Below are 60,236 nucleotides of genomic sequence, written 5' to 3'. Positions count from 1 at the left end.
AGATATGGTTGTATTGGATTATCAAAAGTAAAAACTTCACCAGGAATGCTCAAAACCAAGCTTTATAATGCCCAAGGATAAACTATTTATCGTATCAAAAACCGTGCATTTGTAGAGTACTGTAGATAATGCCTTTAAACATCAACGTTACTATCGGTTAATCGGTTAATCAGTCGAAAGATTGTTGACAACACTTTAATTTATTATATGAATTCAATTGTAAAATTTTATTAATGACATTTTCATGTTCTTTGACATACTAAGTATGAAACGTCACTTCAAACATATACATATCCAACAAACTAAAACAAAAAAGACGCAATATATGGATAGATATTTTTTCTATTCTGAAGGGTGAAAATTGTGACAAGAAAAGTAGATGAATATGACTAATCTTTAACATTTATGTAATAATGTATAATATTGTTGACAAATGTTTATTAAATTAGTCGTTTATGTCTTGTTTCACTGGCCTTTGTTACTGCTGGTAATATTCTATGACATGCTCGGGCTAAAAATATAATAAAGGATGTCTTAAAAATTAGTAAAGGTAACGCGTAGTGTCCGGTTAAATATAAAAGTACTAGTGTGCGACTCAAAAGTTGAAGGGAAAATGTATGTTATTTCAATATCTGTTCCTCTTAATATTATGCAATCAAACACTATGCTTTTTATCTATAGTTTTTTCCGCATAACTCTTAAAATGTAGCGGTTTAAAAAAATAAGAAGATGTAATATGATTGCAAATGAGAAAAACTTTCGGTTGCCGTACGGCCTTCAACAATAAACAAAACCCATACCATATAGCAAGCTATAAAAGACAATGACATGACAATTGTTATCCAATTTACCATAATTTCCCAGTGGCAGTTCAAATTTTCTGCTCTTCATCCCGAACGACCTCTATTACAGGACCTATCTATTGTATGTATGATTGTTAATTTGTTCTCGTCCTGAACATACATGAAATATTTTGCCACTGGACGTAAAGCAACCAACAATCAATCAATCATATATATTATATTGAAGCTTTTGAATAATGGGTATTTTCTGTGGTTTGTATACAAGTTGTTTTGAGGTGTGGTATGAGTGTCAATGAGATAACTATTCACCAGAATAGAAATGACGTAAACGTAAGCAACCATAGGTTACCGTATGGCCTTCAACAATGGATACAATATAATTTCGTATAGTCCGCTATTACATCACAAAATGAGAAACAATTCCAACGAGAAAACCAACGGCCTGATTTATGACAAAAAATAAATGGAAAACAAACATGATAGAAGCCGACAACGATCGCTACTGAAATGCATGTCCCTAGCTTGTGACAGGCAAATATAGAATGTGGCGGGATTAGACATATTGTGTGCACTCAACCCAATACAGCTATGAGGGAGATGCTTTCTTAATTCAAAATAATTTCAAAATTTTATAACAGCACATTCAATAACAATATCCAAATTTTTGTTTACAGAACCGAAGTACTGGCTACTCTTTCATATCATAAAAGTAGTGCTGATTTAAATGGTATTACAAACTGTATTGCGTTTAAAGTACTATTACGGAGACTCAAAGTCAACAAATTAGAAAGTCAAAACGGATTTACCTAGCCCGTTGATTTCCTTTTACTTTTGTATCAAAGACAATTTTAATATTTGGAGCAATTAATGCAAGAACAAACCAAAAAAGATCAATTTGACTGTTATAAATAGAATTGTAGTTCAAGGAATTTATTCAAAGGAAACTAATTTTGCCAATATTTTAGCTCTTTCTCTAAAATCAGGAGATCTATCTAATTAAGAGCGAATACGTTGTATGGTTACCAACAATAAGACACCCAATAACAAAGTGCAAAAATTACCTCGGAACTGGAATTGTATATGCAGTCTTCAGGATTGTTTATTTGATTAATATTTTTAAGGGAGTTATAATTAATAAACAAAATATTCAGACTAAGAACATGAAAAAGAACACTTTAAATAAATAAACACATAACATCAAACTTCGAAATGATATACGGAGAAAACAGACAAAAACACGCATACAATTTTAATTATAAACTGCTGTTGAAATGAAAACTCCCATGCTAACTACTAATACATAAATAACATATGCTCTGGATGGGTAAGTTAAACACTAAGCAAAACTAATGCTTTCGTGATAACAACTCTCATTAGACAAAGAGGGAACCATTGTGTAGACAATTCCAGAAAAGCGATTTGGACGCACCGTTTCTTATTTTCTTGCACCAGGTGGATACCGCTGCTAGTGGGAATCATGTGCCAAAAAGTCCTATGCCATTAATATGACTAGTACAATTATCCGTATATATTTTTTTATAATTTCTTAAGAATCTTAGATGGTAACTCCCTTTAGCAAAGTTGAGCTTTGATGGTTTTGGCTTATCCAGCTCCTCTAGTATTTATAAATAAATACCCGTTTTCCATTTGTTTGGTTTTCGCCGTTCCTGGTGAAGGTAAATCAAGAAAAGCAATTCGGGCGCATCAATTTTATACAGTGTTAATTTTATTATAAATCAGATACAATGACACAGAGTTGTTAAATTTTATTCAGATGCGCATTGAAATTTTAAAATTTTCTATTTTTTTTGGCATCGAAAATGAATGGAAAGCATGGACAAATATATTTATCTCATCATTTTGGAGATACATACCTAATAATGGTTGACAAACAAGCGACGACGAACAGTAAGTTTTTAAGGCATGAGCATGTTTATCAGTGGAGTTGTTTTTTTGTTTTTTGTCGTTGTTTTTTCTTTCCTTCTTTCTAACTCATATATTTTTCCTTTCTTGGAATGACAATAAAACAAAGTCAGTTAATCTTGTACTATTTGCATTTGTTTTTTTATCTTACTATAATTTTACATACATGTTTATACCGTCAATTTCTTCTTTGATATGAAAACAAATTTTAAAGAAGCATACTTCGACCAAAAAAGACCTCATAGAACATTTCATGCGATAAAAAACAAAGATATGAAGTACATTTTAAGAAAGTGTACGGACAGGATTTTCAAAGTTTAAAACCACATTCTATCAGGACAATTGTTTTATACACTTATTTATATTGGTTGTGTCTAATTGAGTACAAATAGTTCGTTAAATACTTGGAAACCACAGAGGCATCTTTCATAAAACAAGTGCATATATAAATTGTTATGGAAATCGAAACATTCTAGTCTATAATCATGTGCATTTGACAATACGTGGTATTAAGATTTGTTTTAATTGAAAATTCTACTTATATTAGACCTTAACGTGAACATTGTGTTCTAGAATTCATTTTTTTTGGTCACAAAATTGACTGACTGCTTTTGGACTTCTGGATTTGACTGTATATTATTTTGCTTTGTGATCGCTTTGTTTTGTTCCTTAACGCCTTCGTCTTCGTCGGAATAATATTCATGATCATTTTCATTAGTATTTTCGTCATCGTCGTCGTAATATTCATAGTAATACTCAACATCGTCATTTTTAGAAGAACCGGTTTGAGGTTTGATAGTTTTAATACTCATATGGTCCTCATTATACTCTGATTTTCTTGCGTTTACTTCGAGTCTTTTCATTGCAGCCAAATAATGTTGATAAGCAATATGATGCTTGCCCTTAATCGCAGCCAGATAGCGCTGTATTTCAATAGTTCGCTTTCCCTTCAATGAATCTAAATATCGTTGAAAAGCATTGTAACGTCGGAGTTGTTGTTCGTCAATATTTAAAGGACTATTGGTCGCTTTAATATTGAAAAGATTATTGGTTGCTTTAATATTGAGACGACTATTGGTCCCTTTAAGACCTTCTACTTGCTGTTGACTATTTGTAAACATCTTATTAGAATTCTTATAAAGGCTGTTTGCATGAAGGTTTATTGGCTTTATATCTTTCTTTTGTTCGTTATTGTTGCTGTTGTCGACATTATTTTCAAACTGTTCATTCATTGCATGTTGTAATTTTTTATATAGTGCCTGTTTCAAAGAATCATGTGTATGTAAATCACCACCTGGCAAAAGTTCCTTAGATGGGAAATTATACAACATTTTGCTAGATATCAAATTAGGCTTCGTTTTGATGGCATTATTCAACAATTGTTTTCGGGATTTTAGTGACGGTATATTATTGAAATCATCATCATCGTAACTTTCAAAGCTTTCAAAGCTATCAAAGCTATCAACGCTATCGAAGCTATCGAAGCTATCAAAGCTATCAAAGCTATCAAAATCATTTTCCCCATTGTCATATTCTTCTGAATAGTATTCATATGTGATATCATCATCATAATTGCCATAATGTTTATTTGTTGATTCTAAATGAGAATACCCTTTACTTGCCATTTTTTGTTGTTGTGCAAGCAACAATTTTGGGTACGCAATGTGTTTGGCTGGTTCTTTTTTCTGGAGATGTGATAAAAATAGAACACCTTCAATTATACTATCGTCATCTGATGAGGAATCATCGTAATATTCGTATTCACCATCGCTTTCGTCGTCAAACTCATAATATTGATCATCTAAATGTTTTTGTTCAATATAAGGGGATTTCAAACCTTTGTTTTGCGTTGATAAATTTTTGTTTTTATTCAGTGTTTGAGAATCACTGTACATGCTCTTTTTTGGTGAAAATAAAGAATTCGTCACTTTGCGTCCTGTCAACCTTTCTTTCTTTATTACATGGCTTATACTATCAAGCCCTTCATTGATGTTTGGTACTACTTTTTCCTCATGATTTGTCAGTTTCGACTTTTTTGTTTTTACGAATTGCAAATTATCTCCATCTGAGTTTTGTGTACTGTACAACGAGTCTTTATCCTTATCGTTTCGTTGTTGATTTGGTACTATTGAACTTGTTTCCTGAACTATTGGAATATAGGTTATAGTTTCCAAAGAAGAAACGGGTGGTTTTATCGTTATAAAAGCTTTGGTGATGAAATTAATGTCGCCAATTACAACATGATTAGAGGTTGATTTTGTAGCTTCTTCTTCTCTATTTTTTGGCTTTATGAACGGATCGGTAAACTTGTTTATATCTTCGTAATTTTTATTAGACTCATTTCTTATAGACGTCCAATTATCAACCGTTTCATGAACTGTTGGAATATAAGTTGTAGTTTCCTTAGAAGTAACGGGTAAATTAGTCTTTGTAAACTCTTTAATATTGATGTTATTAACGGTGTCAATTGTAACATGATTATATTTTGGTTTTAAAGCTTCTTTCTTTCTATGTTTTGGCCTTATGAACAGATCGGGAAATTCGTTTATAACGTTATAACGAACATTACTAATAGACTCATTTTTTATAGACGTCCATTTATCAGCCATTTTCCCATTTGTTGATGACGTTTGTATATTGTATACTAAGTCTTTATCCTTATCGTTTCGTTGTTGATTTGGAACTATTGAACTTGTTTCTTGAACAATTGGAATATAGTTTGTAGTTTCCAAAGAAGTAACGGGTGATTTTGTAAAAGCTTTGGTAGTGATGTAATTGAATTCGTCAATTGCAACATGATTAGAAGCTGATTTTGTAGCTTCTTCTTTCCTTTGTTTTGGTTTTATGAAATGATGTGTAAATTTCTTTTTAACGTTATAATTAATATTATTAATAGACTCATTTTGTAATGATGTCCATTCATCAGCCGTTTTCCTATTTGTTGAAGAATCATTTAACATAATATTAGTATCAAATTCATTTGCACGTCTTTTGCTATTTTGAATGACCATCCACTGGTTTGATTGAAAGTCTGCCATTGGCATAGGAGACGCTGTCAATGTCTCTTGTATCATAGTTGTCAATTTAGTTTGAGAATCACTTGAACTTGATGCTGGTGCTGTTGTATCTGATTGATTGCTTATTGAACCACTCTTTGAATTCGTTTTAGGACTTGGTTCAGATGATGTATTATATGTATGATTCTGTGAAACGTTGTCACTCCGGGAGGAGTGTAGTGTTTCTATGTCGGGTTTATTGCTACTTACATTATTTTTGACTGTTTGAAAAGTGTGTAAAATAGGCCTTTCTGTTACTTGTAATATATCTAGAGATCTGCTTCGATTTTTAGATTTTATGTATGGTTGAATTTCTTTACTTTTGTATTTTGTTGAAATCTCAATATGAGGGTTGTCTGTTGGAGATTTATCAACTGGAGTTAACTTCAAGTCTTCATTAACAATGTTATAGTTCAAGTCATTTACGTCGGTATTGTGTTTTATTTTGTTTTCTTGAAGTTTGTTCTTTATGTAGACTGCACTACCATCTTTCGAAAAATTGTTAATATCCTGCATATTTTGTTGAATTTGAAGAAGACTTCGAATATTTTGACTCCTGTTTGAATCGTTGGTTGTAGAAGTATTATTATAAATCATTGCTGTCACCATAGAATAATTGTCTTTTGTTGAAAAGATACTGAAAATAACTAATAGATAAAAACAGTTTTAGCAAAAATAACAATCTAAGTACAAACAAATGATACCTAAATGTGCTATATTCATTTCATACCGATGTCTTCATTTGCTTTGTTAAAAACTGGACGGGATTTCATGAATCTCTACGGCGGTTAATTGAAAGAAGCTGTATCAAATCAGCATCAACAGAGTGATATTATCAAATATGTATGCCAAGTTTGGCTCGACTTATTTCCTGTTTTGTATTTGATCATTACATAGATATAGGAAGATGTGGTATGAGTGCCAATGAGACAACTCTCCATCCAAGATTAGTTAGATATTAAGTTTTATACTTTTTTTGTGTTATAATATTGATCAATTGAAGCGACAAAAAGAAAAATTGTAATAAACTCTTGTTTTAGTGTTTTTATTGACTGTAATATAAGCAGAACCAGATATGACAGTGACGAATTTTTTTTCCCCGAAATTCTCAAATCCCATTCATACGTGAAGTACTTTGCTCTAAATAATCTAATCCAAAGAACTGTTATAAGTACAACCTTTGATTATGTAAAAAGTTTAATCACAAAAATACTGAACTCCAAGGAAAATTCAAAACGGAAAGTCCCTAATCAAATGGCAAAATCAAAAGCACAAACACATCAAACGAATGGACAACAACTATCATATTCCTGACTTGGTACAGGCATTTTCTTATGTAGAAAATGTTGGATTAAACCTGGTTTTAAAGCGCTAAACCTCTCACTTGTATGACAGTCGCATCAAATTCCATTATATTGACAACGATGTGTGAACAAAACAAACACACACAATAGGTAAAAATGTCACAAATAGGGGTACAACAGCAACACGAACTCCACCGAAAACTGGGGGTGATCTCATGTTCCCCTGAAGGGTGAGCAGATCCTGCTCAACACGCGACACTCGTCGCGTTGCTCATGTTATTACAAAGCCGATAAATAGTCTAACTCGGTAGGTCACATTCGTGAAAAGGGAACGGGATTGTAGTTCCGACATAAGGAACATATCCGATACCATCTGTGAAACGGATATTCTACAACGGTCAACCAACACGTGATGGCGTCCGTAAAATTTACAAAGTGATGATTTCAACTTCACCATTTGGAACTCTTGGTCTAAAAATGAAAATTCACAATTGGGAAGCGGAAATCATCTCTTTTGTCGTAAAGTTTTGTTTTCAACCGACCCTCATAATCATTATCTAGATATAAGTCCTAATCAAATGGCATAAAATCAAAAGCCCAAACACATCAAACGAATGGATAACTGTCATATTCCTGACTTGGTACAGGCATTTTTCTTATGTAGAAAATGGTGGATTGAACCTGGTTTTATAGCGCTAAACCTCTCACTTGTATGACAGTCGCATCAAATTCCATTATACTGACAACGATGCGTGAATAAAACAAACACACATAATAGGTAAAAATGTAAAAATAGGGATACAGCAGTCAACACCGTGTCATAATCTTAATCACAACAAAACCAAACAAATGTTTAACAAAGAAGCACAAAAAAGCATATATCACATTTAACAACCTCGTTCATTGCTTACTTATTTTTGTATTGTATTTATGTATGCCAAATCAACCCATAAAGGATCGAGGGATTTTAAGCACTGGGACCGAATCGTAATTTTAACATTAACTCTGGCGTAGAAACGCGTGTTTGACGTCAGAATGTAAACGTCACACAGGTAGAAATATAAAATAGTTTTGTCGTTCAAAGTATGCAAACATTATAATAGAACAATAACACAATGGCGAGATGTTTAAAGTACAGAGTCACGTAATATGTATCAAAGAACAATAAAAAGTCACACGGACAAAGCACACAAGTAAAAATGAAAAATAATACAAACAACACAATGACGGAATACATAAGTACAGAGCCACGTCAAATGTATATCACCAAAAACAGACCAAACAGTAAAAGTAATATTAATAACGACAAATAAAAGAACACTTTAACACGTTATTAAGATGATAAACAGCGTCAGTACGCAGAATCTATACTTCAAGACCATCATGTATTATTTGTGAAGTTGATACGGAATAGTTATCAATAAGGTCTTGGTACCTTCCGATGAACTTTTTAAGAAAAAGGACGAGATGTTCTTTGACAAACCCCTGGTTCATCAACTTTTTGCTTTTTTTTTTAAATGCAATTGATATATCAGTCATGTGTTAATTAGAAAGATTGTGGTTGTAGTTATAGCCACATAGGATTGTATGATTGTAAACATTTGTAATCTTTTCGAAAATAACGCCATCGTTAACGCTATGTCTTTATAATACTTGAAACTGTTATTTTAACGATTTTGATATTATTTTTATGTCATTTTTGGTCATATAGCTCTTGTTTCGGTTCTTATGCATCATTGGCTTTCAAATATTCGGGTTTTGGCGTTCCTGGTGAAGGAAAATTCAGAAAAGCGCTCCGGCCACATGGAATTTATAAAGACTTGTTTTCATTTTTACTACAAATGTTATTATAATATGGACTATGCATGTGAATAGATCATCATCATCTGTTTTGTTCCATTTTTCACTTGATATGTCATTGGAATCTCATAACAGGTTATACATACACAGCATGATATTTTACCTATATATGCACCTGGTCTGAAAATCGACACTTAAGAAGATTGATGGTAACCTTCATGAATTCGATGAGCCATACGATATGTCTGTTTCTCAACTCACTAGAGACATATTTTTGCATTCTTTTAATCCTTAGATACCAGAAAAATCTAATTTGTTATTCTATCAATTTTGTCCGATTCCCAATTGTGACATTTTGACTTAGTTTTGATTGGTATAGAAGATGATGCACGCAAAGCAGGAGACTTTTATCCTGTCGACGCATCCAATCTCGCTGCGTTTTAAAGTTCATGCGATTTGCTCAGTTTTTGTGTGTTACATTGATTTCTGAGATTTGAACATCGGTAAACAAAATGATAAAGATCGGAACTTAATGTGATTCTTCCCGTTATCTTACATGTTTCGTCGTTTGAATGAAACGGTTTGCTTCAATTTCAGAGACAACTTACATATTTATTGTCTATAGAAACATCTCATTAACTGAAGTGTAAAAATGTACGTGAGGAAAATAGTAATAATACAGCAGGGTGTTTTGTATGCAAGTGAAATACGTATAATTTTACACGAGGAAATGTGTTACTAAACTATATAATGTTCCGCTCTTGTGAGCATGATAACAATATATTTCATTTTGATATACATTTCAGTTTCGGTAATTTCTTCAGTATGATATACCATTTCAAGTACTCAGATAGGTTAATCAAATTGGGCTATATTGTATAGGACGATGTTTGGATGTAAAAGTTAATAACAAGAGTCATTTTCATAAAACAAATTAACTCATATACACGGAGAAGTATTTTGATTTATGTTGCAACTTTTCAAAAAATGTTGATGTTTCTTTGATTCACGAAAAAATTATGTTATTTGGACTCGGAATAAAAAATTGATGTAAAGAACATGTAACAGTATACGGCAATGGGTCAGCATAAGAAAAACGCAATTAAACCAAAACACAGAGTATTTAGAGGTCAAATGACATCGTTTCTATTCCGACTGTTCTATGCCATTGAACAGGAATATTTTTATAAATGGTTGTATAGACATACGTATAACATTTATATAAAAATACTACTCACATAAAAGATAAACAAAAGTTGTATACATGTTATCTTGATGACACAAGTATTCCATCGTTATACACGAAAAAAGTAAATATCACGTTGCATGTAAAATGAAATATTCTGATTAGTTATAAATGTTAATTAAGTCCAATAGTTAATTGCTTGTAAAATATATACAACTAATGAGATATATTTGATATGCTTATTTACAGTTTGAAACTGCATAATGTGGTTACAACTCATTACAACATGTTGACCAGAACATGTACATGCCATGTTCATGTTTGCATAATCTGCATTTAAATATAATTAGTAATGTTTGATATCCTTAAATCATTAATGCCTTTCAATAAACAAAAAACTCAAAGGTAATATTACTAACTTAATACAGTCATGAGGCTTTCATGGTGATGTATTGACAAATTTAATTTGAGAGATACATGTACCAATAGGTTTTAAAAACCTTCATGACACTATAAAGATAATTTAAACAATAACATTAAATTTATGCTAATCATCACTTATAGTTTCCTTTTGATCCTTCACGATTGATTGATTGATTGATGGTTGATTAACTTCCTGTGAGTTCTTCACGAATATGCATGTTTAGTTCCCCTTGTGTCCAAATGCTATACCTCGTATGAATAGTTATATCATATTGTTAAATGTTGAAACATTTTGTGTGGCATTGAAACATCCTTCCATGTAGGTAATTCCAAAGCGTTTGTGCACATCGTTTATATTATAGATAAGAGTATGGTCACAAATGCATATTATTCCAGCCCATATGTTGTTGTAACGATTAATTTTATCTTCTATTATTCAAAAGTGTTGTACAGTAGTAATTGTATGTTATATTGTCAAGTTGTTTATTTTGTTGAAAATTCTGATAAAAGAGAAGCAACTCTAATAATCTATACAAGTTACATTAGTATAAACACATTGTGTATTCTATTACCTCTTATTATTAGAATAGCAAAACACTCATCAAAATTAATTTCGATGCCTAAGACTGACAAGTTTTTTTTTCTCGTCAGTTAGCAATAACACGTTACAATTGAAAATTTTAACATTGTTGTCAATGAAATGCTTTTAATATTTCGTATTGTGTACTGATTACTTGTTAAGATATATGTAGATGGAATTTGTTTATCAATTTTTGTATTCATAAATAAAGAATTAGAAACTACAGTGAATATTAACACATTTTAATTGAAAATTACATTGAATACATGTACATATTTGATATACCTCGTTTTATTTTTTTTTTTCAGAACGGCAGTTTATACCCATTATGAGATAAGGAAACAAGGCAAGGAAAGGTTATCGCAAAAATAAAATGTTTTCTTGAGAAAAATAATCGTGGTTGGTATTGAAATACCGAATACTAGTATGAATAATTCATTAAGTTGAAAAAAGTTATGATCACATTAGAATAATTTGATGTGTGAATCTTGGCAAACATTCAATAAAGAAAACATCTTCCGATTTAATTATATTAGAAAAAAGTGAAACTCAATTTCTGGAGATCTTTTCTCAGATATGAATGGACGTCGAGAAGTCAACAATAGTATGCATGGACATAACATGTACAGCATGAATCTTCCTATTGGAAGATTACTTGTGCAAGAGCACTTTCTTGAAGGTTATTCCCCATTTCCATTTTCAATTTTATCGTTTGAAGATATGAATTTGTTTTACATTAAAATTAAACAAGAAAGCAAGAACAACATAAAATATTCAGGAATGTATTCTATATTCAGGGACGACAGTGCAAACCAACATACACCTTCCGAAAAATGCAAAACGAAAACCATTGGATAACCCAGGATATGAAAACACTTTGAGTCGAAGAGATCGCCCCTATAAAAAGAAAAAAGAAATCAAACCATGCCACTAATATTGAAAGCTGTAAGGGACTTAAAGAGGCAGTATCTACGAAAGTCATGATTTTTACAGTATTGCTAATTTTGTTTAAATGAAACTCTTTTTTTTTCGAAATTATATTTGATTCTAAAGTAAATGTCTATGAAAGTGTAGATGTCTTTCTTCTAAAGAAGCATTAAAATTTAGAGTAGTAGGTGGTACGAACAATATAGCTAGCTAAAGCTCTCACTTGTGTGACAGTAACATAGAATCCTATTATATTGACAACAATGTGTCTATTCTGAAGGTATACTGAATATTTACGCAAACATAGGTACAGACATGTTTGATCATGTCTTTTTTGTCTGCCTGTTACGATAAATCTGTCGTATTCGACAAACATTGTCAACTGAGTTTGATAGGCGTGAATACCAGTTTTAAAAGACTTCCGGTTTTGAAAGTAACCTTCATGATTCGCTTTTTTACATGCATAAGTATTTAGGCGTTTTGTGTTTGATAAAGTAATTAAGTGAGCTAATTTCAAATTGCTTTGATTAACGGTTATTGACAAGAAAGATAGTCTGCGTTTAATTCATCAATTAAGAAAAAGATATAAAAATACATGTTTTAGTTTCTTTCAGTCTATAAACAAAGAAAAACTTATCGTAATTGTCATGGTAGAAAGCCTAAATCAAATGACCTTCATTAGAAGTAAAACGCGCTAGGTCAATTCACATGGGATCGGTTACAGTAGCAAATCGTATAAAAGAGATTTTATTTTTAGAAAAAAAAACAGACGTTTACCCAGTCGTTTGATTTTGTGTTTGAAAATATTAATCACGAAAAGGTAGAAATTACGGACACTGCTGAACGGACAGAGTTTACTACATGTACTTTCATCAGATGACAAATGTAGTGATTTAGCAATGGTGATATTTCCCTTTTATATTTGCAATTTACCTGGATGACCTGTTTAGGAAGTACATTTATACGTATCATTGTTGGCTCGCTTTTCATAACCTCATGTTTATTATTGTGACTTCTTTGTGAACACATTTTGGTAAGCACATACGCTGACATCCTAAGATTATGTAAACACTTTTTGGGTTATAGATATCAGGTAAGTTTGTCATACATGATTTTGGATATAAATCTCAATTTGTTCACGTTTTTTACTTATAAAAATGACATATTTCCGTAATAAGATCATTTAGCAATATAACGTTTGTCCCATGTAAAGAAGTATATGCTTAGATATACTAGATATTCTCTGTATTACCGAAAAATTATTACACCAGGGTGCTCGATATCACAAACTAGTCAAAACATTTACCTAATTTTATCATCGGTACAAGGACATCATTCGTAAATATAAATCAACATGCAGACATCTTATACGTTCAGGTATTTCACATCCAATATTTTATGGTAATATTCTTTACAAAGCACAAAAATGTCGGCATTCACCTCAAAAGCTAACCAAACCTTTAAACAGACTTATTCGGAAAGGATATAGTTACGATACTGTTGTCAAGTCATTAAGGATTGCATATTTTGGTATTAATATCGATTCACTCATAGGGTCTTTGCATCGGAAATAAACACATTTATTCTAAAACCAGTTGTTGGCATGATACGGTTTATTTTCTTCTCATATATTTTATGATGGTATGATACTAAACCCCTAACGGGAGGGATTGTACTTGATTTTCATATGATGAAGACATAATCTTTCAATCAGTTTGATGGAGGTCTGGAGCTGGCATGTCAGTAACTGCTATTAGTCGTTTATTCATTTATGTATCATTGTCATTTTGCTTAGTTTTACTGTGCGTATTGCTATGTGTTTCTTTACTCTACTTTGGCTGGTGGTATAGGTTGAGGGTTGACATCTCACAAAACATGTTTAACCCCGCCGAATTTTGGCGTCTGTTCCAAGTCAGGAGCCTCTGGCCTTTGTTAGTCTTGTATGTTTTTTTAATTTTAGTTCATTTATATGTTTTGGAGTTTAGTATGACGTCCATTTTCACTGAACTAGTACACAATTTTATTTAGGGGCCAGCTGAGGACCATCTTGGATGCGGGATTTTCTCGTTGCGTTGAAGACCCATTGGTGGCCTTCGGCTGTTGTCTGCTCTTTGGTCGGGTTGTTGTCTCTTTGACATATTCCCCATTTCCATTCTCAATTTTATGGTATATCTAAAGAGTTTGTTGCTTTTTTGCGCAAGTTCATATTGTCCAAAGTTTTAATTCCATTGTTTTTATTGTATCTTGTGTAATATACTCAGTAATTTATAGTTACTATAAGTCACATTATTATTATAGTTTGAAAGGTATTTGTTATTTTGTAAACAATTATATTATTATCAGGAACGCCGAGCAATTTTGATGGGACAATCTGAAAGTGTGATAGTTCCACCTCTTTGGAATGGTTTGTTGGGATTTACCGATGATAGCATTGCAAGAAATATGATATCCACGATAGCAGAAATTGGAAAATATCAACAGATATACCACACACCGATTTCCATTGTATGTCAAAGAAGGCAACGTTCTGTATTTAAGGTAAACAATATTTTTTTTAAATACACTCACTATAAAGAGGATAACTTGTTCTAAAAATAATATTTATTTACTGAGTAAAAAATGTTCTATGTGTTATTTCCCTCCTTTGTATTGTTTAAGTTGTTCACATTATGAAAATACGAATTCAAATGTCACAAATTTTCATCGCCGTGGTTTGTGTGGTGAAAATGTTGTCATATTTTCACGAAGATATTTTTTTATTCAATGAAAGCGCGTTAAATGCAAAAACAATACGTACAAACTATTTTAATTTTAATACTTCAAAGTCTTTGGAATAGCATTACAGACAAGGATAACCATAATTTTTAATGGTCTGTCTATTTAATTTAGGAGCTCAAGACAGAAGTTGCAAGTTTAACAGGTAACACAATTATATGTATTCTTAAGAATCTTCCTTTCAAAGCTTATAGATTGTGGATTGATAAATATGATAAATAAACTGAAATTTGCTTCATTTAAGCATGATTATTTAACATGTATAGAAGACTGTTGTCATTTACATCTTACCGAGTCCGCCTTGGTCGACTTTCTCCTTTAAACTATTCACCAGCATTGCAAATGAATGTTACCAAAACCTTTTAGATAGAAGAACTGCACTAATCTCTTAGGTTAACTTGCAGGAGAATGCTAGCTAGATCGATATAACCTAGGTGTTCCTAATATTACTATATTAGTTAACTGTGAAAAACAGTGTGTGATCGGGGTCTTGTGTAGACTTGTTTTCCATATAAATTTGAACTTAAATTAAAAAAAAATAAGACTGTTTGTGTATATTTGAATTTGAGGTATTACATTACTTATAATGTAACACAACAGAGTTCAGAACATACTAAGTTATCAATAAAGACACATAGCAGACAAAATCATGACATAAAGAAAAATAAAAACACTTGTTAAAAACAATGCAATGAAAAACCAAAGATGGAGAAACAGAAACCCCACCAAACACCGGGGATGAACTGACGTGCTCAGGAAGGGTGAGCAATTCCTGTTCCATATTATGCTCATTGGAAGTAAAAAAATCAATTATAAGAAGCTATTGGTGATGTCTTAATTGAGAAAAAAGAGGACAGGAGGGCTACGACAGGTGAAATAACCGTGGTCATCTGAGACAGGGTATACATGACGTCTAAAATTAAAAAACAACGTGTTCAGGTTAAATACAAAGAGTAAAATAGAAGCGCATACCATCAAAATAATTTAACGCCATGTTTGGCTATATGAACAAGTATCAAGAGATGTCTTATGTAAATACTTATCTTAAAAAGCATGACGTTGTGCAGTAAATTTCCCACTCAGAAATAAGTTTTAAAAAAATAATTTTATGTTTTATTTCTTTAAAACGGTGGTTTTCATGATATGTAGAACACCTTACAGCTTAAACCTTTCACATACCTATCAATTATGTCTATAAAAAAACAGCTGTATTACAGTGGATTCATTATTTTTCATTGGCTACCACTTTTCGTAGATTTGATAGGTATAGATAAACCACGAATTATCCACGAAAATACAAGTTTATCTCAATCCACGAAAATTAGTCTCCAATAAATGAATCAACAGTACCTTTTTTTAAAGCCAAATGTGACTCATAGCGCACCTGGCCTGCTTGTATGAAAATGCACGTACAGAATAAGGATAAAAGCATACAACCGAGTACTTGACGGTTGATAGACTCGGGATCAGAAGAATTCACCAGCGGGGTATCGACCAAGTAGTAATTATAAATAATCGCAGCATTTTGTACCATTTATAAGATACACATTCTCTCTGAATAAAGTTCTCCGTCTGATTGGTGCTCATTACAAATCAAAATATTATGAAACACCCGTAGTTATACACTCAATACTTTGGTTGTGAAAATATTATGGATGAAATTGTGACCTGTATTATCAAAATATTTCATGAACCAATACTTCTAAAAACATACATCTATTACAATACATCGTAATTTTTACATACATTTTGTTCCATAAAAAGCTTTGAAGCAGAATGTGATCTATCAAATACAAAACAATAATTATGTAAATAATTAATAAAACAGATAAAGGACTAAATAAAGTTATTAATGCAAAGTATATACTGGTTTAGCAATGTTTTAAAAAGGATATATTTGGTGACAAGTGCAAATAAAACAATGCATTTTCATCTTGTTTGATAATTTGTAGGGCATCTGTTTATAGATATGTATAAGGGTGATCTCATAACTCCTCCGTACTGGACTAAATACGATCAAACAAAAACATCAAGGAAATGGAACTGCCTCTCGATATCTTCTAGGTGTTGGAATCAAGTTCAAATAAGCCAAGAAGAACGTTCTTCAATCAAAACAATTGTTAAAGATACATGGGTGAAGCAGTTTGCTGGACACGGTCGCGATTCATGTGGACTGAAAACCTTAAATAACACTACCGTACACATAGAAAGAATCAAGAAATCCCTATTAGCAGAACGGTATTTCGATTGCAGATCACTAATGTTTCATAAGGTGGGAAAATTAATGAGAACTTTTGCAAAACTTAAAGAGATATCATGTGAAACAAGTGGCGCCACTTTGAATACAGAAAAAACACACAAAACCTTTCCACGCAAAATGTGCCATGTAGTAAATGAACATTATTTATCTAATGGTACAATTGTTGGATGTATAGATGCTAAAACGGCTAAGGGTTTTGATAATAGACGGACTGAAAACGGTTTGTTTGAACCAGGTGTTTTTTGTGCTGATTTTCAAACAAAAAGCTATCAATATGCAGGTTAGTACATTTTGTAATTTACATTTATGTAGACCTTGTCGAAAGAAAAAGCCATATATGTGTATAACATGCTTCTACACACCCATATTTATTAATTACAAATTAGTAAAGTAGTATGTGATCACAGTATCAGGAGATATCGAAAATGAAAAGAAATGCCTCGATCTTAATCTGAAACAAAAAAAAGAAATATATAACGGAGATATAACACCCATAGTAAAACTAATTAGAGACATTCTTTGGAAAAGGAAATAGAGCGCACCACAATATCTGTTTGACTCCTCCGGGATTATTTAATTTTTCAAAGGTGTACCTACAGTTTTATATTTGCTGTGAGAACTTAAAGACATGAAGAATTTGCAGTGCCTGTCTATTGATAATTTTTTTATAGCTTTGTAGTTTGGTTGCTTTTTTCGTTTTGGTTCGATTTCTTTTTCTGTCTGTGTTCCTTGTTCTGTGGCCAATCATTTCGGAATTGGATTGCTATTAATATAGTCGTACAATTGTTTGACATTGTGTTTCGACCGGAACTCTGTCAACTAATCTTTTTTTTATATAGAACCTGACGATAATTAAAATTAACATACATTCCACGGACGAAGCTATAAAAACATATTTCCTGTCGGTTTCTGTAAAGATTTCAAGTAGAAATAATCGTTTGGTCTTGGCTAAAAAATATCCCCTTTACTTGGATTTTTATACACATAGGGTAATCCTATTTAAATATAGAACGATGGATTCCAAAAAAAAAATACCTTTCAACAATCTTCACCGATATCAAAGAACCACTGTTGTTTATAGTTTATAATTGTTTTAAGAGAAACCCTCCCCCGGTCCCCGACACATGATTTTAATTTGTTCAGTATGTCAAAATACTGCGTTTAAGGACGTAAATGATCACATTTGTTAAATATCAAAATTAATGTGAATTTTAATTAACAGAAACAAAGAAATTAAATATGAAAAAAGAATAATTCACGTTTTTAGCTGTAAAACTATTGCTATCGATATTCAATTTTCCAAAGTATAAATAATGACAATCACGATCAAAGTAAGCCTTCATTAAAAAATTGCCAAGTCGTTATTCAACTGTTTCAAGCTATTTTGCAACTTTCAATCTTTCGTTAGATTTTTTGACAATATACGCGTTCACATCAAGTTTAACAATTCTTGGAATTGCATTTATCTCTAAGGTTTTTTTTTCACTTGCGTGTGTACTTAAATAATGTAACACAATGTGAATGTCCTTTGTTTCTAACCTGTTTGAAATTGATAACTTAACCTAAAACAAGCACACACTAGGTAAATAACATAAATGGTTACACCCGGATCTCCAATGACTATAGCTTGAAATATTTTTATTGTGTTTATGCAACTGACGGGGAACTAAGTACTGTACGATTAGTGGAAAAAAACTTTTAAATATCAATAGGATTCGTAGTCTCTATATAATTATATTGTACATCAGTCTCAATTGTCTTTTTTCGTAGGCCAAATCAACTTCTTGTTTGCACTTGCGGGATTTGAATTCGTGTTGAATCATATTTTCAATGTAAATAAGAAAGGAGCAACAGTTTGTATCAGAGTGCTCTGAATTTTAACAATTTTTAAATTTCCTGTTTTTTTAATTCCAAGGGCGAAGTGCAAATTTCAAACCCAATAAATAAATAATTTTAAAAAATTGTTTTGTATATTTCAAAAAATTCCTTTCTGCAATATCTTGTTTTCTCCCACTGCTTTTTGTTTGTTACTACCAAAAATAAATGTCTCGAATTTTGGTATGATCGAATTTCTTTTTTATCTGAACTAATCAATTGCCATTTAAAGATTTTAAATATTTTCTTTTGTCTCAAATGCATGTGGATGTTTGCAATTTCATAGAGGTTTTGACATGGGTATTCATCGCCAGTCTCTGTGTTTTTTATAGCTCAAAGATTAACCCAGATAGGACGCACATGTAACACGACGCATCTTGCTCTTTCCCACTAGATTGGATGGCATTGTCCTTACATTAGGCTGGGTAAGACTTCGTTGTGCCTTCCGTATGTTGAAGAGGTTTAACTGCAATGCCCATTGCATTTATTTTTTTTTCTAGCAGATATACTGGTAAAATTGTTTTGAATTTGAGGTTTTTATGCACTAACTACTCATCTGTATATATTATGAAGATGCTGCTCCCTGTTTGAGCTTTGTGATATTGGTAAAAGAGTAAGTTCACAAAAAACGTTAAAACTGGTTCGAAGATTTAAAAAAAAAAAGTAAAATCACAAAAATACCAAACTCCAAGGAAAATTCAAAACGGAAAGTCCCTTTTCAAATGGCAAAACACATCAAACGAATGGAAAACAACTCTCATATTTCTGACTTGGTACAGGCATTTCCTTATGTAGAAATATATTCTAATAAGGCCAAAAAACTACACATTGTAAACCTACTTGTGATATCACTATAAGTACAAAATAACATATTTATGGCAAATCACATTGTTGATTGTTGTGACCACTTAATTATGCATTGTGTGTGTTGTAACTTCATGTGTGGGTAGGGATTCAATATAAAACTTGGCACATTTTGGTAACAGAACATTTGTGATCGTAGGTTGCGGCCTTGGTTTTCCTAAAGATTTTATAGTTGGGATCATTTCTAACCTCTCTTTAAAACAGTCATAATAATTTTCTAATAATGTTCTAAACAGTTCTAGCTTAGAACAGTCTTACATTCGATAAAAGACTATCCGTTTTGAATTTTCCTTGGAGTTCGGTATTTTTGTTATTTCTACTTTTAACCCATCTGGGGAAGAACTGTCAGAATAAGTTCTTTGGTAGAATTTTCCAAAACTGTTCTAATGTAGAATTGTCAAGATACGTTCTACGCAAGAAGCGAACAATTCTGTTCTAAGATAGAACCGTCCGAATCTTTTCTAGGATAGAACTGTCAGAATCTTTTCTAAAGGAGAAAAGTTCTAAATGACGTAAATTAGAGCAGTTTCCTGATTGTGATTAAGAGAAGAGACATTTAGCTTATTTTTTTGAAAAAAAAGTAACAACGATTTCAGTCTTGAACGTATTTTTCAGTTCTGCTATATCTCCATGTTTATAATATATTTCAATCAAAAATATATACTGTAGTTTTTATTTGTATATAATAATGCTTAACAGTGAGGAAAAAAAATTTCAGAAGACTTTGGCATATGAATATCTGAAATATACAACATGCATAGAATTTTAATTATAATTTTTTTATTGATATGTATTGATTTCAAAAACAGTTTATGTGAGTAATTGAGAGATATGCAAAAAAACTGTGGAGCATGATCTGCTAATCCTTCCTGACACATGATATCTGCCCCAGATTTTAATTGGATTTGTCCTGCTCAGTCTCTAGTATTTGATGTATTGTTTGTGGACTTCATTATGTCTTTCGCCGTTTTTCATTTTGAGCAGGATTTTGTGCTTTTTTCTTCGACTGAAGAGTTTTCGTTCTCCCTTAAGTATCTTCTGTCTCTTTTTTTTTACTGAGTTTAGATGGTGTGTCTGTTAGTCATCTTTTAGTTTTTCTATGTAGTACTTTGTGGATCGTCGTTTGTCAATCGTCGATTTTCATCGTTATTGTGTTGTCTGCTTTCGTCGACGTGTTGGTTTGATTGTTCTCTTGGTATATTTTCTTTTCCTCTTTTACACTAGAAATTTGATTTCTTTTTCCCTAAAAAACATATATGAAAATGTGTCTTAAACGTTTTGTAAAAAGCGTCTGAAAATCTCAGATCCTAGTATAACATATTGCAGTAAAGACAAAGACTACTTACATGTATTTCAAATTCACAATTTTCCATAGATCAAATCTCCACATTTGGTGGAGAGGTACGAAAAACATGGCCGTCGCCAAAACCTGCATCTCGGCAAGAGGATAACTCTGCTAAACATGAGAACTCCGATTCCTTTATAGATATTGGTAATATCTCTGTAGGCATCATAACTGGTAACATGGAGGAGCAAGAGGTAACTATCTGAGTATAAAACTGACTCATTTAATATTATTGCAACTAAATTACGTTGTAATTGCTGCATTAAACTTATTAATTAAAAATTTGATTTCAATTTTGGATTATATTGTATTTTGATAATTGAGTAAAATGCAGATTCTTTGCATTTTTATCTTTGTTCAATTTTTATAGAGGCTCATTACACACAAATAACTAGCCAAGCTTTACTTTTTTCTGAATCATTGAAAAGTAAAGCTTGGCTAGTTACTTGCATAATGAATATCTATGAAAATAAAAAAAAAATATATTTCTCAGTACGATTTCGTTCTATCTTTCATAATGAGTTAAAAGAAAATCAACAGTTCACATAACACAAGATAGAAAACTAAAGACTAAGCAACAAGAACCGGAGGGATCTCAAGTGCTGTGGAAGGGCTAGCAAATCCTGATCTGCATGTGACACCTGTTGTGTTTCTTCTATAAAATACGTTGATAAGTAATTTCAAGTGATTAGTGGTTGAAAGTCAACAAAATTGAACTTGATTTAACTTTATATCCGTCCTTACGATTAAATTGAACAAGTTTTCAATTGTTCGTAATTACATTAACTGATAGATACATGTACTCTCGAGCCTATTTTAAGATTTTAAATTACTCCTTCTAATCAAACTATTGGAAAAGTGGCCAATAATTCACGTAATGCTCAATCAGCTGAATAAAGGCAACAGTAGTATACCGCTGTTCGAAATTCATAAATCGATTGAGAAAAAAACAAATCTGGGTTACAAACTAAAACTGAGGGAAACACATTAAATATAAGAGGAGAACTACGACACAACAGAAACACATTAAAATGTAACACACACAGAAACGAACTATAATATAACAATGGCCATTTTCTTGACTTGGTACAGGACATTTTAAGAAAAAAATAATACGTTTTTAGCAATTTGACAGTTATTTTCCATTCGTTTGATATATTTGAGCTTTTGATTTTGCCATTTGATAACTTGAGGTACTTTCCGTTTTGAATCTTCCTTGGAGTTCGGTATTTTTTTTATTTTACTTTTTAGTTCTTCTTTCAAACATCTTTTAACATGATTGAATCTGCAAACTGATTGTTGATCACAGCACAACATTTGAGATAAACATTTCAGACTGACATCATTATGAACAGCGTTGCTCCAGATCTCAACTTAACAAAAGGTGCGGGATCAAATGCCATTTCGGAATTTGGCGGTTCAGAAATACAGAAGGAATGTGATGATAGATATTCAGACGGAATATCCTTTGGTGATGCAGCTATAACTTCTGGAGGGCAGCTCACGTAGCACTTCCTCAATGGAATGAAAATGAACAGGTATGGGAAATACGTTATTTGCCAATAAAAACTAAGTAAGATAAGAAGATTGCAGATTGTTTACTTGTATAATGGGATTCGGTAGATATTTTGCCAACAGTGGCTATTATCATAATTGGTTATATTTATGTCGGAAAACGAGTAAACGAATTTGTCTACACTTGATTATTATAATTGATTGATTTATTAGTACTGCACATACTTTATTATTGATTATTACACTGCACAAAAGAGTCAAGCAGCAAATACCGAGGTGTTAACCAAAAACCAATAATTCTATGAAAAACAGACAATACCATAAAAAAAAAACGAACAGACGAACAGATAAACAGTAATCCAAATAACATAACACGAACACACAGAAACTCTCCTAAAAGCTGGAATGAACTCATGTGCACTGGTAGGCTTTAGCAGTAGAAGTGCTTTTACCCAAACTAATCGGCCTTTTTAAATGTATTATTGCTCTGTTGTTTGAATTACATCCACCTATAATGATTATGTTATTCAACCATATTAATTAATTATAGAATAACTTATCGAAGAATTCAAGTATAGAAAAATATTCAACGAGTGACCGAACAACACATTTATTCACAAATGCGCGTAGTGTTTTTCGGTCGAGTTGAATATTTTTCGATATTTGAAATCTTTGTTTAGTTATTCTTTTTATTCTTATTACTTTGGTATATTATAATTGATAGCAGGTCATTATTTATGGATCTGTTACAGTAGCTGCTCTCTACATTTTTACTTGTATATAAAAGAATTTAATCTGATGTTGTTTTTTTTTACAAATAACTTGTAATGTAAGTTAATAACTATTCAAGAGGGTATACCTTCTTTAAATGTTTTAACTTCATTCCAATAAGGAAGAAATCATTGAAATCCTAGACTCACATATGTGTTACCGTGACGTTAACAATAGTTATATTTGGGGAAATCTTGTGACACGCATACTGATATGCAACCTACCTCCATGATTGCATGTCATGGTTATGTATCATTGCTGGGTAGCTTTAAAGACCTTACATAAAAATAAGAAAACAACTATCCACAAGTTACCAAATGACTTAGAATATGACAAATTTAGCATGATTGGGTCATCGTAAGGTATTCAACAATGAGCAAAAGCCATACCGTATGTGTGTACTATTTCGATTTTCATTTTAGAGCATACTCATTTTCACATATGCATTTATTTAGTTCCGATATAGTCTTTTTGTCATGCTCGATCCCATATAACACGCAACATTCACGTTATATAAAGTCTGAAATCTATGTTGTGTTGGAATCAATACAGCGTCGTTTGCATTAAAATATCAACTTATAAGTAGTAACTTCATAGTTTGGGAATCATCATGATAAGGGGACCAAAGAGGAAAATGTGGTCGAATATTTTAAGTGGAAATGTATTCAAATAATTGCAAATGCTTAATTGGCATGTGTAAAAATAAGACAAATGCATAGCAAAATGTCATGTGATACGACTTTAATTTAACTTAAAATTAAGAAATAATTCATGGAAGCCATAGATTTGTTGGAAATTTACACATGGCCTGGGTCGTGATATTCGAATTTTATCCTAAGCGTTAGCGAGGGATAAAATTAACGAATATCACGACCCAGGCCATGTGTAAATTTACACCAAATCTATGGCTTCCATGAATTATTTCGATTCCAATAGGACAAATACGGTCATTAAAAAACTGAAGCGAGAGTGGGTATGCCGTTTGTGGGGCTGTTCATTTTTACTCCCTGTTAGATAAAGCTAAAACAGTCTAATAAATCTGTAGCTTGCATAAATTATTTCGTAAATAACAGCTAGAAAAATTGTTTTTAATTCTTTTTATTTTCAAAGCCAACATTTGCCATTTTTAATTTACATGTTTTTCTCGTAAGCTACCGTCAAATCCAAAGTTGACATTTCGTTACTAAGGAGCCGCCATGTTGACTTGCTGAAATCAGTAAATAGGCGAATAATGCAATAGAATAGAAAATAAAACAAAACCTACCTCAGAAATCCATTTTAATACAATATAATACGAAGTTCGATGGTTCACGTAACGGAAACTCTTCAACTCTAGCGTTTTCATTTGTATGACGTCATGTTTTGAAATGACTTAAATGCGCCAAAAACATTAATAGACTTTCGTGGAATTTTATTTTATTTTGATTTTGTTGATTTCTCTGTGCACTTGTGCATTAATTCTTTTTATTATGCATCCGAATAAGAATAAAAGTTCTTTTGTCTTTTTTTAATTGCAATTTTTAAAACAATAAAATCGGCAAAGTGTTTGCAAATAGGTTCCAATACATGTGGATTTACGTGGGAGGTATATTGTAACATCCGTTATTATGTATATCTCTGAGTCTGCGCTAAGTATAGATATATCGAGAATTTTATCACGGTGTTGTTTACAAAGCGAAAGAAGCACGTCATATTAGAATAGTGCACAAACAACTTTATCTTCTATTATTATAATGTTAATAAATTAAGTGATACTTTTTCATCTATCGGTATCAAACAAGTATGTAACAAACGATAAAAAACCTATTTCTATAATAACTTAAAGTTCTTTCACCTACTCACCAAATTTGACTCAATTTTGTATTCGACCACTAGCAATATTGCGAATATACAAATACAATAGAACGTGCATATTCGTAAGTTTATATTAACTTAAGGTGAAGCTATTAAGTGAATTGATGTATCTTGTTTCAGGATTATGCTCCGGAATCCTTTCTTATTCTAGTTTGTGTATCTGTTATAATGTATATGCCTTTTATTTTTCAGGAATTACAAAAACTCATGAAAAAATGTTTCAATTATATTGCGAAGTCTAACGAAAAGATAAAGAGTGTTGTAATACCACCACTTGGTCATGGGATTTGGGGATTTCCAGACGATGTAATCGCTAAACACATGATATCCACAATTATAGAACTAGCGGAAGATTCACAAATACATCATTTATCAGTAAACATTGTATGTCACAGAAGGGAACATTCCGTATTTAAGGTGAGCAAAACATTGTATTTCACAGAAGGGAACATTCCGTATTTAAGGTGAGCAAAAAAAAAAAAAAAGAAAAGGAACAAGTCATTATGATAACAGTAATCATAAAAATGTAAATCTAAAATTGCAAACAATATATTTTTTATACTGATTATAACCTTATATTTATTTCTTTATTAACTAAAATTCAATATCTTCAAACGCCTTATAGTCAAGGGTTTTTAATCATTCTGAAACAAATATGGATGCATAGTAAATTGAAAAACTATTGAATACAAATGTGTAATCTATCATGACAGCAAACATAAAGTGACTGAACAGCTGATGTCAAAAATTGCTTACACACTACGACTCAACATTATTAGGCTGCAGACAAAATATGAAAGAAATCCATTCCGTAGATGCGAAAAAAAAAATCATTTTGACCAAAATGTTCCTTATGCAATGAGTGTTGTAAAATTTAAAACTATCAGCAAACAGGAAGTGGCTGCATGGCAGATGTTAAAATTGCTTACGACCCCAGTTTTTGGTGGGGGTTCGTGTTGCACAGTCTTTAGTTTTCTATGTTGTGTTTTGTGTACTGTTGTTTGTCTGTTTGTCTGTTTGTCTCTTTCTTTTTTAGCCATGGCGTTGTCAGTTTATTTTCTACTTACGAGTTTGAATGTTCCTTTGGTATATTTCTCCTCTCTTTTACACGCTACAACCTCATATCATTAAGCTGCAGACCAAACATAAAAATATTCCTTGTCATAGAAGCCAAGAAAAATTTGACGAAAGTTTTCTATCAAAGGTCTTTTGGGCAGACGGAAAGACCTAACTAAACCTGATTTCGCCGTTGCTGACCCAGTTAATAAGAAAAAACCGAAAACAGTTCGAAGATTAAAAAAGGGAAATAGGTTGTATATCTGTTCATTTTAAATTTTTATGAACTACCTTCTTCCCAGACCGAGTGTTTATTTAATGAAACAGTATAGTTTATTTTCCTTTGTAAGCAGCATAGTGCATAGTTTGGTGTTTATTTAAATAACGTTTAAGCAAGTAATGAGATTTTTTATATTTAAATATTTTTTCAATATTACTTCTGGTAAAATTTAAGAATCTGATAAAAGGGCTCATATTAACAACACCCAAAAATAAAGAAAACCAAACAAATACTCTACTATATAGATATAAAAAGATGTGGTATGAGTGCCAATGAGACAACTCTCCATCCAAGTCAAAATTTATAAAAGTAAACCATTATAGGTCAAAGTACGGTCTTCAACACGGAGCCTTGGCTCACACCGAACAGTAAGCTATAAAGGGCCCCCAAAATTACTAGTGTAAAACCATTCAAACGGGAAAACCAACGGTCTAATCTATATAAAAAACGAAAAACGAGAAACACTTATGAACCACATCAACAAACGACAACTACTGAACATCTGATTAGTTTATATAGAGGGATAAACGCTCCAAAGTATGTTTCTTTCCCACACTTGCTTATTTTCCTGCCTGAAGCCAAGCACTTGTAGTCGAAGAGAGGCGAATCTTACCAAAGGGACATTCAAACTCTTAAGTCGAAAATAAACTGGCAACGCCATGGCAAAAAAAATGAAAAAACCAAAAGACAAACAATTGTATACAAAACACAAGTCAAGTGGTTTTCTTTGATTACCTTCTGCCCTGAAACAGATTGTTTAACCCTTTAAATTTAATTCGATCATAGTTTGTTTTACCTTTTACTGCTTTATGGGGTTCTTTTATAGTTGTCATGAGGTATGAGTTTGGTTCACCATTTAGGTCTTTTGGAAAGCTGTACCTGTTTACGTCCTTTTTGGGTATTTGTTCTATGATGAATAGTTGTCTCTTTGACAATTATACCACATCTTGTTTAATCTAAGAATTAAATGCTTCTTTTCAAAATTTTATTGGGGTGTAAAAGCGTTGACTGAATAACATTTTGTATGAAGCGGGAAACATTTGAAAAATGTGTGCACGATCAACGCTTTTTAGCCCTATAAAATTAAAAAAAGAAGCATTCAATTCTTATAATTACTTTTTTATGCTACAACCATGAATTTACGAGTTATAGCAAGCTTTTCTTTTGTTTTATTTTAACACTGTCACGGATAACACGTGCATTCATAGCTGTTGTATTTTATACGGAAAAAATATGATATTTGAGCGCCTCTCGATTGTGGTCAGATAATCAAAATTATGTATTCTAATGAAACATACATGTAATTTAATTAATAATAGATATTTACAAAGTATATTCTAATAATTGAAAACTATTACGTGTAAAGATTAGTTTTCCTGTTTGAAGTTACGCCTATTGTATCGCTTTCTTACTTCAGGTGCTGATAAAAGAAGTTAGAATGTTAACAGGTAAAAGAAAAATATCTTTCATTCACGAATATCTGAGATACTTATATTTATCTTTTACATTAGGCGAAACGCAATAAACATGGTTCTTTATCAGATTTAAAATGCAAATTGTATATTAAGGAACGAATGCATTTTAGCTAGGAAGAAGACGGGTTTTTATTGTTACTTTCATATTTAAACGCTTAATAGTATGATGAGGAGACTGTTTATATTACTAACCAAATCTGCCCCTTTGCAATTTTTATCGGAATCATTGAATAAACACTCAAATGAATGAATGCGATAATGGGGAATGAGGAATGACTTTTGATGTAATGAGGAATGGTGTAAATAAACAGTATCGCACGTTTTTGCTGTTATAAATCTTGGAAATTATTTAAAGTCAAGAAATATATCTCCCTCGTGCAAAGCTCTAATTCCTTGTTCGCATTTGGCTATACTTTAGGTCCTTTGTTTATATTACTAACCAAATCTGCCCCTTTGCAATTCTTATCGGAATCATTGAATAAACACTCAAATGAATGAATGCGATAATGGGGAATGAGGAATGACTTTTGATGTAATGAGGAATGGTGTAAATAAACAGTATCGCACGTTTTTGCTGTTATAAATCTTGGAAATTATTTAAAGTCAAGAAATATATCTCCCTCTTGCAAAGCTCTAATTCATTGTTCGCATTTGGCTATACTTTAGGTCTATTTTAATTTGATTTGCTCTTCAAAGTTTGTTTAGTGTTTTGGTTTTCAAATATATTGACCTCGAGCATCACTGAAGAGACATTAATTGTCGAAATGCGCATCTAGTACAAAGAAAAAAGTACCGTTCATGTTTATTTATGGAACGTTTAGTTTGTTTCATTTCAATTTTTGGATCGCCAAAAAAAAAATCCACACACACACTGAGAGAAAGCTGTATCAATTGATTCGAAATTTACACCACGAATTTTTATTGATGACATAAATCTTTTATAAATCATCATGGAAAGAAATTAGATATCAACTACCTGCAATTTTTGTAACACACGTTTACAACTTATACTTCTAACCCAATTCACACTTCGTTCTCAGTAGTGACATACACATACACACGGAAGGTTTAGCCATTGTAGTGAATAACAATATACTAACCAAGTATATTGCAGTTTACTGTAAAAATAAAATACGGTGAAACCATGTAAAAAGTAAAACAACAAAAATACCTAAGAAAATTCAAAACGGAAAGTCCCTTATCAAATGGCAAAATCAAAAGTTCAAACACATCAAACGAATGAAAAACAACTGTCATATTCCTGACTTGGTACATGCATTTCCTTGTGTAGAAAATGGTAGATTAAAACTTGTTTTATAGCTAGCTGAACCTCTCACTTGTATGACAGTCGCATAAAATTCCATTATATTGACAACAATGTGTGAACAAAACAAACAGACATAATAGGTAAAAATGTCAAAAATAGGGGTACAGCAGACAACATTGTGTTATAATCTTAATCACTATAAAAATAAAGAAATGTAACTTTCTCTACGTTTAATGTATAATTCATTTTTATATGCTTAAGCTTGTGTCAGTTATATAATATTTAACATATGGCATAGCAAACCGTTTTGGAGCGATACAACTGCTCGTTTTAATGTCAATTCAACCTTAAATCTGTCATGAAGAAATACGACTGTCAGTTTCTCTGAAAATAAATTTTATGATTGATAATGTTGATATCATGATATCATGGATGTTTCAAAGGAGAAAGATCAGCGGTGAATGTTATTGGGAATGATAAAATGTATTATCAGGAATGGTCTCTCGCTTTATTTGGATTTCATGCGGACCTCTCAGTTTTTGTCATGGTCAGTATTTTCAAAATTGATTTAAACGATTTGAACTTCGCCAATAAGTAATATAGTTTGCAGTAAGTTCTGATTAAAAATACCAAAGATGATCCGCGATATTACTTTTCGTTAGAATTTAATATCTTTTATTTCATTTTGTTCGTTTTAAAATTTCCACTCTTTATATATGTCTATATATACTTGTATTTCAAATCCCCTCACTACATGTTTAAGCAAGTTGCATATGACTAAGGGTAATTGCGAACGCTGCTAATGGTAAATGATTGAATTATGAATAATGCAAGAGGAATAAATAATGTAGTGTGATTAAAAGGAAACTTTGTATAGGTAATGACCAATCGTGTAAAAAACTCACCAAAGATACAGGCTTATAATTGTGTACGCCAGACGTGCGTTTCGTCTTCAAAAAACTCATCAGTGACGTTCGAATCAAAACAGTTAAAAGGCCAAGTAAAGTACGAAGTTGAAGAGCATTGAGGGTCAAAAATTCCGAAAGGTTTTGTCAAATACAGCTAAGGCAATATATTCCTATACAAAGGGGGACGCCATCGGTAAAAGGTAACACAGATTTAGGTCTATCAAACGGACGACATTTCAAGAACTATGCTCTTTTTGAAATTAAACAAATGATATCACATTTTTGTACTTCAATTTATATACATGTACTAGTAAATTAATATATTGAAGACTATATATTATTTTGCTTTATTTATTTTTTAGAACAACTTTATATGGAAATGTATAAATCTGATTTAAAAGCACCTTTGTACTGGACAATGTTCGACCATACAAAAACCTTTAAGGAATGGAACTGTCAGTCGATAACTAAAAAGTGTTTGGAACTAGTTCAGGTCAGCCAAAGAGAACGTTTTGCAATTGAAAGTCTTGTTAAAAAAACATGGAAAGCGGAATTCGTTGGAATAGGTCGCGATTCACGTGGAATTGAAGCCTTAAATTATAGGGACATAAAAATTCTTAATGTAGAAAGAATTGAAAACCCTTCATTAGCAGAAAATTATTTCCAATGCAGAGCAAGAATGGTTTATAAAGTCGGACAGTTTAAAAGGCATCTTCCAAAACTCGAAGACATACGATGCTCAAGTTGACCCATTTTAACTTCCCGTAAAGCCAACAACATCTTAAAACGTGGAATGATCCAAATGGTTAACGAACATTATTTATTCCACGGTACAACCGTGAACCTGATAAATAATATAGCAAATCAGGGTTTTGATCACAGATTGAGTAATGGTATGCTTGGACCAGGTATTTATGCAGCTGAAAGTCCGACTAAATGTGATCAATGTACAGGTAATTACATTTTAAAAATGTTTTTTTCGTAAAAACAACAAAATGAGTACGAGTAATATGATTATGAAGGAATTTTTAAAACTATCTTGTGAGCTCACTTTCATATATTCATTAACATCAAGGAATCAAAGGCCTTATGGCGTTTACATATCTCAGTTAATTCGTAACACTCGTGCATGATTATAGCATACGGACGACATCAACAAGTGTGTGCTACTTACACAAAAAATGCTCCAACAGAGTAATGAGGAAGAAAAAGTGAAATCGACACTACATAAGTTTAACGGTTAACTAAAACGATGCGTCGGTGTTTCAACCAACTCACCAGCGACATGTTTTATGCGGTCTTAGATCTTTGGATACCAGTATTGTCGTCTGATCTGTAATTTTATCAATTGAGTACTATTCCCGATTGAGAAATTTTGACTGAGTGTGAATTCGCATGGCGTGTGATGCATGTATAGCAGGAGAACCATACCCGGTCTCGCTCCTTTTGGAGTTTGTGTGACTCCCTCAGTTTTTGTTTGTGACCTTGATTTGTCAGTTGCTAATCGATTTACGGGATTTGAGCATCGGTAAACTACTGTCGCCTAAATTTATATGTTTATACCATATTTGATGTCAAAATCGGTACATTTAAGGTAAAGAAAGATGCCCGCTTTCTTAGTTACATCTGTCGTTTTGGTAGTTGCAAGAAATAATCTATAAGTCAAGTTCGGTGATAATGCAAACGAGAAAAAGACAGGAAGTTTAACTACAATTAGTGAAACATATCGGCGGTTATCTGTGACACATGTATTCAATAACGGTCGGTCAAATCATGATGACGTCTTTCGTTTACCCCTAAGCCGGGAATTCACTCCTAAGAAATACTCGTATCCTACAAATTTTTATCTTATCAAGTTATTGTTTGCAGAATATTGAAGTAGTTCTATTATTTGAAACCAAAAATAAAATGTTTGAATAGCCAGTTTTTCTGTTTTTCAATCTTTTGATCTCCACACTCATCTATCACTGAAATAAAATAAAATAACTATTGAGATCTAAAATAATGACTACCATGTATCTGTTACGGGAATGACATACATACCCTTATAACGAAATTATCATTTAACTAATAATGTACTCTTGATGTACATTTTCAAAATTGTCTAATAGGGTTAGTAAATGATGTCAAATAATAAGTTGTTTGCTCTGTTCTGTAAAAAAACAAACTATGTGTGCAAAAAGACCTCTACGACTAACAATACCGCAAATCTACATGCTGGACCAAACTCGATAATACTTAACTAATTTCTTAAAGTTATTCTATATCAAAAACCTGTACATGAAGTATAACAAATCATTTGACAGTAGTGAAATTAAAATCCAACAACTGTTTAGTTTGGAGTCTTAAAAGGAGGAAGAAGATACCAAACTCATAAGTCGAAGACAAACTGACAACGACGTTGCAAAATGTTTACACAACTAATTTCAAAACTTTAATCAAATAAAAATTTTCAGGAGAGAAATAAGGATTGAATAAGTCTAGAATATTAAACAATTTTGAACATGAATATTTTTACGTAAAAACTATTCACCATTATTAATATTTAAGTAACAATATGCGACTACCATTTCCTTCGTCATTTTGGTTGTAGTCATATTTTTGTTTATTTGGTGCATCTGTGCGTCTTTGTTATAATTGATATCCTGCTTTGGGCCCCGTAATTTGGTCAATAAAAAAATTAGAATTTGAATTAAGATGTTTTGGCTAAAATTAAACGCAGTAAAAATTAACATTGGCCAAAGGTAAAAATAAGATGTTTTATATTTAACTATATGATATTTATAATATGAAAATAATACATTATAGATTTATGTGTCAAAAACAACACTCAAACCAAAACATTAACAGCAATGTTACGATTTTAAAACACATAGAAAGCTATACTAGTATGCCCAAAAGAGACACAAAAAGAACAGTTTAAATAATCTAAGGCATACCTTGCCTGAAGGAGTTGGAACCTTAGTTTCTAAATAATCTCTAAATTCATTAACAGATAATTTAGAAAAGTCATGTTTTGACAATATATTTGTTACGTTTGGAGGACGTGTTTTTTCAACAAGCATCGACATTCCCATTAGAACCAAATGTTCTCCTCTTTTTGTAGACTTGTTCTATTATTCATAATCCATCATATATACCAGAATTTAAATTTTGCACGCCATGTGAGGCTGACTTTATGCAGGAGCTTCTTATGAAGAATTATAAGAAGCTAGCATCATCTTTTAAATTCACGTTCCGCTATATAATGTCCTCTCACTAAATAATTCAGAGTTTGGTGACTATGTTGAACGCATATATATCCCATCGAAACTGAAATAAAAGATACTACAGATACAATGTAGCTTCATATCTTGTCTTATATCTAGAAATTTACAATGAGGTCTGTTGAGAACAAAACTTTACGACAAAACAGATGATTTCAGCTTCCCAATTGTGAATTTTCTATGTAGCAAAATTCCAGCAGCTCCTGCATATTGAGTAAATATCTCCCAATTGATGCAATATTCCAGAGCTTGAAATTACTATAATGATTTCCTTGAAAGCAGCAACTTGCTGCTTACAAGGAAGCTATTGAACCAAAATTTCGTAGTGGTGAAGTTTGATTGTGTTAGAACTATTCTCTCGTCAGAATTCCTGTTTTATGTATCTTTGAGTATGATTAATATGTTGCATAATATAATGTTTTCATCATGACGGCAGGAAATTGCAAAAGTACATGTCCTATTTATTTTTTCCAGATCCCAAATGGCAGCGAGATAAGAAGTCAGAAAAGAAAATGATTCTTACTAGAATGCTTCTTGGAGAGATTTTCGTGACGGACACACCGTATTCATTTCGAAGACCTCCATGCAAAACCTGCAAGGAAGATAAATGTTGTGAATCGTTACACAATTCTCAAGGGAATGGATTTTATGATTCCGTAGTTGCTGATGGACAGTGGAACTTTAGAGAATTTATTGTGTATAAAAGTAGTCAGTGCTACCCAGAATACATTATTACATACCAAAGAAAATAAAAACAGCATAATAAGAGTCGGAGGCCTAAGCAAGCAATTAAATCTGATACCATAACCAAATTTTGGAAAAAAAACGATGAAAACTGAACCACAAGCTGATCATAAAACCAGTTGGGGTAAATTGGAATCTAGAAAAATGACAGAGAAAAATATCAATAGTACGGGATCGTAACAGTGTTTTCGTAATTATTAAGAAAAAACTCTTGCGGAAGCCACATGTTGTACAAAATATAGTGTTAAGTTATAATCCACAAGTCCGTTCTCTTTCTTTTTGAATATGACCTAACGTCATACTGTTATCACGGTTTTTTTTTTACATAAGCAACACAACTGGTACCACATGTGGAGCAGGATGTGCATACCCGTCTGGAGCACCTGTGATCCCCCCTGATTTTGAAGGGGTTCCTGTCGGTCAGTCTTTAATTTTCTATGGTGTGATTTTCGTTTGGTCGTTTTTCGGTTTTTGCCTTGGATTTGTCAGTTTGTTTTCTACTTATTCATTTGAATGTCCCATTGGTATCTTTCGCCCCTCTTATATAAAAATCTAGAACTGCTGAGATCTTAATCAAAAACTAAAGATTTGGTATGAAGGAATAATTTTTTTGAAAAAGAGGTATGTTGCACTAGCTTATAAAGTTAATGAATCTGATTTCTCAACAGTTTAGAAATAAAAATTATCTATCTTTGAAGGTGTTGCGATTCCTGTGGACATAGTGAATGCTACGTTTAACGCATCATCTTATGACGGATAATAAAACTAATATGGGAACTTAGAAATGTTGACATATGTTGAAAAAAATCTGCAAAAGAAAAAAACTTTAGTGTATTAAATACATATAATCCAAAACCATTTTTGTGTTTAGATATAAAAAGAAAAACATAAAAATAAACTAGGTAATGGGTGGAATCTCCAAAGAGGGTTTCAAGTAAGGTGTATGTTGTTTTATTCATAATAAGTCAAGATTGATTTAACAATTGCTCGAAATTTTAACACTTCATCGAAACACATTAGCCTTGTATTTTGGTATGGTAATTTAGTATTACTAACTGTAACCTAATCAAAATCGTCATGTATTATTTCATTGTGATAAGACTTTTGATTTTTTTTTTTAATTTGCATATCCTGATAACACGTGATTAAATCGTTTTGGTGATCTGTTTAGAACTTTAGAACCCTAAAAGACACATATTATGAAGTGTAATAGTATATGAATTGAATTAAGTAAATGATTGAAAGACTGCTTAAAATTTAATCTTGCTGTAAAATAAAGTCAAGGGACGTTGACACTATTTCTTTGTTCCGTGTAGAGACGGTAAAATAATTGAAGTCGTAGTCTTCTTTTGTCCCAGCTTTAAAAACCAACACAAAAAAACTTCAGTAAATGAATAATCTTTCGTCTATAGTCTTTGGTAATACACATTTTTTTTATTTATGTTTAGACAACTATATATAATAGAATCAGTAGATCCGCCAACTTCAGTAATTAAACACCGCTATTTTACACAGTATTTGTTCTTATGGCAAACAGACTAGCAATGTAACGTTTTAAAACGTTAATTTGAAATAAAAGATGATTTGATATTTATTCAAATTATAAATACTTAATGCCAAAATGAAACAATAAATCTTCATCTCATAGTTTATATTATAATTGTTCAAGTTACCAAATATCTTATGAACCTGGCTATGTACACGGCTCCATAAGAAATGTGATGTTCCAAAAATAGATAGGAAAAGGCATAACATTAAAACAAACAAACAACAAATACATGTGTGGTCAATGCTGTCCATGAAGTATGGTTCAATTTATGTTTTTCGTGTCTCGTGCATTTTTTTTTAGGTCAGAGTGCTGTAAGTTGCATTTGTCACAATCATTAATCAATCATTCAACCTTTTCAACCAACATGAAAAGTGCCAGGATAATTTTTGTATGCGTTTTCTCTCTACGAATGACGTGTCTTTTTTACTCTCTGTTATTAAAAAGCTGTAAATCAAATACCAAAGTTAAAAAGAAGCATTTTAGATTTAAAAACCAGTCTTTAATAAGTCTACGTGTTCAACAGCAGATGTACACTTTAGAATAATAAAAATTATAGTAAAAACATATTTCTTTTCAAACCAAACTAACAAAAGTTCTACATATATATATGTTATAATCACTATATAATAATGTTGCCGAATCGTCTATTGCTGATATAGTACTATGGCCGATACGATCTATGGACGAAGTGGAAATATGAGCTTTAAAAAATGGCTAAAAACAGAAAGAACCTCAAAGGCTCTTTGGTTTGGCACTAGGGATTTGAATCACATAATGTCTTTGTCTGTGGGATGTCCGGTGGTAAGGCATTCCAATTCCTTAAAAGCTGCAGTACGTAGAACATCTCGTGTGCATCGATAAGTCAGTGCGGAACTTGGTATGCATTTGGATGCATGTTTTTACCTTGACGCAAGGTGGTGTGAGCCGCCCTTCTTTAGATATCGCAACTATGTTATTCTCGATTTGATAGAACATGGCTAGTCTTGTTTCCTTTCTCCGTTGTAATGATTTCCGTTGTAGGTGTCTGTGGTTTATTCTTATTTGTCGTGTATCTGTCAGCTCTTCTTTGTATTCATTCCATTTTGTAGATGGAATCTTTTGTGGCTGGGACCCAAGCAGTTAAGGCGTATTCTATCTGTGGTCTTACTCGCATGGATTCGAGAGTTAGTGGATATATATGTTTTATCAATGCTAACCTCTTACGTCATTTTGTCTTTGGTGGAGAGTTTTTTCTCACTGGAAATCATACCACATCTTCTTAATTTACAGATGACGACGGATATGTTATCGTAACCATAATCCCGTCCTCATTTTATCGAATGTGACCAACTGAATTAGACTTATAACCGGATTAGTAATTATGCATGTTATATGAGCAATACGACGGGTGCCACATGTGGAGCACCTGAGATCACCCCCGGTTTTTGGTGGAGTTCGTGTTGATCAGTCTTAAGTTTTATTTTTTGTGTTTTGTGTGCTATTTGTCTTTTCATCGTTTTTCGTTGTTTGCCATGGCATTGTCAGTTTGTTTTCAACTTATGAGTTTGAATATCTCTTTGGTATCTTTCGCCTCTCTTTAATATTTGACCTTTGTTTGTATTTAAAATATAAATGTTGATATCAATATTTCTTTGTTTTCTAGAAATGTGCAATTTACTATCCATGTCCGTATACTGTAAAATCCAATAAATATAAGTACATTTTGTCTCTTGACCTTTTTTGGTGAGTTTCTGATGTTTTCCCGCATAAAACTAAGTGTTTTGTTTGCTTTATATAGATATAAGAAGATGTGGTATGAGTGCCAATGAGACAACTCTCCATTCAAGTCAAAATTTATAAAAGTAAACCATTATAGGTAAAAGTACGGTCTTCAACACGGAGCCTTGGCTCACACCGAACAGCAAGCTATAAAGGGCCCCAAAAATCACTAGTGTAAAACCATTCAAACGGGAAAACCAACGGTCAAATCTATATAAAAAACGAGAAACGAGAAACACTTATGAACCACATCAACAAACGACAACTACTGAACAACAGATTCCTGACTTAGGACAGGTGCAAACAATTTGTCTGTTATCTGATTATGTGTTGATCCCATTTCAGGTTGTTTTGTATAGTAAGACCTTAATATTTCACCGGTCTGCCTGTTCTTCTTCTAGATTGTGGCCATGGAAATGATATGCTGATTCAATTGGTGTCATCGTGTTTGTAACCACAGGCACTTGTTTCTGAAAAAATGTACCTAGTATATAGTTTAATATAACACAAGGTACCTAACTCGTATATTTGAGAAATGTCACCCGGTCGCGAACTTCCGTTATATTTCGACTCTGTGGTTATCTATCCCACTGAAACTTGTTATGTCGTAAATCTATATTAAATTATATCCAAAATGGTGTATAACACGCCTACATGTATTTCTATTGTCAGAATCATTCGTAACAGGCCTTCCAAGTATGTCAACCGTAATAATTTCGTCTTCTGATCACAGTCGAATGGAAATGATTATTAACCTCGCAGTGAATGATTAATTATGTACTTAATTATTGCGAATCAAATGATACTTTTCCACAGATTCACTTGAAGGATACCTCTCTTTTGGTTCGTGTTTTGTAATGAACCAGTTATTTTCAGATCACAAGTTTTTGAATAAGAATAATGAATCTTCAACACAGATCATCCGTTTGGCCAAGTCAGTGGCGTAGCTAGGCCATTTTTACGTGCACGCCCGAACCTCGGCGAGGGGTCTGGGGGCCCAGCGGGTCCAGGACAGAGGACATCCTAGTAAGGTACGAAACACTCCTGCAGCTCACGCGTTATCGAGAAAGAGATACAATTTCTATTATTAAAAACTCATCAATAGCAACAACTTTACGATTATTTCATCTTCCCAATTGTAAAATTTGCATTTCTATGTAGCAACATACCAGCAGCAACTGTATATGGAGTATATATCTCCCAGCTGATACGATATTGCAGAGCTTGCATTTCCTATCATGATTTCCTTGATAGAGGGTTGCTGCCTACAAGGAAGCTATTGAACCAAAGGTCCTAATGGTGAAGTTGAAATCTTTCATTCAAAATATTTACGGCCGTCATCACGAGTTGGTTGACCGTTATGGAATAAAATTTTGAATGGAAACGGGGAATGCATCAAAGAGACAACAACCCGACCAAAGAGCAGAAAACAGCCAAACAAATGGATCTTCAACACAGCGAGAAAATCCCGCACCCGGAGGTGGGCTTCTGTTTTACAGGTGATGAGGATATGTTCCAATTTGCTGCAACCACTATCCCGTCCTCTTTTCCTCCAATGTGACCTACCGAATTAGAATTATTAGAGGGTTCGTACTTACATGAGCAACACGACGGGTGAATCATGTGGATTTAGAATTTAATGGCCATTTGTTTTAGAGAAAAAAATCCAAACCAGATACTTTAAAATATGTTTAAAAGGAGATGTGGGGTAAAACAATCAATCGACAAAATATTCAAAACTTTGTAGAGATAGTATAAAAAGCAAGTCTACATCTCAATGTTGTCGGTCTATTAATTATTTGGACTTTTATCTAATCTATCTAATTTTCTCACCCTTTTACGCGCAAATTTGAAATAATTAATTTTCATTGATGGTCAGGTGTAACATAAAAATGCAAGCCACTTATCGTATTTCAACAGATAATGAATGGCTTTAAACAATAGTAAACTGAGTAGAATTCACAGTAGATATACAGACTTTGACATAAAATGAACAAATATGTAATATGATACCATTTGAGTAAAAAGTAAATTTCGTCACTTTTGTCTTAAATTACAAGTCATTGAAGAAAGCATTATAAAGCTCATATGCTTTTGACCAGTTCTTCTAATTTATTTGGATTAGAATATATTTTCTCCAAAATTCATATGCACGCCCGGGCGTCTTGACGTAAACGTAGCTACGCGCCTGCAAGCGCATGTATTATATACTACCATTAGCCTAGGGCGTTATCCTGAGGTCCTTCTTATTAGACTTACTATAATTCATTAATGACTTACAAATAACGTAACAGAATACATTTCTAGTAATGGAAGACTTTTTTTTCGAAAATTGTTTTTTATTCAGAAAAACTAGTTCTAATGCAACACAATCCAAATGTTTGCCTGGTATATAGAAATGTGGAAATTCCTGGTTGCCTTCCTACCGGCCATAAAATCATGTCTAAAAGGGGCTTCCGATTGGTTGTGTGGGATGTAAAAATTGGCAGTCGCGTTCAGTCAGAAGGGATGTTAAATCCGATGCTTCTTGTGAAGAGACTGTTGCCACAGACACGTGTTGGGGTAAATTGCAGGCCGAATGCAGTCTACATGCCACAAATCCGTTTACAATGAACAAAACGAAATACGCAATGGAAAAAAAAAGATAAAAAGTCTTGTTCAACAAAGTTGATTCCATCAGGGATTTGTCTTAATACTTCTATCGTGACAAATCCTTGATCTATATTCATATCCTTAAACTTGTTAAAGGAATTTGATATTTACCGAAACAACAGAAAGGAATTGTTTTATTCTATATTCCTCGAGAAAATAATGTATTTCATGACAAATATCTGTCTAAACCAATTGTACATCACACATTTTGCCATAACGTTTGATGTACGTGAAGAAAAAGGATATTATACTTTTTCCTCAGGTGAATATGCTGTTTTATTCAAAATCCAAATCATATAAGAATAAGAATAAGAATAAGAATAAGAATAAGAATAAGAATAAGAATATTCTTATTAAGAATAAGAATATTTATTATTCCAATCAAGGGCCCTTGATGGGCAGCATGACATGTATACACATGGTTACACATGACATGTATACACATTTCAGTATAGAAAAACCTACTTAAAAACTGTCAATATGGAATAATCTCTGATATTTAGTCCCTAAGTTATGGTGGGAAGATCTAAAACGCGGAAGTTGGAAGTCTAAGTTGACATATTTTAAGTAATTTCTTTGGAACGGCTAAACATAAATAAAAAATTGAAACAATTTTTAAAGCTTATCAATAATTGGTCTACAATTCTAAATAAATTTTTTTTTTTTTTTTTATTTTCAAATGCATGCTTACCAAAAAGCCAATCTAATTAAAATACAGATCCTGTATCCAAGCTAGCTTCTCAGTGACAGGATCTGTATTTCAAATTTATGACCCCTTCTGTAGCACCGTATATTACGAAATTTCAAAGAGTAATAATATGAAAACAGCAAAAATACTGAATAAAAGAGTCATACCATTTTGCACATATGCCAAAGGAAAACGTCGTTCACAGAAATCATATTTATTGGCTAATTGCAATTAGTGGAAAATGTGGATTTTGTGTCAACTCAAGCCAAAACTTTTGCAGAAAATCAACGGACTTTATAACAGAGACCGTGCTTTCTTTATCAAATTAAAAAAAAAAACTCTCTAGCTTATCGATGGTATGCTATTATTTATTGTTTACAAAAAGTCATAAACAACCTTTACAAAAGTAAAAAAAAAAAAAAAAACAACAAAAAACGTCTCGTGCTGAGTCATTTAAATCGAGCGTAGAAGGTGTACTTGAATGGATCCATATTGTACTTGTCTTAACTAATGGCTAATATAATCAAAATTTGTTTTACGGAAATCATTGCTAGCATATTGCACGCATTACTCGCCTTTCTATTGAGTACAAAATTGTCAAATATAATAGTACACGGGAAAGGATGTGGATTTTCTATAAAATCTTCATATGTATGACATAGAAAGAACAAAAGGAAGGGTACATGATCCTTTAATACACAGATTGACCAAAAATATGACCGGAAACCCTGTTCCGCGATAATGGATCAGTCCGATTTTACCACTTTTAACTAAAATTGTCGAAAAACTGTACACTCTGGTCAACAACTGTACACTCTGGTCAAAAACTTTACACTCTGGTCAAAAACTTTACAAAAAACTTAACACTCTGAGAGGTTTCAGGCGCGGATCCGCCAATGGGTTTGAATGAGATCTTTCCATAATCAATCTTCCGAGCATATTACCATTGGTTTCTGTCCCCTTTACTTATATTCCCCTGCAACAATTCAGACCAAATATAACTATGTATTTCTTCATGAGGTATTATGGTAAAAATAACCAAAGTGCAAACATAACATTTAATATACTTCGGACTGTCAGACGCCCATTACATCATTCCACTGAAGACATTGTTCTTCCTGCCAAGATTGAGCTATTAAAAGACAGAATTCATCATTATATTTATGCAAGTAAAGGTTACGAGCTGCAAGCAGTCAATGCTGGAGTGCCGCGACCCTCGCAAATGGCCAATCCAGCTTTGCCTGGCCAGTCTTTTAGTGATCATAGCAAAGTATATTTTGGATGGAGGAGTCCAGAGCTTTCTTTTTCCTCTTCCTCAATATTTTTGAAAGGCTACATGGCTCTCAAGTTATATCTTCATGACATTGTGCAGCCAAATCATAGACCAGCTTTTCGTGCACTAGAAAGATTCTTCAGTGAAAATGGTAAATCTGCAGTCTTGTTTGTAAACTGTCGTCATACATGGAGCATGTTATGGGGGTAACTAGAGAATTTGAAAACAAGCTGAAAACCATATGGGGTACGTCTCAACCTACAAATCTGTGTACAGATGCCTGGCTGGGGTATGAAAAATCCCCCCCCCCCCCATTCATATATTAATTTATGCAAAAAACCTTACCCATTCATATATTTCATCAGAAAATCACAAGTTCACCATGTTCACAACCCATTGATATATATATTTATTATACTTCATGTCAAAATGCCAGATTTTGATTGGTTAATACGAGGGAGACAATTTACTCTATCCCATGGCAAATACTCTATTACCCTTCACTGAGGCACTTGCTGAAGTGTGCGCTTTAATAAATAGGGATGATTGTTATGTACAAGATAACATAGTTTATTACTTTGAATTTGAAATTTAATAGAACGTTTAGTATAATAAATTAAATAACACATATCTGAGAGGGTGATAGAGCAGATTGTTACCCCCCCGAAAAGACATTGTCAACCTTGGCTTTGCCTCAGTTGACAATGTTTTCTCGGTTTAACAATCTGCTCTATCACCCTCTCAGCTATGTGTTATTTATATATTCTAACATGACCTTCTTCCAAACGCTTTGAGTACACACCCGTGGTAAAATATGAATATATTGTTTGGGCTGTTCCGATCGTACTCCAGCGTCATATGCTTTTTTATGAATGAGCTATCAGACGTCATAGAACGATGACAGAAGAATATAAGCATTTAACGGGAAAATACACGCTTGTGAAACCGAAAATCATCACAACAATTAAGGAAACGTAAACAAACGATGCTAAAATGTGTTATATAAGCCATGTTATGTTTACATATAAGACATATAAATACAATTATCATTTAGATTCATCCAAACCTATCTAAATATGTCATTGTAAATAGTTTAAGCATACAATTTATTCAGTTTGCTCCGTTCTTTTACGTCAATTTAATAGAGCATTTATTTATGGGAACGGCAAATAATGCCTTCTCCTAGAGCGCTTCGATCCAAAAGAATTGTTGTATTTGTCCTATTAGAATCGAAATAATTCATTGGGGCTTGAATATATCGTGATTTTACCACGGGTTGTCCCTTTATGCCGATATTTTACCCTGAACGACCCTTGGTAAAATCACGATATATTCAAGCCCCCATGAACATGATGAATTATTTCTTAAATATTCCCCAGCTATCATGACATCTTATTTCAATGAGATGTATATCACATGGGATCCATGTCAAATTCATATTATGAGATAAAAATATCAGAACATGTATGACCCATTGACATATAAATTTAGACCCATTGATATATTTCCTCTGTGAAATTGCACCCTACTGATATATATATTTGAAATTCCATCAAAGTTACCCATACCAGCAGCATGTCTGTGTATACCTTTATCATATTTATATAGAACATTGTTTTATTATAACAATATGGGATTCACAATATGTACCGGTAGTCCAAATAGTTACAGATGTATGATGTCTTGAAAGGCTATTTTAATTTTTTGTTGCTGGAAGGCGCCACAGCAAAAAAAAATTAAAATAGCCTTTCAACAGTCAAGGGTGTAACTTGAATAAGTTATTAGAGAAAAATAACATACATGTGTTATTACCGATACTTTCTCTTAATCTGTAGTAACATATGTTTGTTATCAGTTAAATGTACCATAAAAATTTTTATTTTCAGTGGGCACTTGGGAATTCTTGAAACTTGCGCAGTAACTTAATACATAACCTTGAAAACTAATTTTCCAATTCAATTGATACATTTTTGATCAACCATGGTAAATCAATGAGACAAGGCTTTTAAGTGATAACTTAGCTGTAATAACAAGGCTTGGTAATTACAGGCATTTAACTTATTACATGAGACACTTGGGAATGACTAGGAAGCTTGCGCAGAACCTCATTACATGCTCTTATCATTATTTATTACAATTAATCAAAATACATTGTGATATATGTAGGAGAAAAGGCTTTGAAGAGATGTAGAGAAGCTGTAATAACACCCTTTAGTTATTACAGGCATATTTTTTTCTGTAATGACATGGGTGTGTTGTGTTATGCATGATTTGCAAACTATGGGCTGTTATATCTTTCTAAAGTTTAATATACATAAAGACAATTATAATATCAATAGAACTAGTACACAATTTAACAAAATAAAGGATGTATAATGCCCCTTTGAAACATGTAACATACATATGTTATCACATATTTTTGATTTTTTAGCCCTCAATAACAAATGTATGTTATTTTTCTTTTATAACTTATTTAAGTTTGACCCTTGACTGTTCAAGATGTCATAATTATTTGGACTAAACAATGTGGTGTACGTATGCAAAAGAAAGATAACGCTATTGAATTACCTCCACCAATGGTGGACCACCATACATTTTGTATTACAGGAATCCAGGTCCATTGTCCACAATCACTTTTGCTCCATTACATGTTTGCCCCTTTTCACGTTCACACAACACTCTTAAATAAAAATTTCTGTATTAACACCATAAACTTTTCTCTGTGTACAGACATAACTGTACAATTTGAAAAGTTTTAAAGCCTGATAGCATCAAGATAAATAAATGTAACATCCATATTATTGATTTTGACGAGGCACCGGTGGCCAAGGGGTCTAAGTAGTCCAATGACTATATCACTAGCCTGTCAACACTGAGGTTGTGAATTTGAATCAGGCACGTGGCAGGTGTGTTCGACTCCAATCTTAATTGACCAGGATTATCAGTTATCCTACCAAAGATTGTCGTTCTCTCTCTGTGTACTCGGGCTTCCGCCACTAATAAAAACTGAATGCAACAAAACAGGGGCCCCACACTAGAAGTACTGAAAGTGAAACTGATCAATCAATCAGATTTCACCAGACTATGTTTATTTTGCACCACCTGTGTCAATGAAAGAAAATATTTAGCAAAATCCACAAAAGTTTTTATCCTTTTAAAACACAAAATGAAAACAACTGGTATATATCTAGGTGCTGCCAGACTTAAAAACTTTTAAAATTACACAGTTTTGTTTGTACTCAGAGAAAATTTCATGGTATAAACACAGCCATTTTTGAAAACGTGTATTAATGAACCTTTATTGTGTTTGTTGATGTTGTTAGTGGATTGCTGCAAAATAGGAAAGATAATTATTTTTTTTTATTGTTTTATTAAAATAAAGTGACAGCCTTATACATATTATAAATAGGTTTCCTTTAGTGTCAGGTGAATTATTTTGAGGAAATGAATATTGTCACGGTTCCACTGCTAAAAGAAAAGCAGAAGATACCAAACTGACAGTCTATTAAGATTTTAATTGTTTTTACTCCTACTAATCAAGGATTTGTACTAATCAAGGTAACTGGTTTTCTTTACAAAGTTTTTACCACCAAAGCAATTTTTTTCAGCAATCATAGTAATATCATTTAACTACCATTGAACAGTAATCCAAGGATTTATACATGTACATAAATCCTTGAGTAATCAAAATTAATATAAAAATATGGTGCGAACGTGTGGGGTGCAAATGAAGTGGATGAAAGTGTTATGTGTGCAAATGGACCTGATAGCATATTATAATACTTGAATTTTTCAATTACCAGACAAAACTAAATGGGGAACTGTTTTAGTGAGTAAGACTTGCACAAATACATACATACATTGTACATGTACATGTATATCAATTAAGGACTCATTGTGCCAGAGCTGTGTGCTTGCTTACTTGGGTTCTTTAGTGTTATAATCTGCATTTTGTTGATGTTTTTCTTTTTTTCTTTTAGAAAGACACGAGGATTGTTTATCGAGATACTTGCAGAAGGAGATATCATTAAATGACACCAAAGTGTCATGTGTTTTGACTCAGCATTTGTTATCACAGTTGCTACCACATCCAACAAATTATATTTTGGATACACATTCAAAAGGAAAAAGTGCTGAGTGTCCTTGTGAATGTGGAACACCCATGTTGTATGGTACAACTTTAGTTGGTAAGAATGAATATATGTCAACACAGATTAAAATTTAAATGACAAAGTTTTTGCTTCACATTGAAGGCCTTATAGTGACTTTTAGATGAAGAATAGCAATAAAAGCACTGTTCCTTTGCTTTTTCCAATTTTTTCTGTGCATGTTATGATTTTGTGTCATGGATGGATACCCCATATCCTAAGCTTTCTCTTCATTTATAAACAGACTAAAAGTAGGAGGTATGATAAGAGGCAATATTTGTCTTCTGAAATGTTAAAAAAGTAAAATTACACAAGTCATTCAAATTTATAGAATAATTAACAGGCTTTAAAATTCTGGTCATTTTAGAGCAAGAAGGTTGTGGTGTCACTGTGATGTCATAGACACGTTGAAATTGACATATTTGACAAAAAAAACCATTTTATCCATTGTTTTTTTTTTTTTACAAAATATAGATATGAGCCATAGCCTAACCCTAAAAAAAAAATAATTATTCTTACACATGTACATGTAAACATCTTGTAGCAAAAAATCAGTTTGAGTTAAGCTGTTGCTTACTAGCTCACTGTCTCAAGAAACGTAAGCATTTAGAGCTAAATTAATGAATAAATATGATCATTAGGTAAACTTCTACCTGCCTTAAAATTTTTAGACAAATCAGAAAACACAATTTGGGGTTATTGGCCCCGAATTGTTAATTTTAAAGAAATTAGTAAGTGTTTGGACATTAAATTGAATATATTATTATAGATAAAGATAAAATGTAAACATCAAAAATGTTCAGCAAGGTGAGATTTACAAATACGTCAACATGACAAAAAATGTCCATTGATCTCTTATAGTTGTTATTGCCCTTTAAGGACAATTTTTCACAATTTTGTCATCTTTGTAAACTTTCAAAAAACAACAGGAACAATTAGCCAAATTTAGGTTGCATGATCTTTAGGGTATCTAAATTTGTGTTTTATTTTCTTGTCCATCAAAAATCATTGCCCCCATTGCAGGGTTTCCCCTGGGTCAGTTTTCTTTTTCACCATCTCTTTTGCCAAAACAACATATTTTTTGCCACTTTTAATTTTTTTTCGCCAACTAACATAAATATATTTTTCTTTTAAAATTTTGCTTCTTTTTAACAAAAAAAAAAAAGTTTGCCACATTGTTGTCTATTATAATTCTAAATATATTTTTTTTAATCTACATTGTAATAAATTCACACTCAATAATAACAAACATTTACGTTTTAAAATATATACAGTAAATTGCAATATATATCATGAAATCATAATTTTTTGCTTCTGCCGGGGATTCATTTAAATAAGTTTATAGGATACTTCCCGTCTAGTTGAAGGATGAACACTAAAGTCAGAGATTTTTCGTAATTTTTAATAATTTTCTTCATAACAACAGTTTTCTTTTCCGGACCATCGTTAAAAGAAAAAGTTGAGATGTAAAACTATGCTTTAAACACTTGCTTTGCTAAAACGATTGCAAAGTACCTTCTTCAAAACAATTATTATATTTCTATCAAAGTTAAAGGATAAAGTTTAAAGTCAGAGATTTTTCTTACTTTTTAACATTTTTCGTCATAACAACAGTTTTCTTTTCCAGACCATCGTTAAAGGAAAAAGTTGAGATGTAAAATTATGCTTCAAACACGTGCGTCGCTAAAACGATTGTAATGTACCCACTTCAAAACAATTATTTCTATCAAAGTTAAAGGATTTATCGTCATAACAACAGTTTTCTTATGCGGACCATCGTTAAAAGAAAAAGAGGGGACGTAAAACTATGCTTCAAACACGTGCGTCGCTAAAACGATTGTGAAGTACCCACTTCAAAACAATCATTTCTATCAAAGATTTAAAAAAAAATCTTTCAGTTACATGGGATGCCATTTAAGGTTCATCAAAAGGAATTGAAAAATATGGCCGTGTTTAAACCACAAAATTTACTATGAGTACAGACAAACTGATGCATCTAGGAAAGTTTTAATAGATATATAAAAGTCATATGAAGTCTATGTTTCAGCGAAATAAACAAACACCTGAGTTTCATTTGATACGGTCCACTCAATTACATAGTTTAAATCACCTATTGTTTGAAGATGTCTATTGTCCATGTATTGTCCATTTAAATCAATGCTACTGACAACATTTATTATATGAGGGGAGCTTCTCAAACCTCTTTCCCAACTTAGATTATTTTGGCACCTTCTGCATGAATGAAAAAAAATGAATAGCAAAATCCAGAAAAGTTTATAATTTTCTGAAACATAAATTGCATTTAAAATTTATTTATCTAGTTCCTGCTATGCCTTAAAACTTTTCCAGGTGCACACGTACAGGTTTGTCTGTACTCAGAGTGAAATTTGTAGTGTAAATTCAGCCATATTAGCAGAAAAGTTATGATGAACCTTAACCACACCATTTCATTAAACAATACAATCAACACGTTTAATAATTATAATTAACTCTGCTCCATGGGTAGAATTGGAACATACATTTGTAAAATGGAGATTTTGGATTCAGCATCTCAAAAACTATAGCATTTAGAGCAACTAGTAAATAAACTGACAAAGAGTAAAAAGAATTATCAGGTCAAGATCTAGATAAGGTAGAAATAAACTGAAAATAACAAAAATGTACATGGCAATAGAGCCAAATAGAAAATCACCAAAACTGTTTTGGAGTTATTGCCCTTGGAGGGATAAAATACATGTATGTGGGACTGTAGGGGATATTGGAATGCTGTTCTTTTCTTTTTCTTTTTTTTTAAATAATACTTTTCAGTTCTTGAATCAGACAGTTCTTTTAATCATTGTAGGAAGCCCAGATCTATTTTATGGGAATGCTGATATAGTTCTTTTTCCATCTGACAAAGATTTATTCAATGATGTCATGGATGTTATGGAAACCTCTGCAATAATAACTACACCTAAATATTTCTTTGAGAATGGGTATGAAGACGATGATATAGATGGAGATGAATTTGCTAATAAAGACCTTCCAGATGCTCTTCCAGATGAAGCCACAAAATTTGATCAGGTCTTGATGCAGGCTATTTCAGTCTCGCTCTGTAAACACAGACGAATAAAAAACAAAATTCAAACCAAAAATAACATTTCTGCAGTTCCAGTATGCCAAATTACAAAGGAAACTTACTGTGTGGCACTGTATGATGCTCAATATGACTACTTGTTGAGAACAAATAAAGCTTTAAATCTTTTTGATGGAAATAATCTTCGATTTGATGCAGTGTTAGATTTGTGGCTTTTAATTCACCATAACTTATTTTGTTCTACACCTCATCAGAAAGTTTTGAGGGATTTTAAAGGGACTTGTGACCTTATTCCACAACTTGGAATAGATAAATATGAAAACATTGTTCAAAATTCAAGATTGCTGTATATGCCAGAGAATATGCAACCTGACAACTCTGATGATGTTTCAACCCCTAAAATTACAGATGTGTAAGTATTTTCATTGTATTACAGTGAGTAAATATATATGTATGACGGGGAAAAATATACATTGAATGGAGTAAGGTCATGAAGACAGCGTTAATCACACCAAGCAATAAACACAGTAAACCATTGAATTAGAATCCACACTATGTTCATATGTTCATGATATCCGATGCTATAAGCTCTGAATGGCCTAGACTAAAAAAATAGAAATGGAAAAACTAGCTCGCTATACAGCACAATGTTGAAATACCAATTAGCCAAATTAAGTACTGAGGATTCATTTATTTTCGTGGGTATCAATTTTCGTGGATTGAGGAACACTTCCATTTTCGTGGATATTTGATTTCGTGGTTTTGCCAATCTCTGCATACAAAGCCAAATTAACATTTGTAATTCGTTGAACATTTGAATTCGTGGTTCACCTGAACCCACGAAACCCACGAAAACTGGTATCCAACGAATAATAATGAATCCACAGTATTTGTTTTCCTTCTCCAGACTATACTCGAAAGAAAAAAAATAGGTAGCTATCATGACTATATGTAGGTAAAAAGTTTTTTTTTTGTGTCAACAGAATTTTTCAATTAAAAAAGAAAAACTGAAAGTCAAATGTATTCAACTTTCATTGACTAGAGGTATGAGAAGAAATGTTATTATATTATTTCTACCCTTCAACAAAGAGAGAAATATACTGTTTTTGAAGTGTTCTTCTTCTTTTGCAAACAACCTTGTCTGGGTCATAAATTTTTACCTTTGATATTTATCATGAAGGTGTATAACCATAACATGATGTGTTGCATACATTGTACCACCATCAACTTCATGTGACCTTGACCTTTGAAGTCATTTTTTTGTCTGAAACAGAACTTTTTTAATCTATTGACAGAGGCTTTTGATATTTGGCACATGGTTCAGAGTACACAGCTACAAGTTCCCCCTTTCTTTATATTGAGTGCCTATCAGATATCCTCTTTAATAAAAAAATCAGGTCGAAAAAACGGGAGACAGACTAATGCATAGACTGAGAACAGAATGCAAAACTATTGTCCCCTTAAGGTTTGCAGAATCTGAGCATGCACACAAAAGTTTTTTGATTATGCAAAAAACATGTTAACATACAAGTTGCATATCTGAGATAAATTTCATGTTGTCTTTATATCACAGTTTTCTTTACCTTCAACTAGCAATATATATATATATATATAGCTTATATATTTCATGTAAAAAGTAAAGCTATTATAATTTCTTATTATTTTTGTTGTCACTAATAAGTTTATGAAAAGTTTATTAACTCTAGCTGTCTTCTTATTTTTTGGTCAGTGGCGACTTGAGCTGGTTAGATATAATAACAAAGAAGATTGATTCAATGGACCCATCAATTGAAAACTATGACTCATGGTTTGATGATTGGATGGAAGAAGCTGTGGAAAATTCAGAGAAAAGCTCACCTGATGGCCATCATCATCATCATCATCATCATCATCATCATCATCATCAGAAAGATATATGTGACAGGTATGGGAAGTATGCATGTAATTATACAGAAAATTAATATAAATTGACATAACTCAGCATAACTAACTAATTTTGACCTATTGCATTGAAGCGTGACAGAGTGGAGAATGGACTGAATGGCATGATTGCTCAATTAATAAAAAACTGTTGGTTTGCTGTTCCCTACCATCTCATTTTAAATAGGAAATGGATTTCAAACTTTCACTGAATCTTGATTATAATGCCATTGTGTACATCTTATTTTGTTTTTTTATTTAAGTGATTTCTAAGGTTTCTCATAACAAAACATGGACTCTGTCATGCAATAAATGGTATAAATAGGGAGGTTTCAATTCTTCAGCAATTATACCTACACAAATATTTTTACACGTATTACCGTTTTTGAGAGCATTTTTTTTATTTTACATGTTTATTAGTTTGCCAGGTAATTATTTTAGTCAGGGGTATTACTTATACAAGTCATGTATCTTTACTTTAAGATGTAAGATTTTAATTTTCTTTTCAAAGTTTGAATTATCTCCCCTAGATCTCTTTCAAAATTAACTTATGCAAATAATTTTTCTTACAACCTCTTAAATTTGGTAGGTCAAAACTTGCCTAAATTTTTTTCTGCTTTGTCATGTTTGTTAATATTTTTCTAATCAGAGTTCAACCTTTTATCTCAAGAACCAAAAAAAAGAAATCTACTTTGCAAAGATGTTAAAAGTAAATGTGGAATGCCCTCAAAAATAACTCCCTGGAGGCTTGTTAATGAGAAATATTTGAATATACAATGTTACAGACAAATGAGGATTTCATTGTCTATGAAATTATACTTTTTGTGAATAGTAAAGACGACTATTAAGGACAGACAATTAAACACTTAGCAAAGAGAAGTTCAAGAAAAGAAGAAATTTTACATATGACTTTTTTACTTATATCATGTATATATTTTAACATGATTAAGTTAAAAAAAAACCTGAATGCCTACGGGAAATAACTTTACATCCAAATTAATTTACCTGTACAAGTAAATGAAAAACACTTGTATAAGTATTACTCCTGACTATGTACTAAAGGATCCTTTTGACAGTTATAAAAAAAAACCAATCTATGCAGTGACTCATTTTTTTTTTACAGTCAGAAGAAGAGTGAAGAAAACGGGCCAGGTTGCTGAAAGATCAGTATCTAGGACTGTTACAAGTTTTTTGTAAGGTGTGAGTATTTTTCAAATTTGTGAGACACTTTCTGTTTGTCGATACTTTGAATTTTTCAATATTTCCAATGATAAAAAAAAAAATTCAACACGTGTTTCTCAAGTACTGGTGAATAGATTGATTTCATATTTAGTCAGCAGCTTTTCAGTGATGAATTTTAATGTTCCTTTGTGGTGTACAAGTTTTTGTAAGGACTGTTACCTATCAATAGCAGGTTCACACCTTTTTCCAAGTATGTAATGTAGGTTTTATTCACTAATGGGTCAGCCATATTATCTTAAACTGGTATTTGCTGATTCTCCTCCAGACAAGCCACATTTAGGAATAAGAACATCGACAGGCCTGTTGGAATAATGTGTTTTAGTAAGATGATATATCTTTATATTCATGATATTCCCTTGTCACCTTGCACGTAAAAAATCAGCATCCTGAATATGCACGTAATATTTTAAGTGGACTTCAAACAAACTTCAATTACTTTATAAATTAATCAATTGAAGTTAACCTTTTTGCTAAATATTTGAACATTCCATGAGCAATGTGGTGAGTGCCACTGGTGGGGCAGGATCTGCTAACCCTTGGAACACCTGAGATCCCCCAATTTTTGGTTGGGTTTATGTTGCTTAGTTTAGCTTTCTATGTTTTGTTTCATGGACTTGTTTGTACCTCTGTTTTTTTTTATGCCCCCGATGCAAGAGGGGCATTTAGTGTTACCCTTGTATGTCTTCATATCCGTCCAAACGTATCTACGTCCCAAAATTAGTTTCCTTTCCCTTACTTTAGTTTGCCTCAACCAAATGTATTGAAACTTATACACAATGCTTATAACAACAAAACACAGATCAAGTTTGAATTTGGGTGGTGTCACTTCTACCTTTCTAGAGTTATGCCCCATTATAAATGGAAAAATTGCTGAATTTTCCGCTTCTGTTCTCTAACTTGAGTTTGCGTAAACCAAATGTTATGAAACTTATACACAATGCCTATTACCATAAAACACAGATCAAGTTCGAATTTGGATGGCGTCACTTTTACAATTCTCTAGTTATGTCCCTTTATAATGTTATATGCAAGAAGGGGCATCATCTGTGTCCAATGGACACATTCTCCATTTATTTTCTTGAAGTATGATTTATATGTTGGATAATAGAAAGTTTTCATCATAACTACAGGAAATTAAAAAAATTCTATGTCTTATTAAATATTCCAGATCCAAAAGGGCAGCGAGATAAGAAGCCAGAAAAGAAAATGACTAAAATGCTTCTTAGAGAGATTTTCGTGACGAACACGCCGTACTCATTTCAAAGACCACCATGCAAAATCTGCAAAGAAGATAAATGTTGTGAATTGTTACACAATTCTCAAGCCAATGGATTGCCAGTGATACCCAGAATAAATTATCACACGGAAAAGAACATAGAAACAGGAATGTGCCCAAATTTGAACAGGATAATATTTTTGTGGTTTTTGTTTTGTTTTTATTCACACAATTTATGCAAATACTGTTAACTCTTAATAATTTCAAACAATAGTAAGGTGTATCTAATTGTATTCATATTTTAAAAGTCAAGATTGAGGTATGATTGCTTGAAATTTAACACTGCATTGATGCATATTGGCCTTTTTGCGGTAACAGATTTTTTGTATGGTAGCATTACTAAATGTAACATAAACAAAATTGTCATGTAATAAATCATTGTGATACGAGTTTGACACGAAGTAATGCTTCATTAATAAGCATATTCTAATGACACATGATTATATTGTTTAATTAAACATGACTGAATTGTTTAACAAATCTTCCTTAACTCGTTTAAATACTCTTATAGAAAGTTCAATAATATATCGATCTTACTTTTTAAGTCGTGATCAATAATAGCTTATACTTAAACTACTTTGAGACATAATATGATTTGTACACCAATATACAATGCATGTGCGCATGCAAATTATAAAAAATGTGCATAGGTAAACTTATTTTTCAAGCATACACATCATTCTATATGCTTTACATGAATCTGTGTGTACAAATATTTAACACATGAAAACATGAAAACATGAGTCTTTAAGGTTCATGCTAAAGAAAAGCTTATGGACTAAGCCGATGGTTTTGTAATTTGTTGATTTACGCTTCAGCTGACCCATTTTTTCCAATTTACAGAAAGAAAAAAAAATTGCAATTGAAATTTCATGCTTTTTTCCCCCCTCCCCCACCAACTCTACTAATTCATTATCCCTGAAATATAAATAAAAATTATCTGCGTAGAAGCATTCACCTCAAATTATGTGCGTTATTGTAATAAACAGAAATTATACCACATTGACCGTTGTGTTAAATAAAAGTCTCAAAACAATTCATGGCGTTTGTGAATTCTAAAAATAGGAAATCAAACAGATCTGGAAATGTTGTTAACGCAAATAACTTTACAGAATGAAATGTATGTTTACACAAAGTTGGTTTTCCTATCCTTTATTTTCTTTATTCCTTGAGATTTTATTTTGAAGCTGTTTCATCCTTGTTTATGAAATGGACCTGTCCAAACAGGAAAGACCTGAAGTCAAAAGTAATAGAAGATAAACACAAACAATTTGGAATTTTCTTGATTCATAGATTGTACAAAAATCTTTCTTTCATTTGGATAACAAAAAAGTGGTTAAATGGCAAAAAGACGAAACCAATATCCCCATCTGTTACATTTGACAGGTCTACTTCGCTAGTGGTAAACTACTTTTTTCATGTTTTCAATTTTTTTCACATGCTATACTACGAGAAGCTCATTATTTACCGTGTTTGATAGAAAGCAACATAAAGCTAATTTTCATTCATCGTGAAATGACTATCTATGTCCCATTTGTAAATAAACATAACCACCCCTTTTTATGAACTTATATGATGATGACATGAATTGTATGATTAATACAGCAATAAAAAATGTTTGGCACTAAAATAACACAAATATTGTTTGAAAGATGAAGTACAGAGTAATTCCATAAATATTTGTGTTTGTAAAATATTTTTTTTCTTTTTTTTTCTGACTGACCGACTTGAATCTTTCAAATAAAAAAACCATAAACCAACAAACTATAAAATTCTTGCCTAGCAAATTATTAAAGGGATGTTATGTTTGAAAAATAAAGATTGAAAATTATAAAAATAATAAAATAAGACTTTTTAAAGCAGCACACAGTAAGCAAATGCAGTAAAGATAACAATAAAACTTAACACCTATAACGCTTACATCACACATTGATTAAGAGTAATTTCACAGTATGAATGGTTATTTGAAAGTAAAATGTATAAATGTAACGTGTAATTTAACAAGTTGACTTGATTTAATCATGATCACAAACAGAATATTATTCCAAATAGATAGATATTTCAAATGCTTATTACTAGTCATTAGGTGTTAAAACTTAGGTACACGTTAGCTATTTCAAATTATGTTTTCTTGGGTAATTATAATGTTTTATAAAAGAAGATTTTAAAGGCTTTCAGCCAATGAGAAAACTGAAAACGTACAGTCATAATAAAAGAAGCTTTTTGTGCAGTTGTTTCTCCCTTCCATCATTTTGTAATGAATTATATCAAGTAAAGTTGAACAAGGTTGGTTCATCCAATTAACATTCAATGTTAAATAAAATGCTCCGCTGGGGCGCAGCTTGATACGACCGCAGAGGTCGAACCCTGAACAGTTGGGGCAAGTATGGACACAACATTCAAGCTTGATACAGCACTGAATTTGGATTGTAATTAAATATTTGACACAGCATAGGTTTCTGACACAGAATGAAAGTGGTCTAAGAACTTAAAAATTTTCAATTTACCTATTCATACATGTGATGGACTGTGAAACTCAGATCAGGAGATTGGGAAATTTTGGTCAGGAGATTAGGACTCAGATCAGGAGGTTTTTAATCGACATTAATTTTGTTGTAAATGTAACCGTGTGCTGTAAAAATGGTCTTTTAAAGTGTGTTTTCTTCAACTTTCCAACCAATTTATTATGTTAATAGTACCCTTGTAATTATAAAGTTTCTCCATCTTTATATTCTACATGTTCAATCTAACATTGTTTTTTTCCAGTATGTTCTTTAAATTTTTTACTTCATATTCTATAAAACAATCATTGCAACCAGAACATTTGTTTAGCTGTCTGCAAATAGTTTTTTTTTTTTTTTTTTTTTCTCTTGCAAATAGTTCTTATTTGCAAACTCAGAAATTCATTCTATCTGTAAAGTTAGGGTCATAGTTATTATATAAATTTCAATTTAAGCCTTAAAAGGAAGTATAGAATCCTCAAATAATTTTCAAATTATTATTTTTTTATTTGTCCTAAGACATTTAAAATCATTTAATAACCATCCTTTTATGATTATTTGTTCAATTTATATTTTATTTATATTCTTTTAAAAAATTTCATTATTAAAAGGAAAGTAACTTATAACAGGATAAATCAAGGGAAGTAACCCAATAAATACACAGTTTTTGTTACACAACGGCAGTTAGCCTGAGGTAAAAATCGTTGCTTACCAGTATGTTTGACACCCAAGCTGACAAGTGAAGCCATATAATTATGCATGTTAATTGATTTACAGGTAAAATATAACTTCAGGTAATGTCAGTTACACCAGATGCCTGAGATGTTATGTTGGGCAGAAATTTTTCATTCATGAAAAATTTCATACACGGGATTTTTTCAACGGGAGGTCGGGAGGAGACCCCTGAAAACGGGATTATTGTACTCCCGTCGGGAGGTTCACATGTATGCCTATTCAAACCATATCATTATTATTTGCTTTTATATATAAATCAGAAATAACCAATTTAAAATGGAAAATGTTAAAGAAAAAAAAGGAAAAAAAAAATCCCCCCCCCAATTTTTTGAACCCCCTTATGATTCATCGCCCCAAACTCAATCCCAGCTTTCCCTTTGTGGTATGGTACCTTGCAGTACAATTTCAGAGAGATTCATACACTTGAACACAAGTTATTGTCTGGAAACTAGAAAAATGCTTGTTTTTTGGCCCCTTTTTGGCCCCAAATTCCTAAACGTTTAGGGCAATTACCCCCAAACTCAATTCCAGCTTTCCCTTTGTGATATGGAACCTTGCAGTACAATTTCATAAAGATCCATACACTTACACACAAGTTATTGTCCTGAAACTAGAAAAATGCATGTTTTTTTTTGCCCTTTTATGGCCCCTAATTACTAAAATTTTGAGGGAAAACCCCCAAAATCAATCCCAGCCTTCCCTTTGTGATATGGAACCTTGTAGTACAATTTCATAAAGATCCATACACTTACAAACAAGTTATTGTCATGAAACTAGAAAAATGCTTGTTTTTTGCCCCTTTTTGGCCCCTAATTCCTAATATTTGGAGGAAATTACCCCAAAAATCAATCCCAGTATTCCCTTTGTGATATGGAACCTTGTAGTACAATTTCATAAAGATCCATACACTTACAAACAAGTTATTGTCATGAAACTAGAAAAATGCTTGTTTTTTGCCCCTTTTTGGCCCCTAATTCCTAAAATTTGGAGACAATTACCCCCAAAATCAATCCCAGCATTCCCTTTGTGATATGGAACCTTGTGGTACAATGTCAGAGAGATCCATACACTTACACACAAGTTATGTCTGGAAGTTACAAAAATGCTTATTTTTGGCCCCTTTTGGCCCCTAATTCCTTAACTGTTAGTACCATAACCCCCAAAATCAATCCCCACCTTCCTTTTGTGGTATTGAACCTTATGGTAAAATTTCAATGAGATCCATTCACTCAAACTAAAGTTAGAGTGCGAAAACTAATGTGTATTCGGACGACGACGCCGGACGACGACGCCGGACGACGACGACGACGACGACGCCAACGTCATACCAATATACGACCACAAAAATTTTTTTGCGGTCGTATAATAACTAGTTCATCTACACAAGTTATTTCTGCATGAAACAGGAACAATAAAATTGCATCCAAAAACAAAGCTACAATATCTAGCAATATATTCATGGTCAAAGTTCGAATTCCAGACCAATTGATTAAAATGAAATTGTACAAGTAGCATGGTACTACTGGATTCAAATGAATGTAACTTGGTGAAATCACATGCATTCAAAGGGATGAAATGTGTCAATGGCAAAGGTAGAAAGTGTTCTAAGTGGTTCAGCCATTGCTTGCAAAAAAGTTTAGTTTTTTTTCATGTGAATTTCTCATTCATGATGAATTATATCATAAATATATTTGGTATATGGGTTCCTTGCAAGGTCTACATGTCCGTCAGACAGGTTTCACCTGACCTCTACTTCGTCAGGAATATGACATTTGTTTTTCATTCGTTTGATGTGTTTGAGCTTTTGATTTTGCTCTTTAATAAAGGACTTTCCATTTTGAATTTTCCTTGGAGTTCGGTATTTTTGTTATTTTACTTTTTTCATCTTACCTTGACCTCGTTTTTACGGTTCATGGGTCGATGTTAAGTTGTTTTGGTTTTGGTCTGTTTTTCTAATACTATAAGCAATAGGTCAACTATAATAGTTGGTGTATGGAATGATTTTGTAAGGTGTTCATGTCTGTCTGGAAAGTATCTCCTATCACCGACCTCATTTTCATGTTTTATTTTTCAATGTTAAGTGTCAGAAGTTAGGTCCTCTTCTAAGATACTATAAGCAATAGGTCAACTATATTTGGTAAATGGAATGATTGCAAGGTGTACATGTCCGTCTGGCAAGGTTTATCTGACTTTTGACCTCATTTTCATGGTTCATTGGTCAAATGTTAAGTTTTCCTGATTAAGTCTCTGTTTCTTACATATTATAAGCAATAGATCAACTTTATTTCATACATGGAATGATTGCAAGGTGTACATGTCTTGCAGGGTTCATCCGACCTTGATCTTATTTTCATGGTCCATTGGTCAAAATTGCGTTTTCATGGTAAGTCTGTTTTTGTATACTTAAAGCAATATGTCAATTATATTTGGTGAATGGAATGATTGTAAGATGTACATGTCTGTCTGGCTTGGTTTATCTGACCTGGACCTCATTTTCATGTGTCATTGAAAATGTAAAGCATATGTGAAACTTGTAGTAAATCTTGATCATGGGTAGTAAAGCAGGCGAGACATTCCAGCGTGTGCATTCTTTTTTTTCTAATTTCTAAATGTATCAACGGAGAATTAAAGAAATGTATGTTATAAATCATATCAGTTCCAGATCACCGACTACTGCTCAGAGACTAGCAGTCCACCAACAGCGCTATCGACCCTGTACTAGTAAATATCATTTGACATGACACTTTCTATTTTTGGTGCGTCCAAAGCTCTTTTCTGGATGTTCTTTCACTTTTCACTTTTCAAACCAAAATTGTTGCCACTACCATCTTTTTCTATATAAAGTGTCAAACAAGATGACAAATTTCTTTGCGTCTTCGTCATTAAAAATGAGTAATATTTTCGTTTGGCATTGAAAAAGAACGTGTCTTTCTATATTATTCATAATGTTATTGTATGAAATAATTACAGTGCAGGATGGTATGATCTAATACATGTGCTTTAAAACGGTTTCAGCATTTTTTGGCATCCATTCATACGGTAATCTTTATCATTGATATGTTTGAACTTTTTGTTCGTTTTCTGTCATCCCGGTTTAATATTTTGTTTCATGTATACATACATGTATATAATATAACATCCACACACGCTTAAAACACATG

At 32.3% G+C, this 60,236-nt stretch overlaps 3 protein-coding genes and 1 long non-coding RNA gene across 5 annotated transcripts; 3 read left to right on the top strand and 1 right to left on the bottom strand.

Moving 5' to 3' along the window:
- Positions 1–2,038: 2,038 nt before the first annotated feature.
- On the bottom strand, positions 2,039–10,226 carry LOC127735265 (MATH and LRR domain-containing protein PFE0570w-like). Its single transcript, XM_052245382.1, has 2 exons — positions 10,125–10,226; positions 2,039–6,429 (listed from the first exon to the last, which is right to left on the bottom strand). The coding sequence occupies exons 1-2, from the start codon at positions 10,177–10,179 to the stop codon at positions 3,296–3,298; spliced, it is 3,189 nt and encodes a 1,062-aa protein (XP_052101342.1). The 5' UTR covers positions 10,180–10,226; the 3' UTR covers positions 2,039–3,295.
- Positions 10,227–14,357: 4,131 nt separating this feature from the next.
- Positions 14,358–22,630, top strand: LOC127733671 (uncharacterized). Its single transcript, XM_052242985.1, has 5 exons — positions 14,358–14,540; positions 14,892–14,922; positions 16,730–17,317; positions 21,152–21,315; positions 22,457–22,630. The coding sequence occupies exons 1-5, from the start codon at positions 14,364–14,366 to the stop codon at positions 22,628–22,630; spliced, it is 1,134 nt and encodes a 377-aa protein (XP_052098945.1). The 5' UTR covers positions 14,358–14,363.
- A 5,384-nt stretch (positions 22,631–28,014) lies between these two features.
- LOC127735277 (uncharacterized) lies at positions 28,015–34,576 on the top strand. Its single transcript, XR_007998210.1, has 3 exons — positions 28,015–28,045; positions 30,610–31,200; positions 33,988–34,576. It is a non-coding gene; the product is annotated as an uncharacterized LOC127735277 (long non-coding RNA).
- Positions 34,577–41,885: 7,309 nt separating this feature from the next.
- On the top strand, positions 41,886–56,069 carry LOC127735272 (uncharacterized). Of its 2 annotated transcripts, none has more exons than XM_052245397.1 (6): positions 41,886–42,328; positions 46,158–46,364; positions 49,168–49,813; positions 51,131–51,325; positions 52,445–52,521; positions 53,732–56,069. In XM_052245397.1, the coding sequence occupies exons 1-5, from the start codon at positions 41,908–41,910 to the stop codon at positions 52,479–52,481; spliced, it is 1,506 nt and encodes a 501-aa protein (XP_052101357.1). In that variant the 5' UTR covers positions 41,886–41,907; the 3' UTR covers positions 52,482–52,521; positions 53,732–56,069. The 2 variants fall into 2 exon arrangements, with proteins under 2 accessions (XP_052101357.1, XP_052101358.1); XM_052245398.1 differs by having other exon boundaries at positions 41,887–41,924.
- Positions 56,070–60,236: the final 4,167 nt, after the last annotated feature.

The sequence above is a fragment of the Mytilus californianus genome, unplaced genomic scaffold (genome assembly GCF_021869535.1).
Source record: "Mytilus californianus isolate M0D057914Y unplaced genomic scaffold, xbMytCali1.0.p SCAF_3, whole genome shotgun sequence".
Lineage (NCBI taxonomy): Eukaryota > Metazoa > Mollusca > Bivalvia > Mytilida > Mytilidae > Mytilus > Mytilus californianus.
Note: the sequence above shows the minus strand (reverse complement) of the source record. Positions and strands in the feature narration are given on the sequence as shown.

Coding starts and splice junctions, on each gene's coding strand:
- LOC127735265 (XM_052245382.1), bottom strand. CDS start 10,179: ATGGAATACTTGTGTCATCAAGATAACATGTATACAACTTTTGTTTAT. Junction 6,430..10,124: donor AACTTTTGTTTATCTTTTAT/GTGAGTAGTATT, acceptor TTTATCTATTAG/TTATTTTCAGTATCTTTTCA.
- LOC127735272 (XM_052245397.1), top strand. CDS start 41,908: ATGTATTTCTTCATGAGGTATTATGGTAAAAATAACCAAAGTGCAAAC. Junction 49,814..51,130: donor ACCCCTAAAATTACAGATGT/GTAAGTATTTTC, acceptor TTTTTTGGTCAG/TGGCGACTTGAGCTGGTTAG. Junction 51,326..52,444: donor CAGAAAGATATATGTGACAG/GTATGGGAAGTA, acceptor TTTTTTTTACAG/TCAGAAGAAGAGTGAAGAAA.
- LOC127733671 (XM_052242985.1), top strand. CDS start 14,364: ATGGGACAATCTGAAAGTGTGATAGTTCCACCTCTTTGGAATGGTTTG. Junction 17,318..21,151: donor AAAAAGCTATCAATATGCAG/GTTAGTACATTT, acceptor AATTTTCCATAG/ATCAAATCTCCACATTTGGT. Junction 21,316..22,456: donor GTAACATGGAGGAGCAAGAG/GTAACTATCTGA, acceptor TAAACATTTCAG/ACTGACATCATTATGAACAG.